The 72089-nt window shown below is 44.1% G+C and overlaps 1 long non-coding RNA gene and 1 pseudogene across 1 annotated transcript; one reads left to right on the top strand and one right to left on the bottom strand.

Annotated features, from left to right (window-relative positions):
• Positions 1 to 31198: 31198 nt before the first annotated feature.
• Positions 31199 to 54533, bottom strand: LOC143757101 (uncharacterized). Its single transcript, XR_013210395.1, has 3 exons — positions 54334 to 54533; positions 52483 to 52634; positions 31199 to 31886 (listed from the first exon to the last, which is right to left on the bottom strand). It is a non-coding gene; the product is annotated as an uncharacterized LOC143757101 (long non-coding RNA).
• A 10298-nt stretch (positions 54534 to 64831) lies between these two features.
• LOC143757130 (5S ribosomal RNA) lies at positions 64832 to 64948 on the top strand (annotated as a pseudogene).
• The last annotated feature ends 7141 nt before the right edge of the window (positions 64949 to 72089 follow it).

The following is a 72089-nucleotide window of genomic DNA, read 5'->3' on the forward strand; positions in this document are numbered from 1 at the left end:
CTGTTCACTTAAATTGTGCCTTATTTAATGGTATAGGGGGCAATTTCGGACACAGTTACCCATATGTGTTCGCAAGGCAAGAGCACCACAACGAATGCTTGTTGTGTTGATGCAAAAGCAGACGTCTTCGCGTGAGCGTACATGGAGATTAACATTTTGAATATAATGTGGTAAATTTTTTTGAAAATAAAGCACTCGCTTCGCTTCATATAATTGAGGTTGAACCACTGGAGTCGCCTGGATTACTTTTATGATATCTTTACTATTATTCTGGGGCTTGGAGGTGGTAGTTGCATAGCTGTCAAGATTTCATTAAAAAAGATCTTCATTTGTGTTCCGGTGATGAACGAATGGCTGGGTTTGGAATAACATAAGGATATTTAATGACATAATTTTAAACTAACCCTTTAAGCAAAACAACAACATTGCAAAAATATGCACAACATTATGCATTATCCTTTTTCAAGGGTCTAGGTTGCAGTTTCACAAAGTCAGAACTTGTATAATATTTTTTCTTAAAAGCTAAATGTTACAGAAATATTCAAGCTGATCTGAATAGTCTTTGTGAATTGACTTATTGCATCTAAATGGCACAGTATTTGTCTATTCACAGCATTAGAAAAAAAAAAATATAGGGGTTGATGTGTCTCTTATTCTTACCCAGGCTGAATTTATTTGATAAAAAAATACAGTAACAACAGTAATAGTATGAAATATTTTATATATATATATATATATATATATATATATAATGGATCACAAACTTCTGAATGGTATTTTATGTTGTCAGAAGCGGTCCTATAATTAAATAATACAAGACAAACACATTGCAGTCTCTTCTGACATCCAGGAATTTTGTTTGAGTAGATTGATAAAATAATGCATTTGTTTCATGTTTGCAGACGAAGCACCAGTGTACACATTCATATTTTGAGTCAAGTCAATGCTCCTGACAAGTTTGACTGCACAGATGGCAAACAGTGGCCAAGATGAATCAGATGCTTCGAAAGGTGCCATGTCACGTCAAGGCTGAATGAGAGTTGGCGAATTCAGGTTAGCTCTGATGTACTGTTGTTAATGAACAATTGTGAGAAGCTTTAATGTAATTTTTGAAGTTTAAAGTTTAATGGTGGTAAATAAGAACATGGATAGTCAGCAGATTGCCTCATAAATAAATTTTGGATTTTTTTTAATACGTGATCACACTTTCATTGGCATAAAAGATGTGACACTTCCAGAAAAAAACTCCAACATGATTAATGTTAAGCAAAAGTCAAATGTATCGGAGTGAGACAGTGAAACAGCAGCAGTCTGTCGTTGAGCATTTTTCCACAGACTGAGGTAAAGAGTGATTTTGATGCATTCTCATGCCCAGTGAATAAAAAAAAACAACATAATACATACACTCAGGATGGCACACTTATATAACACTAAATGGGCACATTATCTTATTCAAAATAGATACAATCGCTGCAGTCACAGCTATTCTCACAAGGCCATTTGAATGTAAGTAATACCAGTAATACCTTTCTACTGGAAGGACAAGTAAAGCAAAAAACACAATCAGTCAACCAGTCTTCATAAAATATTCAGTTCTTAAGCCCCTATTGAGCATTACAGCTTGTGTAGTGAATTGCTGAAGAAAAGTTTAGTGAAAATGTCCAGGCTAATTATGCACTTTTTGCTGCTTATTTAATTTAATTCAAACAAGCTAAAGCAACATGGTTATTGAACATATTATGTTCATTCCACCTAAATTTGTAAAATGGAAGTTGGGTTAAGTGTTGTGACTACACGAGTCATTTTGCTTTTAGTTGCATTCTTTGCTTGTGCCTGAATTGGAAGAGTAAATGTTAAAACTGTCCTTTTTTGAGTAAAGGGAAACTTACTCAAAGGAAGAAAGGGAGTTTTTGTGGTTGTCATTGTGTTGAAGTGTGAAGCCTGTGCTTAGGTTGTGGGCAGCAACATGATGACTATGTGTGAGTAATAACGCAATAATGCCATCGTAGTGACTCGTCTATTCTTATTTGCTCCTCCTTGGGCTGTGTGATTAATTGTAATTGATTTTGATTTAGGCTTCGAACAATTATGAGAGCAAGATAATTGAGGCAAAACGATTGTGTCGCTGCCGCATTCCGCCCAGCGCACTTCCCTTTCCTTAACAGGAATTTTGTTCTTCCCTAAAAGCCCAAATTTACCATTCAAATCAGCCAAATAAGTGAGTCTTGTAAAATGCAGTCTACTGTTGCTAAACTGCGGGACGTGTTTGATATTAAACAATGTTATTAAAAGCGCATTAAGCCACAAAAGAGACACTGTTTCACGGCGGCTTTCTGTGTGCACGTTCAGAATCAGAGATTACAGACAGTAAAATGCTTTACATCAGAGGTAACCTGGGTAAATTTATTTTTCATTTATATTCATAATTATATTTGACATTTCCATTGACTTTTTAAGTCTGGAAATCAAAATGTTTTAATGTCCCCAGTATCGTGACTGATGGAACCCTTACATATACAACACAGTAAAACCCTTACACTGGACAAACAAAGTTGGAGTGAGACTACAGAATTTGCTGACACTGTGTCATGCAGCTACAACCATGTTCAAAATGCAAATTTCATTGGGTGAAAAGTAAGGAGGAAGTAGAGCATATAGAATAAATGAGAGCGATTTAAATGATAGAATGACCAGCAGAGTTTCGTGCAGGTAAAGCCAAATGAAAGGAATACAGTGTACAGAAAGCTGCATATATTATCATCAGTAGCACAATCACTGGCTCAGTGGTATTGAGCTTCTTTTTTTTTTTTTTTTTACCAAGTTTAATGCACAGTCCTGCTTCTGGCAGATTCTTCTGGCATGAGAATGTGGAGAACATTTATTACAGCATTTGGCTCTGCTCTTACCCTTTGGCATCAGCTCTAGTCCAGAGATGGATGTCTCAACTCATAGATGGACTAACAGGGGTAACTTGCCATGCGGATGATTTGTTAGTGTGTGTGAAAAGATAAAGCCCAAGACAATGAGCGGCTTACACTGGTCCTGTCACGACTTTGGAAAACAAATCTAACTCTAAATCAGACGTGTTTAGTTGCTCTGTCTGAAGATCTGTTTGTAGGCCACAATTTGTTCTGCGGGATAGTACATGTTTTGGATATAAGAAGATTTCTAGGCAGGCATGACCTTGTGTATGAAATTTGATTTGCCATTACTCAGAACCAATAATATCCATATTATCTATACAGCTTTGGGTAAAACTGTTGACCTTAAAAGGTGGTTCAGTCATTGATTATTCCTTTAGGTACCCCAGATGACGGTGTAATTCAGGCCATTGAAGTATATTTTCTCTAGAGATTCTAATAATTGATAATGGTCCAGGATTCTTGTTAGATGAGATTCTGCCTTTTTCTACAGACTGTTACCAAGTAGACCATACGTTGTCTAAAGTAATGAGGGTTGTGAAAACTATCAAGGCCTGCTGAAGAGTCATGATGCTAACTGGGCACTCTTGGCCTACAGCTATTACGTGGTCCTTCACCAGCTAACATGTTAATGGTCGTAAAACTAAGATCTGAGTGTGTTTAACAGTAACTATCATGTTTAACATTTGAGATTGGTCCCTATAGAGAAGGGGAGATGTAGTAGATGTTCTAAGATTTGGGCGCGTGTAAGAGATTTAAGTAGAACAAACATATTCTGTGACTCTTGGTAATTTATTTAATAATACAACAGTTCACGATATATACTTTGTCAGTATACTGTATGATAACCAATTATAGGCAAAGTAGTTTACATTATTTCTGAAGCTCAACAGAAATGTGTGCTTTGCAGGATTGTGCACCATTCAGAATTAAGAATCAGAGTCTGTGTGTGTGTGTGTGTGTGTAGGCTCTATATATATAGAGGGGAGCAAGGACTGTGTTTTGCAAAAAGAGTTGGGGATAAATAAATAATTTTGTAAATGTCCTGCTATTGCTGCTGGCCATGCAAATGTTTGTGCTTTGTTTCTGTTTGATATAATTGTAAATATAGGCCTATCTATTAAATACTAATATTCTGGTCTATAATTCCTCCCCGAACAGCCTGCTGTCCTGTATCTTGCTCTCTCATTGGCTGTCGGTCATCGCCGATGTAGTTTTCAGTCAGAACACATTCACAAAGCAGGATTGTGAATCACCGATAGGTCCAGATATTTAGCATGCCAAATATCTCACGGGTGTCGGTGACTCGTCGGCAATTCTCTCAGATCGCGTCTTTGTTCATTCACACTGCGTTATTGTCACTCGCGTGAACGAGCACCGATTTGCCTGTGATTTCGACCATTTGTCGGCGATTTCTCAAAACCTGTCGGCGAGCCAAAATCGGGGCTAAAATCGTGCAGTCTGAACTCGGCATAACCGGGTAAACTGTTCATAACTTCTAAAATAGGCTGCTTTTCCCACATTTGAGAGGTAGAAGCACAACTCCCACTAATGAAACAGCAGCTAGCCCTGAGATTTTATGTCCTCGGAGAGATGCATGCGCAAGGCTGCACATCCCACAGTGCAACAGTCACACCGCTAATTAGCCAAATTAGTCAGAGGAAATCAAGCTCTGTGTTGACACACACACACATTTCCATGACAACGGCACACAGGAAGTAGAGAGAAAGCAGGAGCATCAGGTTTCAGCACACAGATAAACACATGGTGACACACACACACACACACACACACACACACACACACACACACACACACACACACACACACTCTCTGCTGTCCATCCCTCACCAGCTGAAAGTTGATTAAAAATTATTATATCTATACTTGTCCTATAAATAATTCATAGGTGCATAATTACTGCAGGTTTAGAAAGGGAGAAATGATTTAATTTAGCCACAGGGTGTGAGTCTCACAATTAGAGCTGGATAAATGAAGATGATCTGATTACAGTGACAGTACTGACCCTCACGCAAAACGACAGGGAAGGAGAAAATGGGAGAGAGCAATAGAGAGAGATTAGCCATAAAAAAATAAAATAATAATAATTATAATAAACCTTGACATTGAAGAATCGTAAAAGTCTGATACACACACCTTGCTTACTGACATAATGGCTGGCATATTTAATGTATGGTAATTAGGAAAAACCTAATCTGCATAGGAATGTTTTTTTGAAGTAGCCATCTGTGTGAAAATTAAGCATTCCAGTTGGAAAAAGTGATTGGAAAGTCATAAGTTTAAAAGCATTTATAATTTGACTGTTCAAGGGCTGACCGTGCATTTAAGGAATTGTGGGCCAGGTTATGAATTAATACACCAGTAATATGAGTACTTTAAAAGTTAGATCTCAAATTAGAACTTCACTAAAACAGCATGCTATTCATTTCATGTCCTTTTTAGAATCAGATAAAACTCATTTTATCAATTCATTTCTTTCAGAAGAGAGACTCTTTCACAGCTTATAAAACAGGTCAAACAGCTACTAAGATGAAGTCTTAGTCAAGTCGTTGTTTCTCAAAGGTTTGCTCACTGCTGTGGTTTTTAGGTTCATATTTCATGGTCAGTGTTGGGAGTAACGCATTACAAAAGTAATGCATTACAGTAACATATTACGTTTTGCTGTAACGCAGTAGTGTAAGGCATTACTAATCAATTTTCAGTAATATTTTACTCGGTACATGTTCGGTAAGGCTTGCGTTACAACAGACTTTTAGTTTTAATTGTAAAACAAACAAACAAACAAAAAACAGCAAGACCGCCAGGCATTAACGAATTAATGATGCAAGTAGGCTAAATTACCTGTTCGTGGTCAGTCAATAGCCGCGTGTGTTGTCCAAGTCTGTAATTAAAGACTAAATGGTAGCGTCTTATATATTTGTATAGCGATTTATTTTTTACAGGAGTGCCGTGAGGTATGATTTCGGCCTCTGTGCTCACGCTGGCCAGAGGAAAAGCAGCTAATGCTGAAGATGGCATGAAGAAGATTATACATTCGCGAGATGGACGTATGAGCATTAGGCTATTCGTTCTGTGTTTTCTTTCTAAACAGTTAGGCTATGTTTATGTGCAGTGTTGGGAGTAACGCATTACAAAAGTAATGCATTACAGTAACATATTACGTTTTGCTGTAACGCAGTAGTGTAAGGCATTACTAATCAATTTTCAGTAATATTTTACTCGGTACATGTTCGGTAAGGCTTGCGTTACAACAGACTTTTAGTTTTAATTGTAAAACAAACAAACAAACAAAAAACAGCAAGACCGCCAGGCATTAACGAATTAATGATGCAAGTAGGCTAAATTACCTGTTCGTGGTCAGTCAATAGCCGCGTGTGGTGTCCAAGTCTGTAATTAAAGACTAAATGGTAGCGTCTTATATATTTGTATAGCGATTTATTTTTTACAGGAGTGCCGTGAGGTATGATTTCGGCCTCTGTGCTCACGCTGGCCAGAGGAAAAGCAGCTAATGCTGAAGATGGCATGAAGAAGATTATACATTCGCGAGATGGACGTATGAGCATTAGGCTATTCGTTCTGTGTTTTCTTTCTAAACAGTTAGGCTATGTTTATGTGGTATTTTTCATGTTTTCATCACGCAATCATGTTTTTGATGCCGTGGTGACGCGTTCATGTAATGGCGGCGGCGCTGCCGATAAAGCACCTAAAAGCTGTCACAAAGAACCGGCAAAAGCAATGATTATGAATATGTCAAATATAGCAAGGAGACATGTTGATTGTTTATTAATAAAGTCAAGATGAAGTTGACGATGCTGACTCGCGATCTTCGCAGTAGGCTATGAATGCACCAGAGAGAAATGCACATTTCATTTCATAAGCAGAGAGCAGTCTGTTTTCTTTCGTTTTGAATTGTTCTGTTTACAAGTAGACATTTCAATATAGATAGGCTACATTTTTCAGGTCCGTAAAATTAATACAAAACGAAATTCACTTTAAAGAAAGGCTTCGTGTCTTAGGTGCAGTGTTGGGAGTAACGCATTACAAAAGTAATGCATTACAGTAACATATTACGTTTTGCTGTAACGCAGTAGTGTAAGGCATTACTAATCAATTTTCAGTAATATTTTACTCGGTACATGTTCGGTAAGGCTTGCGTTACAACAGACTTTTAGTTTTAATTGTAAAACAAACAAACAAACAAAAAACAGCAAGACCGCCAGGCATTAACGAATTAATGATGCAAGTAGGCTAAATTACCTGTTCGTGGTCAGTCAATAGCCGCGTGTGGTGTCCAAGTCTGTAATTAAAGACTAAATGGTAGCGTCTTATATATTTGTATAGCGATTTATTTTTTACAGGAGTGCCGTGAGGTATGATTTCGGCCTCTGTGCTCACGCTGGCCAGAGGAAAAGCAGCTAATGCTGAAGATGGCATGAAGAAGATTATACATTCGCGAGATGGACGTATGAGCATTAGGCTATTCGTTCTGTGTTTTCTTTCTAAACAGTTAGGCTATGTTTATGTGCAGTGTTGGGAGTAACGCATTACAAAAGTAATGCATTACAGTAACATATTACGTTTTGCTGTAACGCAGTAGTGTAAGGCATTACTAATCAATTTTCAGTAATATTTTACTCGGTACATGTTCGGTAAGGCTTGCGTTACAACAGACTTTTAGTTTTAATTGTAAAACAAACAAACAAACAAAAAACAGCAAGACCGCCAGGCATTAACGAATTAATGATGCAAGTAGGCTAAATTACCTGTTCGTGGTCAGTCAATAGCCGCGTGTGGTGTCCAAGTCTGTAATTAAAGACTAAATGGTAGCGTCTTATATATTTGTATATAGCGATTTATTTTTTACAGGAGTGCCGTGAGGTATGATTTCGGCCTCTGTGCTCACGCTGGCCAGAGGAAAAGCAGCTAATGCTGAAGATGGCATGAAGAAGATTATACATTCGCGAGATGGACGTATGAGCATTAGGCTATTCGTTCTGTGTTTTCTTTCTAAACAGTTAGGCTATGTTTATGTGGTATTTTTCATGTTTTCATCACGCAATCATGTTTTTGATGCCGTGGTGACGCGTTCATGTAATGGCGGCGGCGCTGCCGATAAAGCACCTAAAAGCTGTCACAAAGAACCGGCAAAAGCAATGATTATGAATATGTCAAATATAGCAAGGAGACATGTTGATTGTTTATTAATAAAGTCAAGATGAAGTTGACGATGCTGACTCGCGATCTTCGCAGTAGGCTATGAATGCACCAGAGAGAAATGCACATTTCATTTCATAAGCAGAGAGCAGTCTGTTTTCTTTCGTTTTGAATTGTTCTGTTTACAAGTAGACATTTCAATATAGATACATTTTTCAGGTCCGTAAAATTAATACAAAACGAAATTCACTTTAAAGAAAGGCTTCGTGTCTTAGGTGTCTGTGAAAGTTTTAAAGCAGTATTGTAGTGCCGCTTCAGAGCGGTCGCGTCCGTAACGGAGAACTGTCACGTCTGTAACATTGTTTTTTCCTCATAAATGCGAACACGAAAAATAAAATAAAATGAATATTTTATGTTCTGTGGAGAGCCAACCCTTCTTCATTAGATTTGAGCAGTGTAATTCACAGAATTACAACAACAAAAATCGTTGCCTCCTAAAAGTTAAAGATTTTTTTTTGTCACACATGACTGTCGATTTCCCTAATATTAAATATAAAACGCATGTGTAGACTGATATTTTTCTAATGTCTGGACTCCTTTCTGGGAGGAGCCTATGGATAAACAGACGTTTCAATATTTTGGTATTAATGCATTTTCTGAGAATTTATATAATTATATAAGTTTTGACTGCAAGTCTGCAAATGTCATGTCCATAACGCTGGAATTCCCAAATTTTAAATAATTTATCCTCAACTAGTTTTGTGGTGTATAGTCTACATATTTTATAATGTTAACTTAACTTCAAATAATACTAATAGTAATTTAAAGATGTAGCATTGGATCTGGACGGTATGGATAACGCTGGGAGTTGGAAGGGGTGTGTCGCCATTCTGCAGGTTCGTGGATCTGAGTGTCGCGATTTCGGTTTCATATCGCATATCGTTACAGCCCTAGTCATTTTAGAATGTTAAGTTCTACTTCTGTATAGTTATTTTGGTGAAAGTAACTCAAAAGTAATACAGGAGTAATGTAACGCATTACAATTCTGAGACAGTAATATTGTAATGTAATGAATTACTTTTAAATAACAGTAACAAGTAATATATAATGTATTACAGTTTGGAAGTAACTTGCACAACACTGTTCATGGTTCTTCTTAAATGTCCTGGGCCATAATCTGGACAGAAAAGGTTTCTCATCAGATGCTAAATTCAGAGTAATCACTGGTATGAGATAGATACCATTATGCTAATGATAGACTGCTGGCCTACTTCAGTGAAGAAATTAAAGTCCTCACCTTTCTAAGCAGCAGAATATCTTTGGGCATGTGAAACACATTATTTTCCAGGCTGCTTTGACAGATTCCTTTCCTCTGCTAGAATTAAGAAATGTGTATTTTGGGAAGAGTTTTACAGCTCTAAGGTTGCAAGTCACAGGTGCTATAAAGTTAAAAATTTATAGATTTGTTAGCCTTGAGTGAGATGAACAACAGAGAGAAGGAGTGAGTTTGAAAGGAGCTGCGTTAATTAAAACAGAAGAGGCTCTAAGTAACCTGCAATGCTTGAGGCTTTTTGTTGTCAGTATGAACTTGAAGCACAAAACATCCAGTGATACTAAAATGAATGATGCTATTGTGCTGCACAGTATGTCAAGGAAACACTGCTTTTCAGAGTGTGTGTCCATGAATAGGGTAAATAGTCTTCGTATCATATATATATATATATATATATATATATATATATATATATATATATAGCTATTCAAAGAACATCTTTTACAGAAAATAAAGCAAAAATATCAGGTTTTTTTCAATAACTTAAAGGTCATTAATTGAGATTAATTAATTGAAAAGTGATAATTTTATTGTTTAAAAATTATGAGACTATTTACTTCTCCTGTCATGATGCTAGAAAGGGTCCAAATGATTTGAAATTCGTAAGGAATGTTGGGGTAAATCATACAGTAACTGGGGACTGTTTATTTATGCATGTACTTATTTATGCATGAAATCCTTAAAAACCCTAACCCTAACCACATTCTACTGGAAAGTGCCAAGTGTGTTGTTATTCAGAGTCATACTGTTGAATTCTTGCCAAACATGTACAGTTTATTCAAGTTTAAGGATCACAGGATGTAACTTTATGAAATATTAAGTGACAGATGCTTAGTATACCAGTAGGTAGAAAGATGTGTTGTTATTTTACACACTCATGCTGTGCCACTTTTGAATTCCTATTCTGTCTATTCCAGCACACACAGTGAGGGAGCCATTGCTAGATTCATTACCACACAAGCATATCTTAGAGTATGGCTTATGTGAGAAACACTGACATCTGGCATATCCAAACAATGCGTGGCACATAAACTCATTTAGAGGATCCAACTGTTTTCTGTTCAGATGGTTCGCTACCAAATGCTCAGGAAAGCGCACACTCAAATGACGACAAACTGTGCTGGGAACACACAAGAGCTCATGGGGCAGACAAATTTTACGCATTAACTGTGTTCATTCTTTGAAATATGTTCACAAACATACATTCAGATTTGTTTGATGTCCTGTCCAGAATCAGTAAAAGTTTGTAGTCTTAAAATACTACTCTGTGTGTGTGAGAGAGAAAGAGCAACTGTAATATGAGGTACAGCTCAGTTGTGCCAATTAATTCCTACCGTGGCACTGAGACTCCATGCTGAGCTCTCATAACTCCCTGATTAAAGCTACTTCATTTAATCATTCCATTTTGCTGGCAATTCTATCAAAACAAGTATTTTTTTCACAGTGGTATAGCATGTGTTTTATCAAGCCCTACTCCCAAATGCTATTGATGAATGTGTCTCTTTACCACATGTAGATAACATTATCAGACACACACACACACACACACACACACACACACACACACACACACACACACACACACACACACACACACACACACACACACACACACACACACAGGAATTGTTTTGGGGAATTGTAAAGCATTTGTAGGGCAAATTCAGCAGGGTTTAACTGCTTAATGTGTTTGTACCTGGTATTTCAGACCATAGCGTATAAAGTGTACGCTGAAGTGTATGATTTACTTCGAAACAATTTTCACTCAGAAATAGTTGTTAAATTTCACAAGTACAAAGAAACGGCAAGTAATACATGTAATTAAATGTGAATTTAGAAAGACTGAAATGGTATTTTCTTGTATAATATCCCTTAATAATCTTTGTTTAATTTACAACTTAGAATATATATATATAATTTTTTTTTAATTTTTTTATAGTGTACACCACTAAAGAGCTTGTACACTTTCAACAACATTCAGAGGTGGTCGAAAGTGCACGTTTACATATTCATTTGAAACGTTAATGTTTAACGTTAACATTCCTGTCACATAATGTTCAAAACTTCCACACATTTTATTCTCCTGCTTTACAGGCCAAACATTGCTAATGTTAGTGCTTGCTTGGGTTTGTGTGGCACCATTTCAGTTTCCTACATATGTCAAAAAAGTTATGAAAATCATGTGATGATGGTAAACGGCCAATCAACACTGTCGGTCGTGACCGAAGTCTTAGCTGATCTGTATATTGTACAGTCTGACATAAAGGCGATTGATATCACAGTCTGGCGTTTAACCAAGATATCATCTGGCATGCAACATTCATAAAGGATAAAAAAAGAGCAACTGGCTTTTTTTGAGTCAAGCCATCAAAACATATGCACACTTATCACATTATGTCTATAACCTTTCCTCCCTTTAGCACATGCAGTATTAGCTGCGCTTTGAGGTGTAAAAAGCAGAATAAATCTAAATAAATATGTTCTCTCTCACACTCTATCTGTCTCTATCTCTCTTTCTTTCTCTGTCTCTATAGAAGCAAGTAAAGGCTGTGTTAAGTCAAGAACAAATTTAATCAACTACTCAGCGCTTCAGGGGGTGGAAGCGTGGTGTTGACTCGGCGGTGCTATTTGTTCTATTGTAGCAAAGCGCAGTCAAATGTCATGTTTCTAGAGCAGAGCGTGGCAAATGTGCGTGAAAGCTTCTCACACACGCAGCTGATGGGAGATGGCAGGAAAGACTCTAGCAGTTGGAGGCGATGAGAATCGAACATACTGCCGTTTTAATAGAGTCGAAAGCTCAATGAGCTGCGAATGCAAAGACACAAGCGTGTACAAATGCGTACATGTGTGGATCAAAACGTGGACACGTGAAAACATGATGGGCCTGAGGGGCATGGCGCGCACACACACACACACACACACACACACACACACACACACACACACACACACACACACACACACACACACACACACACACACACACACACACACACACACACACACACACACATACACACAAACAGGTGCACTATCCAGAGAGCAGACCCTCTATCTAATGTCCATTAAGAGATGTTGGTTAAGGTCTCAAGTTCATTCTATTTTTCCCAGGGCTATGCTCATATCAGCTCCAGGCCGCAGGTTATTCTCTAAATTTGAAATGTCTCCCTGAGCTGAATATGGGGACGCTCCCATTCTCTTCATTTTTCCTGCCGCTCCCGCTGTGCTGAAAAAGAAAATGCCACAGAGAAAGCCAATATGAGCTTATCGGCCCTATCAGCTGAAAATGAATTTGAACTCAGGGTGCCGATGATGGTACTGAGATAATGCATGATGGGTAAGGAGCATTGTTGGGGGGGGGGGGGGGGGGGGGGTAATGTTTTATATATAAATATATGTTTTGTGTGTGTGTCTATGTGTGTACATACACATGCCATAAACACAAGACGTTTGAGGGATCTTTCCAAAGTAATTTCCTTGGTAAAAGGTAAAGGACCACCAGACAGAAAATGTCAACCATATTAAAAGTTTTAGCTGATCCTAAGAATAAATTTAAATGTCCAAATGTCTTTTATCTGGAAGTCGATACTGAGGAGGAAAAATCAATCAATCAATCAATCAATCAATCAATCAATCAATCAATCAATCAATCAATCAATCAATCAATCAATCAATCAATCAATCAATCAATCAATCAATCAATCAATCAATCAATCAAAAATGCCAGTATCTGGAAGTGGGTACTAGAGAAAATTTGTTCTGTCAATTGTTCTTTACATAAAGCTATGACTTCAGAAGACTCTCAATATAGCAGACAGTATTCTTTGGCCTACTTTAATTATGCTTTCATGGTGATTCATTCTTGTATGACTTTTTTTTATTAAAAAAAAATGTTTATTAGACATTTTATTTGACATTTCTTTGAAAGCGAGTAAATCTTAATAACAATACAATGCAATTAACAAGCTGACAGTGCTTGTTTTAACCACAAATGCATAATCGTTGGATCGCGAAAAGAGATCAAGGTCATCTTCCAGTCTTTGTGCAAAACCTACAATTATTTTTAATCTGTCTACGACATCTCTGTCCCTCAATACGGCTTAATTTCTTCAGCTGTTAATATTGAAATGTGCACTGTGAGTCTGCACCCGCTGAAAGTGTGCTTCATGCATAAATAAGTTTCTCACTGAGCGGCATCTTTGTTGTTTAAGATCCTTCCATCCTACATGAAAGGGCATATTTAACTTTATATCTTACTCAAACTTTCAATTGAAGAGTGATGGGGATTTTGGGAATCATTATTTCAACCGGTTACACATTCTAAATCAATATACAAAGAACAAAGCTTAGTCTAACAAGATAGTTGTATAATGGAGCAGTTGTGTAAGCTTGACGTGCGATTCTACCGCTGAAAAGACCAATGAGGCGCGAGCGAAGAGGTGTTACCGCCTGCCGAGTAATGTTGGGTTTGTGGATTGTTTGTGTTCTCGTTTGAGTGCCTGTGATTAACAGCTATTTGAGTTAACGGGTCATCCACTTTGGACTTGTTTTTGGGGATGTTTCAGAGAGTGGCCATTAGCATTTTCAGATAAACAGAGATAAAAAGTAGCTGCAATCTAAATATTCAGAATCTAAACATTTCATGTAAAGCAGTCTGATGATAAATTCTGCACGTGCATATTTTAGGCATATTTGCTTATTCACTGTTAAATTTAAAGAATATATTGTAGCCACACTATATGGCATATAGTGTTGTGAATTTGGTCCTTTTCTTTAATTTTACATTTTTTCCCCCATATATATATATATATATATATATATATATATATATATATATATATATATATATATATATATATATATTTGTACTACATATCCCACAAATCAAAGCAAACTGCACTACTAAATCTAGTGCACTAAATCTAGTACACTACCCATACCTCACTTCCTTCCTTTGTTTCTTTTGGATTGGTGAGGTGTGGGTGTTTGAATGGACACCCAACCATTTCCTTTGAGTCCTATCATGTGTGAAGTAAGTTTGTTTTGCCAATTTTATTGTTTGAATTTGTTTATTTGAATTGTTTGGATTGGATATTTAATCATTATTTGGATTGGGTATATGTTGTTGATATGTTTATTGATTAATTGTATTAGTTTGATCTGCTTTATTATATCGTCCATCCGTTAACACCTGTCCATTTACATCATGTGAATCTGCTCCATGTGAATCCGTGAACTTCATGTCATGTGAATTTCCCAAGACTTAATCATCCTGAACTTAAAATAAAAGAGAGCATAAGACTGGTATTTGTTCAGTGTTTTAATCAGACACGCCATCAAGTTTCTGTAACTCCAACAAACTTTGGATGTATTTAACATCTGATATCCAACATGTAGGCCTATCTAAAAAAATGTGAAACATACATAAAAAAAATTTTTTTATGCATACAATTTTTAAAGATTTTTTAAAAATGTTAAAATACATTCTCTTAACTCAGTTTAATGTCCATTGGCTACTATTGCTATACATGGATTTATCTCCCCCAAAATGTAAACATTGAGTTTCCCAGGAAGTATCAAAACATTGAGAGTGGTCCACTTTGATCTCTTTTCTGTTTAACCTATAGCGTGAGTTTTGGGCATGGGAACTGTAGCAGGTGGAGCCAGAGGGTGTTTAGCAGGTGTGGGACCATGATTGACGCATTGCATGGCATTCAGCTTTTAGACTTTGAAAGATTAAATGGATCATGAACACGTCAAAGCATTGCAATGCTACAAACTACAATGGACGGTTCAATTAGGGGTGTGCGATATTGAAAAAAAAAAGATATATAAATATTTTCTGGGATTTTGTAGATAATGATTATCAGGCGATATTTTGCTGAGTGTGTTATTGTGCTGGTACCTTGCAGGTTTAGGACTACTATGGACAGCTGACTCCTAAAGTTTTTGTTATCATTCATATTTTATGCGGTGGGAAGTTCACAGAAATTAAATTTATTTAAATAGATTTTTTACCTTTAATATGCATTAAAGGGCATTTTTTTCTTACCTAATTTTAATGTAGCCTATATGGGAAATTGAATGTCAAATTATTCTGTGTAATCAAATTCAATTATAATAATAATACACTATAGAGCTGTTACCAATCAAAGACATCAGTATCAACAAAATCCGTCTTTGCAATGTAAAAAGGAAATACAGAAGCTGCATCTGAAATGCATTGGAAATAAATGCATTCATCCTGCAGTTACAAATGAATTATGTTTTGATGTTTTAAAAATAAAACCTTGATATATGAAATGGTTTCAAAATTGAAGGATACTTTAAATATAAAGCTAAAACCGCCAGTAGGTGGTGGCAAGTCACTGTTAATGAGTGAATCTTTGAGTCATTAATTCAACCGTTTCGTTCAAATAGACTGATTAATTCAATAAAGAAGCACTGCTGTGTGTTGCTCAGAGACACAAAAACAGTTCTGCTTTGGTTTTGTTTGGAACAATTTCTGTCGCCAAAATCAAGCAAAAATGGCAAATTTATGTACTCCCTATGTGTATTTTTGTTTGGTTTTTCAAAGTGAGGTACATAGCTACTCGATAATGTCAGATTGCACATCATTAAAACAACAATTACAATATTATCGTAGACGATCTATAGCGCATCCCGAGCTTGACTACCATACAACATCATCATGCACTAGTTCAGAAAGACAAATGTACCATAATGTTTACTTTAAGATGTCCAGTGTAGACAACCACAAACGGTTGTGGTGCATCATGTCAAAAAAAAATAAAAAATAAAAAATGCAGCGATTGCAGCATTAAATGGGTTTATTATAAGCGAGGTGCTCACGTTTGCTCCACACAGTGTTCACCACCTCAAATGCTTGCTCATGATACATAGCAACACAGCTAAAAGTATTCCTAATATGCTGGACTTTGTATTGGAAGTAACCTACTTTTACCTTCCGAGACATGCCTTCACAAGCACCCGCAAGAGCTGTGTTTGTAATGTTTGAGTTAGGGGAGGCGCAACGCACAAAAAGGTTTGATGAATGTTAGGTGTGTTTGCAAGATTGTTTAAAAATATGCTTTGTTTTTCTAATTACTCTAGGTGCCACTAGTGTCTCAGAAATCGCAAGCATACATCAATGAAAGAAATTAATGTGTATTGCATTAGTCATTGGTGAATCCCCTTGTATATTTTTAAGTGAATTTTAGCTGATTTTTTGTGATACATAATGATCTTATTATGACATATGATATATATATATAAGCAGGGTTAAGGTGTAAATAAATGTGTGATAGTGTGTCTGAGGAGAAAAGGTGTGCGTGTTCTCACACCAACACAACTGTCCATAACCAGTGTAGCCATGAGAGATCCTTCAAGGAGAAAAGGGCACTTTAGAAAAGAGAATAAAAGGGCTGGGAAAAAAATAGGTAGAAAGGGAGAGGGAAAACAGAGAAGCGCTAAGCAGCACTTCACCAAGCCCCCTTGTATGACCCCATCCCACTCAAGGTGATCATGGGTCAGGACAGAACTCAAAGGAGGCGAAGCAAAGCTGGCCCATGGCCACATAAAAACAGTGCCGCTCACTCCCCTTCCCCTGCTTCCATTTTTATCCATTTCTTTGTTCAGCAGCAGGTCACCTTTGAAGCCTTTGCTTTGAAAAAAAAAAAACAACAAAACAAAACAGAACAGCCTCCATGAGCAGATAACATTTCCGTTATAATCGTTTATTCTCCAAGAAGCATCTACTATAACTTGCTGTAGAGTGCTGGCATATATAATTATTGTCTTAAATATTGCTATGGTTCTATTGGTCTTAGAAATAGGTAAGCCAAAATGAAAATGGCCATTTACTCAACCTCATTTCATTATAAACTTGTAATACTCTTCCGTTGAACACCAACAGAGCCATAGCAAAAATAATTTCCTTTCTGTTGCTCTATTCTATTTAATGAAGAGGGACAGTTAGTCCCTAGGCATGCTAGGTATTAACCTGATCTTTCTCATGTCAGGACAAGTTTCTTTAGGAAAAGGTCCTTGCACACCGGGTCCGAAATCTTTGCACGTTAAAAAAAAAATACGACCTCACGTTGTGTCAATCACGTTCCCTTTCAAGGGAACTCGAGCTGCGTTGAGACGCGGTGGGAACGCTCTGCGTGATTGCGTCGTGAAGCACGTGTATAATCAGTCCAATGGAAGAACGAGACGTCACCGGCGGTGACGTCATAGACCAGGAAGCTATAAAGCACACCAGAAATCAGACCGCAACAGCTTCTGTTGCCTTCAGCAAGCGCTCTCTGTATACTGTCCTTGTCTATTTATTGTTGTCTGTCACAAGCACATTATCTATCTATATATATATATATATATTATGGCGAAACAAGAATTCAAGCGTTGTGTTGTCCCTTGCCCTCGTTTCATCACGGGTGGGGACACACATCAGCTTTGTGTTGCTTGTTTGGGAGTGGAGCATGCCCAGTCAGTTCTCGAGGGAGCTGACTGTGAGCATTGCGAGAAGCTGTCCGTGAGGACGCTCCGCTCTCGCCGGGCGTTCTTTGAGGAGGACGGTTCGGTTCGCGCTCCCCGGGGTGCGGGTCCCGCTGCTGCCGAGGCACAGCGAAGGCTTTCATCTTGGGGTTCGCATATGGATCTAGTAGCGGGGCTTGAGACGGGCCCAGCCCTTTCTCAACCCTTACCTGCTGGATCCGGTGCCTCTGCCCAGGAAGGAGCCCGCGCTGCGGCTTCTCCTTCCCAGGTTGGGGCACCATTGTTGCGGCTATCCAGTTCTGAGGATCTGGATGTCGTCAGTGTTTGAGGGTGGTCCCCTCCGAGGAGGGACGATTTCGAGAAATCGTTCATCCTCGGCACCCTCTGGGGGGCGATTCTCTGAGGAGAGTCGCAGCGCTGCCACATCGGTTGTTCCCTGCCGGTTCGCCGCTTCAGGGCACCGAGGTGTCAGCGTCCCCATACGATTCTCCGAGGAGGATCGTAGAACGGTCAGTTCGGTTGTTCCCTGCCGGTTCGCCGCTTCAGGGCACCGAAATGTCCGTACAACCGAATCCCGAGGCCAGTCTCGAGAGACTGGTCCCCTTAGTAGAATTTCTGGCAGCGTGGAAACTACTGCCAAATATTTCTCAGTGGGTCCTGCATATAATAGAAAAGGGTTACAGAATTCAGTTCGGTTCTCGTCCGCCCAGATTTCAAGGGGTCCTTCCCACAGTGGTGGACCCAAGGCAGGCTCGGGTCATGGAACTAGAAGTACTGACGCTTCTGCAAAAAGGGGCTATAGAAAGGGTTTCTCCTCCCAGCAGAGAGTCAGGGTTTTACAGCCGTTACTTCATCGTTCCCAAGAAGGATGGGGGGTTGCGTCCTATTCTAGATCTGCGTCAGTTAAACAGCAGAGTTCAGAAACTCAAGTTCAAGATGCTTACACTCAAACAGATTGTATCACAGATTCAGTCCGAGGACTGGTTTGTCACAATAGACTTGAAGGACGCTTACTTTCATGTATCCATTCATCCTCATCACAGGAAGTTCCTGAGGTTTGCTTTCGGGGGCGAAGCATACCAATATCGGGTCCTTCCATTCGGCCTAGGTTTATCACCCCGCACCTTTACGAAATGCGTGGATGCAGCACTGGCTCCTCTGAGACTCCAGGGCATTCGCGTATTAAACTATATCGACGACTGGTTGATCCTGGCTCGTTCCGAGCAGTTGGCAGTTCGGCATCGAGATGTCGTTCTGTCTCACTTAAAAAGGTTGGGGTTGCGGCTAAACACCAAGAAGAGTGTGCTCCTCCCAGCCCAGAGGACCACTTTTTTAGGGGTGATGTGGGATTCGACAACTATGCAAGCACGATTGTCTCCAGCTCGTATTTCTGCGATTCTCACAGCCGTAAATATGGTAAAACTAGGCCAGTCACTCACTGTGAAACAGTTCCAGAGACTGGTGGGTCTCATGGCAGCTGCGTCCAACGTAGTTACTTTTGGCCTTCTGCACATGAGACCCCTGCAGTGGTGGCTCAGGACCAAGGGGTTTTCTCCGAGGGGAAATCCGTTTCGCACGATCAAGGTCACGCGGCTATGCCTACGTGCCTTGGTCATGTGGAAGAAACCTTGGTTCCTCGCCCAAGGCCCAGTATTGGGGGCTTCTTGTCGACGCGTAACGCTATCGACGGATGCTTCCCTCACAGGCTGGGGGGCGGTCATGAGTGGCCGCTCGGCGACAGGTGTCTGGCAGGACCATCAGCTTTCGTGGCATATAAACCGACTAGAGATGATGGCGGTATTTCAGGCTCTCAAATACTTCCTGCCAGACCTGAGAGGCCATCATGTGCTCGTCCGCACAGACAACACATCGGTGGTCTCTTACATCAACCATCAGGGGGGTCTGAGGTCCCTATTATTATGCAAACTGGCTCATCAGATCCTCCTATGGGCCCAGGGAAAATTACTGTCACTCAGGGCAGTTTATATTCCAGGGTATTTGAATGTGGGAGCAGATATCCTGTCAAGACAGGGGCTGAGGCCCGGGGAGTGGAGACTTCACCCCGAGGTGGTGGAGCTCCTATGGGAGAACTATGGTCAAGCTCAGATAGATCTTTTCGCATCTTACGATACAACCCATTGTCCGCTTTGGTTCTCCCTCACATATCCAGCTCCTCTCGGACTGGACGCTATGGTACAGGAGTGGCCGAGGCTGCACCTGTACGCATTCCCCCCGATATCATTGCTTCCGGGAGTTCTGGAGAGGGTTCGCCGGGAGGGGGCTCATCTATTATTAGTAGCCCCGCACTGGCCGACCCGAGTGTGGTTCTCGGACCTAGTGTCCCTTCTGCACGGCTCTCCCATGGAGATTCCTGTCAGGGGGGACTTGTTATCTCAAGCAGGGGGCACGATATTTCACCCTCGCCCGGAGTTGTGGAAACTGTGGGCTTGGCCTCTGAGGGGGCCCAGCTCTTAGAATCCGGTCTCTCGACTGAGGTCGTTGAGACCATCCTTCAATCCAGAGCTCCTTCCACGAGAAAACTATATTCATTGAAATGGAAATTGTTCTCTACATGGTGTGGAGAACGTTTTTTAAATCCTGCTAACTGCCCGGTTGGTACAGTTCTCGATTTCCTTCAAGACCGTTTCTCTGCTGGATTATCTCCCTCCACCTTAAAGGTGTACGTAGCGGCTATATCTGCTTATCGCTCCCCTTTGGGGGCTTCTTCTCTTGGGAGAGATCCTCTTATTACTCGTTTTCTCCGTGGTACACTGAGGCTTAGGCCTGCATTGCACTCTAGAGCACCGGCTTGGGATTTGGCCATTGTACTTGAGGGTCTGGCCCTGGCTCCCTTCGAGCCTATTGAAGAGGTTTCAGAGAAGTTCTTTACACTAAAAACTCTATTTCTTCTCGCTATTTCTTCTATCAAGAGAATTGGAGATCTGCAAGCCCTGTCGGTGGCTCCTTCATGTTTGGAATTTGCACCTGGTATGGTGAAAGCATTTTTACACCCTAGGCCGGGCTACATTCCTAAGGTCCCCACTAATGTGGCGGGCCCTATTGTGCTGCAGGCTTTTTGCCCTCCACCTTTCGTTACCCCAGATCAGGAAGGTCTCAATCTGTTATGTCCCGTTAGGGCTTTGGATGCCTACGTTCACAGAGCTGCCCTGTGGCGTAGATCAGAGCAGTTATTTGTCTGCTTCGGTTCAACCAAGAAAGGTTGCCCTGCATCTAGACAGGTAATGAGCAAGTGGGTAGTTGAGGCTATCTCACTTGCTTATGAAGCGGCCGGACAGCTCTCACCTATGGCTGTCCGCGCCCATTCTACCAGGAGTATGGCTGCCTCTAAGGCTTTAATTTCAGGGGTTTCCCTGCAGGACGTTTGTAATGCGGCAGGCTGGTCCTCACCGCATACATTTGTCAGATTCTACGACCTAGACCTCTCCACTCCCGGGGCTAGGTTGCTTGTTTCTTAGTGTGCGCAAGGACTCCACACAGAACGGGCATTTCTCATTATGGCGTAGTGGACATGGGGTTCCCACCGCGTCTCAACGCAGCTCGAGTTCCCTTGAAAGGGAACGTCTCAGGTTACGTATGTAACCCTGGTTCCCTGAGAGGGAACGAGACGCTGCGTTCTCCTGCCATACTTCCTGCATGCCCTGATCGACTTGCTTCAGGCCTTTTCAGAAGCTGTTGCGGTCTGATTTCTGGTGTGCTTTATAGCTTCCTGGTCTATGACGTCACCGCCGGTGACGTCTCGTTCTTCCATTGGACTGATTATACACGTGCTTCACGACGCAATCACGCAGAGCGTTCCCACCGCGTCTCAACGCAGCGTCTCGTTCCCTCTCAGGGAACCAGGGTTACATACGTAACCTGAGACGTTTACACACTGCCTCCGAAACTTTCGTCCGTCATATAAAAATCCGTATAGGGTTCGATTTTCTGCATTTTTCCGCATTGTGTTTTGACAATTCAGAGCCATCATACAAGCAAACGCAAAAATCCAGAATGCCTGGCTGCATAAAGCACCTTAAGTGTAATTTTCCCTTAAGTTCGCCCTTATGTTTCCCTTAAAACTAAGGTGTGGCAGAAAAAAACCCTTAAGTGTTACTTATGGGCAGTGTTGTGCAAGTTACTTCCAAACTGTAATACATTATATATTACTTGTTACTGTTATTTAAAAGTAATTCATTACATTACAATATTACTGTCTCAGAATTGTAATGCGTTACATTACTCCTGTATTACTTTTGAGTTACTTTCACCAAAATAACTATACAGAAGTAGAACTTAACATTCTAAAATGACTAGGGCTGTAACGATATGCGATATGAAACCGAAATCGCGACACTCAGATCCACGAACCTGCAGAATGGCGACACACCCCTTCCAACTCCCAGCGTTATCCATACCGTCCAGATCCAATGCTACATCTTTAAATTACTATTAGTATTATTTGAAGTTAAGTTAACATTATAAAATATGTAGACTATACACCACAAAACTAGTTGAGGATAAATTATTTAAAATTTGGGAATTCCAGCGTTATGGACATGACATTTGCAGACTTGCAGTCAAAACTTATATAATTAGGCTATATAAATTCTCAGAAAATGCATTAATACCAAAATATTGAAACGTCTGTTTATCCATAGGCTCCTCCCAGAAAGGAGTCCAGACATTAGAAAAATATCAGTCTACACATGCGTTTTATATTTAATATTAGGGAAATCGACAGTCATGTGTGACAAAAAAAAAATCTTTAACTTTTAGGAGGCAACGATTTTTGTTGTTGTAATTCTGTGAATTACACTGCTCAAATCTAATGAAGAAGGGTTGGCTCTCCACAGAACATAAAATATTCATTTTATTTTATTTTTCGTGTTCGCATTTATGAGGAAAAAACAATGTTACAGACGTGACAGTTCTCCGTTACGGACGCGACCGCTCTGAAGCGGCACTACAATACTGCTTTAAAACTTTCACAGACACCTAAGACACGAAGCCTTTCTTTAAAGTGAATTTCGTTTTGTATTAATTTTACGGACCTGAAAAATGTATCTATATTGAAATGTCTACTTGTAAACAGAACAATTCAAAACGAAAGAAAACAGACTGCTCTCTGCTTATGAAATGAAATGTGCATTTCTCTCTGGTGCATTCATAGCCTACTGCGAAGATCGCGAGTCAGCATCGTCAACTTCATCTTGACTTTATTAATAAACAATCAACATGTCTCCTTGCTATATTTGACATATTCATAATCATTGCTTTTGCCGGTTCTTTGTGACAGCTTTTAGGTGCTTTATCGGCAGCGCCGCCGCCATTACATGAACGCGTCACCACGGCATCAAAAACATGATTGCGTGATGAAAACATGAAAAATACCACATAAACATAGCCTAACTGTTTAGAAAGAAAACACAGAACGAATAGCCTAATGCTCATACGTCCATCTCGCGAATGTATAATCTTCTTCATGCCATCTTCAGCATTAGCTGCTTTTCCTCTGGCCAGCGTGAGCACAGAGGCCCAAATCATACCTCACGGCACTCCTGTAAAAAATAAATCGCTATACAAATATATAAGACGCTACCATTTAGTCTTTAATTACAGACTTGGACACCACACGCGGCTATTGACTGACCACGAACAGGTAATTTAGCCTACTTGCATCATTAATTCGTTAATGCCTGGCGGTCTTGCTGTTTTTTGTTTGTTTGTTTGTTTTACAATTAAAACTAAAAGTCTGTTGTAACGCAAGCCTTACCGAACATGTACCGAGTAAAATATTACTGAAAATTGATTAGTAGGCTAATGCCTTACACTACTGCGTTACAGCAAAACGTAATATGTTACTGTAATGCATTACTTTTGTAATGCGTTACTCCCAACACTGCTTATGGGTTTCTTTAAGTGAAACGTCATAAACACTTAGAATGTCCCTTAAATGCTGTTTTTTCACTTAAGTAATCCCTTAAAAAGCGTTAAGTGTTGCATAAGACCCCTTAACGATAATTTCCCTAAGTATAACTTAAGGTTTGGAAATCGTAACCTTAAGAGTAACGCGGACAAAAATAAGACGACATGGCTGAATTTATGGAAGATCATTATGTGCAAAGAAGAATTTTTAGGGATGAAACATTGTTGCAAGAATACCGATTTGATCGACACGCAATGTACAGCAATAAAGCAAACTCTTTACCATGGTGCGGTGCATAACTGTTACAATCTTAAAAGCGTAGTCTTGCTTAATCTTACCTGTTTTGTTGGCTTCTTTCTTATAAGCGCTCAGCTCTTTTTTTGCGACCACAGAGATGCTTTCGTATTTTTTAAGGACTTCCTTAAACGTCCTCTTCACATCAAGATTCCTTGCACTGATTTTTTCCGTTATTTCTTCCCACTGTTTCTGTTTTTTTTGCAGCAGCAGTTACATTAGATTAGGATTTAGTTTGCTTTTCAAAATTGTTTTTCTTTTATCATATTCATCAAGAAGAATACATTTCTCCTCCTCTGTCCAATTAGGCTTTATTTTTTCTGTTTTCTTTATCCATTCCGATATCCTAGCTTACATTATTTGATGAAACTGCAAAATTGCTAGTGTTAGTGTTTTGCGAATCTCTGGCAACAACAGACTTTTATAACGTGAATCCAGGATCGCTGTCGTGAAACACTTAAATGTTTCCCTTACCTAAGAGAACCGTTTAAGAGATTATATGCAACGCCCTTAAGTTATTCTCTTAGGTAAGGGGAAATCGACCCTTAAGTATCATACTTAAGGGAAAAACTTAAAGTGCTTTATGCAACCGGGCACTGGTGCGCACCTTTCCAATGCAACAGTTTGGTGTGTGTGTGTGTGTGTGTGTGTGTGTGTGTCTTCATAGCTTAGACATACTGCCAGTCTCTGTTCAGGATCAATTAGTTCATTGAAATTAGTGGTCGTCTTTTTAATAATTGGCTCCAGTATTGCTAGCAATTCATCAAACTGACCCACTGACATCCTGAAGTAAACTTTGAATTGCTCTGGATAATCCCGCAGCCCCTTGATAAGGAGGTGGAACTCTCCCTCCTCTCTACCCAATCTCAGGATTTATATTGTTTTGCAAATTTTTTCGCAATGGATTAATTAATACGCATTGGACTCAGTGTGCAAGATTTCTGTGCTTGACAAATTTTTAGGATGACGAATACGAAAAAATGCATACAAAAATTTCTGACTCAGTGTGCAATGACCTTAAGGGGCCAATTTTAACGATCTAAGTGCATGTTCTAAAGCGCACGGCGCTAGTGCACTTAGGGCGTGTCCGAATCCACTTATGCTAGTTTAAAGACAGGAAAAATTATCTGCGTGCCCGGTGCATGGTCTAAAAGGGTTGTCCCTATTCTCCTATTGAGTAATGGGTGTGTTTTGGGCGTTACGTGCAATAAACCAATCAGTCTCATCTCCCATTCCCTTTAAAAGCCAGTTGCGCTCACGCCATGGCGGATTTACTATTTACATGCCGGAATTTGCAAGGGGAAAGATTGAATGCGTCTCCTAAGGGGAAACGGATCTGCTCGTGGGCAAGGTTAAAGTGCGTGAGCAGACCATCTATGGGACAAGCAGGATTCCACCATATCTTTACCAACTGAAACCTGGTCTGAAGTCAATGGTGCAGTCTATTTCCGTTGCCTCAAAATAGCAACACACCAACAATGTGCCTGAAAACACCTCATTTTTAGACCCCAAATGGGCACACAAATGGGCACACAAATGGGCAAACAAATGAGCATAAATGCATTTGCTATTTAAACAACGTGGCGCAGGACATAAAAATTATAAATGCGTAGGGCTGAAATTTGCGGAAAACAATTGTGTCGTGCCTTGTGCCGCATTGTGCCGGGTGTATGATAGGGCCCTAGGTCTTATTAAATGTAGGGGTAGAAAACTCTAGTATAATGTTCATCTCTGTGATAAAGACTTGTATTCTTTAAGTTTCCCACTGTTTTGAGAGCAACTGCTACATCTGCATGCTCTGAAAAGCATTTAACTGCATGTTCAAAGTTAAAAGTTAGGAAGAGACAACCTTCTCAGAGTCTGTACATTTGTCTCTTCCTCTCTTTCTGTCATCTCCCCTCACCTGCGCACTCCATCTCTCTCTGATGTAGTAGATGTTCTAAAGAAAGGTCAGAGGGCTGAGAGCACACACTGGCACATGGACCCATGCCACACACACACACACACACACACACACACACACTCAGTTCTCAGCTGAACTGCTTATGATACATAAATACTTTAAGACTATAGGTACTTCGAGAGTAAATGTGATTTGAGTCTGTCTGCATTAAAAAAAAAAAAAAACGTTTCTATAGCTAATCACGAGTCTGCAGTGAGTTTGACAGGACTGTGGGTTATGAAGACAGTTCAGGGGCTCTGACTGGCCACCTGTCCCTTAGCTAAAGGTTGGCTTCACAGAGTTGCTGCCCAGCTGGCAGAGGTGGTGCTCGTGCCAAAATGGTGTGCCAGGGAGAGGGAGCCCCTAACAGGGAAAGACAGAATGGGATCTTTCCTGTCACAATATGCACTAGATCAGAATCTTGCTTTTGGAATAAAACTCAAATCTGTGAATTAGGACTCCCATAAAAGCTATTCTAATATCACTGGCCCTGAAAGAGACACTATATGCAGGGACAAGTGAAAAAGGTTTGCTATCGTCATTTTAAACATGTTATGTATGCTATCATATGCTATATATATTTGCCTGAAAACAGACTTCCAGTTAGTTAAATTACTATTTTCTAATGTTTAATAATCCCACATAACATGCATACATAAAGCAAATTTAATTACCGAGCTTTCGGTCAAGAGACAATCCTCAGGGCATACAGACATTAAATGATAATCCCTGATAAACGTTTTTAATAAATAATATTTGTATTTGTATAAATATTTTTAAATGTTATCTATCTATCTATCTATCTATCTATCTATCTATCTATCTATCTATCTATCTATCTATCTATCTATCTATCTATCTATCTATCTATCTATCTATCTATCTATCTATCTATCTATCTATCTATCTATCTATCTATCTGTCTATCTGTCTGTCTGTCTGTCTGTCTGTCTGTCTGTCTGTCTGTCTTACAAGAATAGTCTGCTGTGTTTTACATTCATTACACCCAAAGTGTGTATTTTTGCACCACTAGCATCACCAAAGCAAAGATGAAAAAAAAACAAAAAAACTTATTTCTGAATCTCCCATTTGTTAGAAAACAGATAGCTCCCCTGTTTTCTAACTTAGCATTCAGAAGTGCAAAAAGAGGCTATATGGTAGAAGCTGGAGCCTCTCCCCTGTTCATGCCTGCATGACCCTGAGTGGAAGGGTCGTGATCTTGGGGGCATTGTGTGTCAGTTGGAACATTAGGACAGATGTGCGATACTTAATCTGCTCTTGGCAATGGTTTAATGTGAATTTCTGAACGTCAGCCTTTAGATCACTGCACCAGACTCACTACAATTTACAGAGGTAAACTCAGACCCCTGGAATGCAGCTTAGAAGACAAAAAGAGGAAGGAGGAACAGTGTGAGCTAAAAAGAAGAGAGGTGGGGGTACAAGCTACAAGCTCTCCGCTGTATGTGGTGTGTTGGAATTCGGTGAAAAATGACAGCACTATGTACATTCTCCTTATTTTCACAACCCTTTACGATGCACGCTTTAACCATTATTGTACACAAACTAGCTTCCAACAACCTGTTACTTCGTCAACTCCGCTCGAACTACTACTGCCGGCGCATGTCACGTTGGTTGTATTGACGGAAATGTCAGAGGGAGGGGGAGAGGAAGCGGGAGCCGGTAAGAGGACTTTTCACGAGTGAAGATATTATTGCGCCAAGTCGAAGTGCTCAAAAGCACTTGTTATGGTATTCCGCCATACAATATAGTCATCAATTTTAAACGCTTAGAAAAGCGCAACGGTTTATTTTGTGTCACCAGCCCAGGTCAAGTTACACTACTCGAGTAACTGTGTTTACATAGGGAAAACGTGGAAGTGTTTGGTCGCTTCTCTGCTTGGCCCATATTTAATGCATGGGCTAAGCTAAGTGCTAACATAGTTTTGCGGCAATACAGAGCGATATAGTGCACGCACTGAGATGAGAGAGGTATGTATCAACTCGTCTTAGTTAAGGGAATAACATAGTTTAATAAGAAAAATTGGTGGAGTATCCCTTTAAAGCGGCGTATATCACCACGTTTCAGAATTCCATACATGCGAGAGTTGTTTAGCATAATGTTCACTGGCTCGCGCTATCAAAAGTGATAGTTGGCAATAGCATTGGGAAGGTGTGCAGACTTTAATTGTGGAATTCTCTTATTGCTGTGCTGGTGTCTGCGTTTTAAAAGACTGGGAGTCTTCTGGGTCCATGATGACAGAGTCTCCAGGGTTTTGTTCCCATTACTTCAGGGATGCGTTGAAAAACGGTAAAATCGCTCCGAATGAGCTGTGATTGAACGCAGCGCAAATGTTCCAATCCCGTCGAGGCGCTGTGCGGGGGAACATGTCCCCCTGTTTGTCTGGTTGGCGATTAGAGATGAGTCCCCTGGGGCCCCATGCACCTGCAGCGTTCCTGCCACCAATTCCTCAGTCCTTGGCACCAAAAGAGCACGAAGTGACAAAAAAAAAAAAGAAACAAGAGGAAGGAAGAGAAATAGAAAGGAAACCGTGCTCTCAGAGTACAAAACTTTTCTCTTTTGCAACATTTTCTCTTTGTTTCCTAGTGTTTTGGAGGTGCTTTTCAAAGAGAATGCGGCTAGGAGGAGGAGGGGGGGTTGATGTTCTTTCCGGGTGTTCTTTCTCTCGGCTGTAGGGTGTTGGAGTCAGAAGTTTACCTGGAAAGTGCTGAGGCAAGACTACCCACACCTCCAACCGCCCTGGCCTTTCAATCCTGCACCCACGCACATGCTGCGCATCCGTGAACACACGCCATCGGATCTCAACGCATGGTCTGTCGGCCAATGGGGGTCAACACCTCCAAGTAAACAAGACGCAATCTTTTGCTAACAGGACTCATTCTCAACTTTCATTTCTGACGGGAAGGAAGCTCGCTGTGAAGGATAAAAGAGCAAAATACCAACTTGTAAAATAAAGAAAAAGCTTTGTAAATAACTGTGTGAGAAGTATGGAGTGGAACAACACAGGAGGATGTCTGTAGGTCAATCATCCAATTAGTCCCAGAACTTCACAAAGTCATGAGCGTTTCATAACCACTAGTTTTTGTTAGTGTTTGTGATCTTTCGTTCTCAGAGAATGGTATAACTAAGCTAATTTTGACCTTTCTTGAAACAAACACCATATACATTGTTTGCTTGTATGTAGAATAGTTGCATGTTTAATCAGTAAACATTTTACACACCATACAGTATATTTTTCAGAATTCATTGATCTATTTTATGTACATTTCCAATAGTCTGTTATATTTGGATGCTGTTTTTTTATCTCTACATTTGTTGCATTTCCCAAATGCTTATCAGCTAGAGGATTTTCTGAAACTTTGCATCAAAATAGTTTGAAAATATCTATGTGACCCTGAGGGGTCACCTCTGGAGTGTCTGCATGCCTTGACATTTAACAAGAGATCTCCTCAAATTATATGCAAAGCATTTATGTTGGAATTTAAAACCTCTTTGCTCTATAAACTTGCTATTGCAACTTGATTCTAGCTTAAAGTTTACATAATTTTGACCTCTGGGTCAAAGGTTAAGTACTCACTCTATATATCACAGTGTGTCAGAGATACGGTTGGTTCTGAAGCTAATGAACTGCCGTTGAAGAAGTTGGATGTGTTATAGCCTAGCAGCAGCAAACCATCATTTTGATTATTCTTTAAGCGCATGAATTATATCACAATATCAGCAATTTTGAGTCTGTTATGAGTCTCTAGACAGGTGGGGTTGGGAACAACTTGTGATAGCAATTCCTTCAGATTTTCTGTTGGACACATTAGACATTCTCCACATTGCAGCTGTTATCCAGAGCTGTTTTATCAAGCCTTGTGAGTCATTTGCAAAGGCACACAAGTCTCAAGTACTAATTAACATGCCTCATCCCAACCCCTGTATTTACTGACTAAACCTAGATATTCCCCACTGATATGGATTGTAAACAAACATCCATATTTTTGGCAGAGTCTGTGTAGTAATTTCAAGCTTGACATATTTGAAATTAGTTCTGCTGCCACAGATCAGTGTCTGCATTACACAGTGTCATTTCCTCTCCACTTTTATTTATGCGGTTGTCATTTATTTGCTGTAAACAAGATTGTTTTTATCCACTAAAGGAACCCAAGGAGTGACCTCTAATGTCTTTAATGTAATTCCCTTTTTAACATGTTGTGTAGTGCTATTTGTTAGTTTAGGCATTTTGAGTGCATACATAACATTGAAAATGATAATTGCTGTCCAATTAGTTTTAATCAATGCAAGAATAATTATGGTAGACTATCAGCAGTGAGAACAGTGATCATTACGCAGACAATATTGATTTTTTTTTGTCATCAAAATCAATAAACAAGGCTTTAAAGGGTAACTATCATTTTTTTTTAGCTTAACTCAACAGCTTCGGAGTCATTGGAATGGTTATATTACTTTTTTCAGGTTGAATGGTGGTCGTCTTGCTCCCCCCGGTGCCTTTGAGCGGAAAAACCACCCTTGCAACTTTGGCCCGGCAGGCCGCCGGCCTCAGCTTCAGGAAGTATTGCGTGATATTAGCTCTCGCGATGTAATGAATTGCTTTGCGACACTGCACACACTCTCTATGGAAGACACTACACTAGTGCACATTTCTGATGTAATGGCAGACTCGACGAAGGAAAAAACGAAGAAAGCGCTGTCGGAAGAATCTAGGAAAAGGAAACGAGAATCTGACCGCGTGAGGAACCGGACAAGAGTCCCACTCGGTCAGGCTTTCACTGTTAAAGTTGCATTACATTACACTCAGAAAACACAAATTAAATCATACAGTATGCCTAGGCTATAGGTTATTAACTTGTAATTTAGCTGGAATCATGTAAAAACGTTATAAACCATCAAACGCGGTTGGCTACTTTATTATTATAAAGTAATAAATTGCAGAGCCTCTCTGCATGAGTGATATTTACGACAGTAACGTTAAATACAAGTTCTCCACATCGACTCTAGGGGTCGGTGTTTGACAAATACTGAATTCCTGCTTTGTGTGCCTTTAATCTTTGTTATGTACATTTGTGCATACTAATATCCAGTAATAATACAACTAATAATATTTTATTTAAAATAATTGAACATCCATCCATCCATCCATCCATCTATCTTAATTTTAATTCTACTTACAATCAAATTTGAATTGCAATTAGGCATCCTGTTTGCTACTTTAGTCCAAATACAATTCAAATGTTGGAATTGATTTGACATTTAAAGGCATTGTAACTGGGGGAAAAAAACACATCAAGTTCATAAGAGAAGAAAGGTTTACATTAAGCTTTCTAAATTCTAAAGGCAAATATTGTCTCAGCAGTCATGATGCAATTGCATGGCAATGATGTTACACATAAAATTACACGTACAATTATATGTAACCAAGAGCAATTAGAAGTAGAGAGTTATAATAAAATGCCTGTACTATTAGCATGTTAATAGTTTGTCCTGTGATATTAGATAGTTTTCATGAGCAGGGCTGGTTTGGATGTGTGTGCACATAACACACTATTTTGGCTCCCTCTGTCACCTCACTATGTGCTTTTTTGGATGGACAGACAGAAGGGTGAGGAGGTGCAGAGTTGCACAGATGGAATGCCAGGCTTGGGTTGCAGTCCTGAAATCGGAGGGTGCGATGGGTAGAGACGGGGGTTGGAGGGGGGTCGGTGGTTTGTGACAGACTCATGACTGGTGGCTGTGGACACAGGGCCTGGACACTTTTGGCAGTGTTATCTGGATGGTCTTAAAGGCAGAAAAAACACAAATGAAAACAATAAACAATAAACCAGTCTCAGTGGAGTTGTAGCAGAAAGAGCAAATACAGAACAATTCACAGGAAAGAGGTATAAAGTGCAATAGTACCCTTTATAGCTAGAAGGGATTTTTCTTCTTGCAATTGTACTGACTAAAAGATGAAGAAAATGTGGCACCACTTTCCAATTAGGTTTGATTTGTTAACATTAGTTAAAGGGATAGTTTACCCTAAGATAATTAAAATTATTACACAATGAGATTTGGTCATTTGATATGCTAATATTTTGTCATATTTAATATAATCTTTGTATACGTGTGATGATCCATGTTTGGTTGGAAAATTGAAATTTTGAATTTGAAAACTTAAATAGGGACTCATTAACTCTCATAATATGAATTAAAGCATTTAACATTCCAAATATTATTTCTGTCTCACAGAAAGAAACAAGAGATTAGAATGACATAGAAAATCATAAGAGATTAGAATGACATGTGGACGAGTTATTGATGAATTTTCATTTTTGGTTGAACTTTCTCTTTAATACTCAAGGTATCTTGTATTACCACGTTAAACTAACAATATTTTGGGAGGATTTATATAGGTTCCCTTTCAAGGGAACTCGAGCTGCGTCAAACGCTGTGTGACTTTACTGCGTTGTGCGTCATGAAGCACTTTTGGAATCAGCCCAATGGAGAGATGGAACGTCATAGGCGGGTGACGTCATCGACCAGGAAACTATAAAGCACCCCATAAACACAAGCGCAACAGCTTTCTGTGCCTTCAGTCACGCTATATGTGAATCTGTCCCTGTGTGAATATTGTCTGTCTTTACATACTCTGCACCACACAAACAATTTTTATATATATATATATATATTAAGAGAGATATGGCGAACGAACAGCAGTTTAGGAAGTGTGTCCCTCCCTGCTCGCGTTATTTTACGACTGGGGATACACACGTTCTTTGTGTTGTTTGTTTGGGAGTGCAGCATGCCCAGTCAGCTCTCGAGGGAGCTGATTGTGAGCATTGCGAGCGTCTGCCATTAAGGACGCTCCGCTCCCGCCGGGCGCTCTTCGAGGAGAGCGGTTCGGTGCGCGCTCCCCGCGTTTCGGGTCCCGCTCTTGCCGAGGCAGAGCGACGAAGCGTGTCGTGGGGATCGCAGATGGATCTCTCAGCGGGGTTAGAGACGGTCTCTGCCTTATCTCTCCCTTCACCTGTGAGATCCAGTGCCTCATTCCTGTGTTCGAAAGCATGCGCTGCGGTTTCTTCCGCTCGGGCTGAGGCACCAGTTATAAATGAGGGAGATGTGGAGGATTCGCCACCTTACACTCCCGAAAGTGATGAGCTAGTGGAGGTATTAACAAGAGCTGTAGAAAAACTCAGCATTGTATGGCCAGTGACTAGACAGGAGTCTGTTTCTAAATAAAAAAAAAAATTAAATGAGAGATTTTTACCGTCACGAGTGCAACCTCCACGCCGGTGCTTGCCGTTTTTTCCCGATCTCCACACTGAGATGTCGAAATCGTGGAAAAAACTGGTGTCATATAGAGTGTTTAGTCCCCAGACTTCAACATATTCTAATATTGTGGGGGCAAAATCCTATGGTTATTCGGCTATGCCTCGCGTGGAAGAGACGCTTGCGAGTTTTCTCTCCCTCGAGGCTGCGTCATCTGTTAAGGCACCGGCATTACCCACCAAGCCTCTAAGAAATATTTCGGTTTTTGTGGGTAAAGCGTATTCGGCGGCGGGTCAGGCTGCGTCATGTCTGCATACTATGTCTATTATGCAGGCATACCAGGCTGACCTGCTGATGGACGTGAGTGAGAGTGAGGAGGTCAGTGCTGACGTGGTTCGCGAACTGCGTCAGGCTGCTGATTAATTTTTCGCGTCTCGTGCTCCCCCTTCTGGACAGTGGGCTCAGCCGCGGCACTCTCAGACGAAATCTCCCAGTAATAGAACTGATCTGAGGACAGTTATATTAGCTAAGAAGGCTTCGGCTAAGAAGAAGTCCTGGCGCCACGGCGCGCAGGACACTGAGGGTGGTCCCCACCGAGGCGGAAAGGTGTTCACCTCTTTCTACGGTGCCCATTCTTCCTCGGTGCCCTCAGGGGCCCGTTCTGCCAACACCGCCTTCATGCCGGGTCGCAGACGGTCCCAGCGAGCGATTTCCCGAGGGACGCTCGCTCCCTCTGAGGAGGGTTTCAGAGCGGTTAGACCAGTTGTTCCCTGCCGGTGTGCCGTTACAGGGCGCTGCGTTTGCTGCTCAAGTTACACCAGAGGCCAGTCTCGAGAGACTGGTACCCTTAGTAGAATTTCTGGCAGAGTGGAAAAGCCTTCCAAAAATATCTCATTGGGTCCTGCAGACAATAGAAAGGGATTATGCTATCCAATTCAGGTGTCTTCCACCAAGATTCAGAGGGGTTCTGCCTACAGTGGTGGGCCCCGAGCAGGCTCTGGTTATGGAACAAGAGGTGAAAGCACTCCTTCAAAAGGAGGCTATAGAACGGGTTCTTCCTCCCAGTGTGGAGTCAGGCTATTACAGCCGATATTTCATTGTTCCAAAATTGGATGGGGGGTTGCTTCCAATTTTAGACCTGCGCCTATTGAATCGCTCGGTAGGGAAGCCAAAATTCAAGATGCTCACTATCAAGCAGATCGTGTCACAAATCAGATACAAGAACTGGGTGTCACGATAGATCTAAGGGACGCGTACTTCCACATTTCCATCCTTCCACAACACAGGAAGTTCCTGAGGTTCGCCTTCGGGGGCGAGGTGTACCAGCACAGGATTCTTCCGTTTGGCCTAGCTTTATCTCCCCGCACTTTCACGAAATGCATGGACGCAGCACTAGTGCCCCTGAGGCTTCAGGGTGTTCGTGTCCTCAATTACATCAACGATTGGTTGGTTTTAGCTCAGACAGAGCAGATGGCGGTTCGACATTGAGATGTCGTTCTCGTTCATATCAGGAAGTTGGGGTTGAGGCTGAACGCAAAGAAAAGTGTATTATCTCCTCAGAAGACCACTTTTCTGGGTGTCGTTTGGGTTTCGGTTTCGATGCAGGCACAACTCGCTCCGACCCGCATCGTTTCGATTCTCTCAGCTGTGAAACAAGTAAAGCTAGGCCAGCTACTTACTGTAAAACAGTTTTAGAAACTGTCGGGTCTGATGGCAGCAGCGTCCGACGTTATACCTTGCGGCCTGTTGTACATGAGATCGCTACAGTGGTGGCTCAGGACCAAGGGATTCTCCCGGAGGGGAAATCCGCTACGCACGGTCAAAGTCACGCGGCGCTGCCCTCGTGCTCTGGTCATGTGGAAAGAAACTTGGTTCCTATTCAAAGGGCCTGTGTTGGGGGCTCTTTGTCGTCGCGTAACGCTAACGACGGATGCTTCCCTCACAGGGTGGGGGGCGGTCACGAGTGGTCGTCCAGCCCAAGGGCTGTCGCAGGACCATCATCTATCACGGCTTATAAATTGTCTAGAGATGTTGGCGGTGTTCCAGGCTCTGAAACACTTCCTAGCAGACCTGAGAGGTCATCATGTGTTAGTTCAGTCAGACAACACGTCGGTGGTCTCTTATATAAATCATCAGGGGGGCCTGCGGTTTCGCCGGCTTTACAAGTTGGCCCGTCAGATCCTCCTGTGGTCTCAAGGGAGGTTACTATTTCTGAGAGCAATGTATCTTCCTGGGTATTTGAATGTGGTAGCAGGGGCCGAGGCCGGGGGATTGGACACTCCATCCCGAGGTGGTGGAGCCCCTTTGGTTGAGTTTCGGTTTCGCCGAGGTGGACCTATTCGCTTCCAAGGAGACCACGCATTGTCATCTGTGGTTTTCCATCAGCCATCCAGCCCCTCTGGGGTTTGACGCTTTGGTGCAGCCGTGGCCGAGGTCACGTCTGTTCGCCTTTCCCCCGATTGCTCTGCTACCTGGAGTTCTGGAGAGGGTTCGCCGGGACGGGGTCAGCCTACTATAACTAGCCCCGTTCTGGCCGGCCCGAGTATGGTTTGCGGACCTCATTTCTTTCCTGGACGGCTCTCCCTTGGAGCTTCCGGTCAGGAGGGATCTACTCTCTCAGGCGGGCAGCATGATATTTCACCCCCGCCCAGTATTGTGGGCTTGGCCTCTGAGGGGGCCCAAATCATGAACTCTGGTCTCTCAACCGAGGTTGTTGAGACAATTCTTCACTCCAGAGCTCCATCCACGAGGAAGCTTTATGCCTTGAAGTGGAAACTCTTCACTTCTTGGTGTGGAGAGCACCTGCAGGACCCAGTTAACTGCCCAGTGGGTGCAGTGCTTGAATTCCTGCAGGAGTGCTTCTCCACAGGGCTATCCCCCTCCACACTAAAGGTGTATGTGGCGGCACTGGCTGCTTACCACGTCCCTTTCAGTGGAGTTTCTCTTGGGAGACACCAGCTTATAACTCGTTTCCTTCGTGGCACACTGAGGCTGAGGCCAGCAGTTCGTACGAGGGTGCCGGCCTGGGATTTGGCCATCGTATTAGAAGGTCTTTCCCTAGCTCCTCTTGAACCTATCGAAGATGTTCGTGAGAAGTTTCTCACGTTTAAGACTATCTTTCTTCTTGCTATCTCCTCACTAAAGAGAATCGGAGATTTGCAGGCTCTGTCGGTTTCACCCTCATGCCTTGAATTTTCGCCTGGCATGGTTAAGGCTTTTCTGCATCCTAGACCAGGTTACGTTCCCAAGGTCCCTACTAATGCTGCCCTTTTAGGGCGTTAGACGCCTATGTCCACAGAACTGCCCTGTGGAGGAAGTCAGAACAACTATTTGTGTGCTTTGGGCCACCCAAGAAGCGGTGTCCCACGTCTAAACAGAGAATGAGCAAGTGGGTGGTCGAGGCTATCTCACTTGCCTATGAGTCGGCTGGTCAGCCTTCACCTTTGGCTGTATGAGCCCACTCTACCAGGAGTATGGCGGCTTCTAAAGCCTTACTGTCAGGAGTTTCCCTCAGTGACGTTTTTGATGCGGCTGGATGGTCTTCACCGCATACTTTCATTAAGTTCTACGACCTAGACTTAAGTTCTACCCCTGGGGCACAGGTGCTCTCGTCCTCTGTGCGCTAGTTCTCACATGGCGGTCACTTGGTCCTATGGCGACCTGGGTATTAGCGTTCCCACAGCGTTTGACGCAACTCGAGTTCCCTTGAAAGGGAACGTCTCGGTTACGTATGTAACCCTAGTTCCCTGATAGGGAACGAGACGCTGCGTCATTCCGCCATACTCCCGGCATTCCCGCTAGCGCTTCCTTCAGGCCTATCAGAAGCTGTTGCACTTGTGTTTATGGGGTGCTTTATAGTTTCCTGGTCGATGACGTCACCCGCCTATGATGTTCCATCTCTCCATTGGGCTGATTCCATACATGCTTCATGACGCACAACGCAGGGGCGTTACCACAGCGTTTGACGCAGCGTCTCGTTCCCTATCAGGGAACTAGGGTTACATACGTAACCGAGACGTTATATAGGTTAAAAAATTGCCAGTCACCGCCAGTGTTTTTGATCTTTTTCACAAATTAAAAAAAAATGTTCATGCAGAATATTTTGTTGTATAAATATCTGAACATGCAATATATAAAAGGAAAGAACAAAGCCCCTGCTTTTAAACAAACAACAAAAACGATTTATTCTGGCTTGATGCATTCTTTTTTTTAATCAACACTTGAATATGGGTAAGTTTAATTAAAAAAAAGCAACATTTTGAGAAAAAGATGAGAAAATCACGTTTTTGTCAAACACTAAATCCAGATTGGGATTCAGTACAATAATCAGAACATAGATGGAGTAGACCAAGTCCATCAACACCCCCAAAGCTTTACAGTCCTAGAGCTTGTCCTGGGTCGACATTTCATTCAGTAACATAAGCATTTTTGATTTATATGCCGTTTAATGTTGGTGATCACGTTATTGTATATAGGCATGATTACATATGATATCGCTTGTTTCTGCACATTCTTCGCATGTGTTTTGATCAGGAGATTCAGTACTCTTTCAGAAGATGTCATAGCGCCCCCTACCGTATAAAAGTGAAAACACGGAAAGCAAGACAATTCCGTCAATGGTGGGCAAAGAGTTATTGATAGTTTATAAGTGTACTTTCTTGTTTTTACTGTTAATTCACCGTTATCATGTTGACAGATGAGGTATTTAAAATTGAGGTAATTAAAAATATACAATGTTTTATTGACAACGTTTGTGAGTAACACGTTCAAATGATCTATCCAATCAACATGAGAGGAGGCCTATATTTATAGATAGCCGACTCGCCTATGTTCCTTTACAGTTTTCTGCATCCCTCCGCCTCTCCGTTGACTCACTCTCGGCTGGTTACTATCCCGGCCAGGGATACAGGGGGAATACTCTGGGTTCGGGCCAAATTCTGAACTTGGATCTGATTATTTCTGTGAACTTGTGAAACGTCTCGGTTACGTATGTAACCCTCGTTCCCTGAGTAGGGAACGGAGACGTTACGTCGGATGACGACGAATGGGGTTTCGCTTAGAAAGCCTATCAACTTCGAGTATTACAAACGAGCCAATGGCAAAGAAATGCCATGGGTTTGCGGAATTTGCATGGCGTAACTCCGCCCCACCTCGTGGGTATAAAAGGAGGAAGCCGGCAGCAAGCAGATATGTTTCTTCGCTGAGGAGCCAAGACTGAGCTCAGGCGATCCCCGCGGTACAGCGGAAAGTGGCAGGCAGACGTAACGTCTCCGTTCCCTACTCAGGGAACGAGGGTTACATACGTAACCGAGACGTTCCCTTTCGTTGTCACTCGACGATGACGACGAATGGGGCTACCAGTCTAATCACGCCACCTTCTCACCTGTCTTCCTTCAGGTGAGACACCTGAGCGGGTTCAGTACTAGCTGGTTGAAGCGAGTACATGAGAGGACACTGGCTCCACTCGGAGATTGTAGAATCTGGCGAATGTGTTAGGTGTCGCCCAGCCTGCAGCTCTGCAGATGTCTGTTAGCGAGGCGCCATGCGCTAGAGCCCAAGAGGATGCCACACTCCGGGTGGAGTGGGCAGTCACACCAAGGGGGCACGGTCAACCTTGCTGTTGGTAAGCCAAAGCAATGGCGTCCACTATCCAGTGAGACAACCTTTGCTTGGAGAGAGCCTTTCCCTTCAGCTTCCCACCATAACAGACAAAGAGCTGGTCTGAGGTCCTGAAACACTGTGTCCTGTCGACATAGGCGCGGAGAGCGCGTACAGGACAGAGCAGTGCCAAGGCTGGGTCTGCCTCCTCCGGGGGCAGCGCTTGCAGGTTCACCACTTGGTCCCGGAAGGGAGTGGTAGGAACCTTGGGCACATATCCAGGCCGGGGTCTCAGGATCACGTGAGAGTAAGCCGGCCCGAATTCCAGGCACGCTTCGTCAACGGAGAATGCGTGCAGGTCCCCTACCCTCTTGATGGAGGCCAGAGCAACCAGGAGCGCTGTCTTCATAGACAGGAATTTAAGCTCGACTGATTGCAGTGGCTCAAATGGAGCACTCTTCAGGGCAGTTAGAACCACTGAGAGGTCCCAAGAGGGAACGAGAGGAGGGTGAGGCGGATTTAGTCTCCTTGCTCTCAGGAACCTGATGACCAGGTCGTGCTTCCCCACCGACTTACCTTCGATGAGGTCATGGTGTGCAGCAATAGCGGCAACATAGACCTTCAGGGTGGAGGGAGACAGCCTTCGCTCCAGCCCCTGTTGAAGGAAGGAAAGCACAACGCTGATCGAGCATCTCCGGGGGTCAGAGAACCAGCTGACGAAGAGGTTCCACTTCAACGCATAGACGTGTCTCGTGGACGACGCCCTAGCGGAAGTGATGGTAGCCACCACCGCTGGTGGTAGGGTACTCAAACCTGCCTCGTCCCGTCGAGGAGCCACACGTGGAAGTTCCAGAGATCAGGACGAGGGTGCCATAGGGTGCCCCGTCCCTGAGAAAAAAGGTTCTTCCTCAGAGGGATCGGCCAGGGAGGTGCTGTCGCGAGGAGTACTAGTTCGGGGAACCAGGTCCGGTTGGGCCAGTAAGGGGCAACCAGGATGACCTGCTCCTCGTCCTCCCTGGGAGGACGAGGAGCTCTAAAACTAATTTAGAGGTCTTTAGAATCGCGTGGAAAGACAGTATGTCACTTTATAAAAAGGCACTTAAAACGGCCAGGGCTGAGCATCTCAGCAAATTAATAGAAAACAACCGAAATAATCCAAGGTTTTTATTTAATACCGTGGCTAGACTAACAAATAAACAGACGTCGTCTGAACAAAATACCTCGTTACAGTTTAGTAGTAATGATTTCATGAACTTCTTCACCGAGAAAATTGAAAGCATCAGAATCAAAATCGTAAACGTTCGATCTTTGCTCGCGCCTTATAATTCGGCCGCAATTATCACCCCGCAAGAACAATTACAATGCTTTACAACCATAGAACAAAAAGAGTTAAATAAACTTATCACTTCATCTAAAACAACAACATGTTTATTAGATCCTATACCAACTGAACTACTGAAAGAAGTGTTACCTGTAGTGGAAGAGCCTCTTCTCAATATTATTAACTCATCTTTATCTTTAGGTCATGTTCCAAGAACGTTCAAGCTGGCAGTTATAAAACCTCTTATTAAGAAACCACAATTAGATCCAAATAACCTAGCAAATTACAGACCCATTTCGAATCTTCCATTTATGTCAAAAATATTAGAAAAAGTTGTGTCCGCTCAACTCGGCTCTTTCTTGCAAGAAAACGACATCTATGAAAAGTTTCAGTCTGGATTCAGGCCACATCATAGCACTGAAACTGCGCTTGTTAGAATCACAAATGATTTACTTTTAGCTTCGGACCAAGGCTGTATCTCAGTACTAGTTTTACTTGATCTTAGTGCTGCGTTCGATACTATAGATCACACAATACTCTTAGATCGACTACAAAATTACACTGGTGTTCAAGGACAAGCATTAAGCTGGTTCAGGTCATACTTATCTGACCGCTACCATTTCGTCTACTTAAATGGAGAAAAATCGATTATAACTTCGGCAAACTATGGAGTGCCGCAGGGATCTGTGTTAGGCCCTTTATTATTCTCAATATATATGCTGCCACTTGGTAATATTCTAAGGAAACATGGAATTAGTTTCCATTGTTATGCTGATGACACTCAAATATATATTTCCTCACGGCCAGATGAATACGCTAAATTATCCAAATTGACAGACTGTGTTAAAGATATAAAAGATTGGATGACGCATAATTTTCTTTTATTAAATCCAGACAAGACAGAGGTAATACTTATCGGTTCTAAAAACCGTCCACAAAACCTTTCACAGCACGACTTTAACATAGTAGGATGCCCTGTTACTCTATCCGCTACAGTAAAAGACCTGGGTGTTACATTAGACTGCAACCTGTCTTTTGAAAAGCATATTTCATATGTTACAAAAACAGCCTTTTTCCACCTTAGAAACATTGCTAAGCTACGTAATATGTGTCACGGGGTGAAAAATCACAAGACAAGGGGAGCTCATGCAAAGTGCCCAAGAGTGGATTTATTTACAACATGAAGAAAAAAACAAAGAAAAACCCGGTGAAGTGTGTTGCCTCTTCCTCGTAGTGCAGCGAGTCTGAGCTGTGCTTCTTGGAGTCTGAGCTGTGCTTCTTGGAGGCTGAGCGGTCAACTGCTGCTTTCTGGAGAAAGATAGAGTACAGGCATTAACGTTCTGTCTCGTGCAGAGATCTCTCTCCCTTTGACAAAGTCCATGTGGCTTATATAGCTGTTTGCTTGATGGGGCACAGCTGGGGCCGATCAGCCTGTGACGAGGGCATGCAGGTGTTCCTCGTCTGTTTCCAGGGCGACGCTGACGAACCCTCTGGGTGCTCGTCACACTCCCCCCCCCAAGCGTCGTCTTAGTCCTGTGGATGATTTGAGACAGTAGGGGAGAAATAGGGGGTGGGTGGGGAGTTACCCCTGACAGACCTGCAAAAGCTGCCCAAATCCGAGAAAGGCCGTCAGCATTGGCGTTTGCAGCTCCCGCCCGATGGCGCACAACAAAGTGGAAGTCTTGGAGTGCGAGGAACCATCGGGTTACCCTGGCATTGGTGTCCTTGGCTCGGACCATCCACTGAAGGGGAGCGTGATCCGTGACCAGTGTGAACTTTCGGCCGAGGAGGTAATACCGCAGCTCCAAGACAGCCCACTTGACAGCCAGGGCCTCCTTCTCCACCGTGGCGTAGTTTTTCTCGGCTGGGGTCAGCTTTCTGCTGATATACAAAACAGGGTGTTCCTCACCTTCCTTGATCTGTGACAGGACGGCTCCCAATCCCGTATCGGATGCATCTGTCTGTAACAGGAAGGGGCAGCTAAAGTCCGGTGCTCGGAGTACCGGTTCCGAGGTGAGGGCCGTCTTAATGTTTCGGAACGCTTCCTCCTTTTCTGCCGTCCAGTGAACCTTCTCCGGCTGTCCCTTTCTAGTCAGATCTGTCAGAGGGGCGGCTAAGGAGGAGAAGTTAGGGATGAAGCAGCGATAATACCCCGCCAACCCCAAGAACGCTCGTACCTGGGTCTTTGTTTCGGGTCTTGGGGCTGAGTGGATTGCCTCTACCTTTTTCTCTTGCGGTCGGATGAGACCCCTACCGACCTGGAAACCCAGGTACTTTGCGTCGAAAAGCGCGAGGTGGCATTTTCGTGGGTTAGCGGTGAGCCCAGCCTTCCGGAGCTCTGACAGCACCCTCCGCAGACGGTCCAGGTGGTCTTCCCAGGTCTCGGAGTGCACCACGACGTCATCGATGTAGGCGGCGGCGTAGGCCTGGTGGGGTCGTAGTAAAATGTCCATCATTCTCTGGAACGTGGCCGGTGCCCCGTGAAGACCAAAGGGTAGGGTCCGGTACTGCCAGTGGCCGCTAGGGGTGGAAAAAGCAGTTTTAGGCTTTGCGTTTTCAGAGAGCGGTACCTGCCAGTAGCCCTTGGTAAGATCCAGTGTTGAGATGTACCGGGCCCTTCCCAACCGGTCCAGTAGCTCATCGACCCTAGGCATGGGGTAACCATCGAATTCAGAAACCTCGTTGAGGCGACGGAAGTCATTGCAAAAGCGGAGGCTGCCGTCAGGCTTCGGGACCATCACGATCGGGCTGGACCATGGGCTGCGTGAAGGTTCTATCACCTCTAACTTCAGCATTTGTTGTACTTCCTCCTCAATAGCCTGCCGACGGGCCTCAGGGACACGGTAGGGCCGCTGCCTGACGATGACTCCCGGAGGTGTGCGGATGTCGTGCTGCAGGACGGTGGTCTGCCCGGGAAGAGAAGAGAATACGTCAGAGAACTGATCAATTAGGTGTTGCAGCTCCCCCTTCTGGGCCGCCGAAAGATGGGGGTTGACGTCTACCACCACGGGGTCAGAGGTGGCGAGGGCGGCGAGCTGGTCTCTAGTCCCAACCCATTTTTTTAGGAGGTTGATGTGGTACAGCTGCTCGGCTCGTCTCCTTCCCGGCTGCCGCACACGGTAGGTAACCGGTCCAATTCTTTCTACCACCGTGTAGGGGCCCTGCCATGTGGCCAGGAATTTGCAGGCAGCGTTGGGGACTAGAACCATCACCTGATCTCCGGGCTGGAACTCTCGTGGTTGGGCGGCCCGGTTGTAGTGGCGCTGTTGGGCCTGCTGCGCTTTCACCATATGCTCCCTTACCAGTGGCATGACTCGATCGATTTTCTCCCTCATCTGTTTCACATGGTCCACCACAGAGCGATGGGCTGCAGGCTGTTGCTCCCAGGCTTCTTTTGCTACGTCCAGGAGGCCGCGGGGTTGTCGACCGAAAAGGAGCTCAAACGGGGTGAAGCCCGTTGAGGCCTGGGGAACTTCACGGATTCCGAAAAGGACATAGGGTATCATGAGGTCCCAGTCGCGTTTGTCCTCCGCGACCACCCGTCTCAGCATCTGCTTTAGGGTCTGGTTAAACCGTTCCACCAAGCCATCAGTCTGGGGATGGTAGACGGTCGTCCTCAACTGTTTCACCCGCAGCAGGCTGCAAAGGCTAGCCATTAGCCGGGACATAAAGGGGGTACCCTGGTCAGTCAGGATCTCTGCTGGGATGCCGACTCGGCTGGAGAGCAGGAAGAGCTCCTGAGCGATGGCTTTGGCAGTGGCCTTTCTGAGGGGGACTGCTTCTGGATACCGGGTGGCGTAGTCGACGATCACCAGGATGTGTTCATGTCCCCGGGCAGACTTAGGCAGTGGCCCCACAATGTCCACCCCGATGCGCTCGAAGGGCACCTCGATTATGGGCAGAGGAATCAACGGAGTGGGAGGTGGAGTCCTGGGTGACGTCACCTGACAGGTCGGGCAAGCCTGGCAGAAGCGCTTTACTTCGGCCTCCAAGCCTGGCCAGTGGAAGCGGTCGCGGATCCGCTGAACGGTGTTAGCGGCCCCCAGATGTCCCGCCATGGGGTGTGAATGTGCGAGTTCTAGCACGGTCTCCGTCCTTGTGCGTGGCACGACTAACAACGCTTTCTCTTCTCCCCTTCGTTGAGCGACACAATAGAGCAGGCCATTCTGGACAATGAAGTGTGGGAAAGGATGGGGGCCAGGCTGAGCTTCTTTGCCCTCGATGACACGGACTTGGGTCCAACAGTGTTTCAGCCTGTCATCCCCCCGTTGTTCCTTGGCAAATGAGCCCCCTCGCGTCACCTGTTGGAACACATCATAAAAAGGGTTAGGATTTTGAGAGGGGGACTCACCGTCTCTTCCGCTGTCCGAGGCCAGGAGGACGGGGCGCTGACGAGGTCCCCGAGTCAGCCTCGGTCTTTGGCGGCTTCTTCTACGGCTGGCAGGCAGCGTCGAGGCAGCCAACAGGCGGTCAAACCCGGGCCAGTCTCTCCCAAGCAGAACGGGAACCGGCAGATCCTTCATCACTCCTACCTCCACCGGCCAGGTCCCCGAGCCAGCTGAGATGGTCACTCTGCGAGCTGGTACTTGTCGGGTATCCCCGTGGACACAGGTTATAGGGAGGAAGGCGGAAGACTCCGATCGGGGGGACAGAATGTTTGAGTGGACCAAGCTTACCGCACTGCCGGAATCCAGGATGGCCCGAACCGGCTTACCGTTGATCCTGACGTCGGCTTCCGGGGCTCCAATTGGTAGATTGTTATGAACAATGCAGCCAGCGAGCCAAGTTCGGGCCGGAGGCGTAGAGGCCGCCGTTGGCATGGGCTCGTCCCGTGGTGAGGGAACCGCTGGCCTGTCTACTTGTCCCTGAGTGCTCTTTAGCGTGCGTTGCTCGAGGGTCAGCCTTCGAGGAAAGGGCGGCGCTCGCTCCCCAGCCTCTCGCTGTAGGGCAGCATCTGCCAGTTCGATGGCTTCGACAAGTTCCAGGGTGGTGGTTGGGTTTCTCATCCCGACCGCCTGTCGGTGTGAACGGGGAAGAGCACGAAGCAGACGGTCGATGACAACGCGTTCCGCCACTTGACTGGCCGTTGGATCCCCCTCCAGCAGCCAGTGCTGCGCGAACCGCGTGAGTTCAGCGGCCTGGGGACGGGCCGGTCGACGGGGCTTATACTCCCAATCATAGAAGTATTGAGCAGCGCATACTGGAGACAAACCCAGGCGGGCCAGAATTTCCCGCTTTACTTCGTCGTAGCGCTGGGCGGTGGCGGCGGGGAGAGAAAAGTATGTGCGCTGCGCTTCACCAGTTAGGAGAGGGGCCAATACCTGTGCCCAATCCTCGCGCTGCCAACCTTCAGTGGTGGCTGTGACCTCAAACATCTGTAGGTACGCTTCAATGTCATCGTGGGGGGTCATCTTTGGTAACAACTTGGCGGCTTGAGTTCGGGGGTCCGGCAGTGGGACGCGTTGAGCGGCATGCATTGCTGCGAATTCCCTCTCGCTCTCTTCCTGGCGGGTGGCGAGATGCTCAACTATTCGTTGCTGGCGGATGCTAACCTCGGTGAGTCGGTTGAGAAGTTCCTCCATGTTGGGGTTGGATCACTCGCCTATGGCAGAACCGGGAGGACAAAAAAAAAAAAAAAACAAAAAAAAAAAAAAAAAAAACAATGAGACGTGCAGGAGCTCGTTTGTCTGTGATTTTTTTTTTTTTTTTTTTCTTCACTCTCCTGCCTGCATTCTCCACCAAATGTCACGGGGTGAAGAATCACAAGACAAGGGGAGCTCATGCAAAGTGCCCAAGAGTGGATTTATTTACAACATGAAGAAAAAAACAAAGAAAAACCCGGTGAAGTGTGTTGCCTCTTCCTCGTAGTGCAGCGAGTCTGAGCTGTGCTTCTTGGAGTCTGAGCTGTGCTTCTTGGAGGCTGAGCGGTCAACTGCTGCTTTCTGGAGAAAGATAGAGTACAGGCATTAACGTTCTGTCTCGTGCAGAGATCTCTCTCCCTTTGACAAAGTCCATGTGGCTTATATAGCTGTTTGCTTGATGGGGCACAGCTGGGGCCGATCAGCCTGTGACGAGGGCATGCAGGTGTTCCTCGTCTGTTTCCAGGGCGACGCTGACGAACCCTCTGGGTGCTCGTCACATATGCTATCAGTCTCTGATGCAGAAAAGTTAGTTCATGCATTCATGACCTCGAGACTAGATTACTGTAATGCTTTATTAGCTGGTTGTCCTGCATCTTCAATAAACAAGCTACAGTTAGTCCAAAATGCAGCCGCTAGAGTTCTTACTAGATTAAGAAAATATGATCATATAACACCGATTTTATCATCACTTCATTGGTTACCTATAAAGTTCCGTATTAATTACAAGGTATTGCTTTTGACTTATAAAGCTCTAAATGGTTTAGCTCCAGTCTATTTAACGGATCTTCTATCGCCTTACAATCCATCGCGCTCTTTAAGATCACTAGATTCGAGGTTTCTGGTCATTCCTAGGATATCCAGATCCACCAAAGGAGGCAGAGCATTTTCACATTTAGCTCCGAAGCTCTGGAATAGCCTTCCTGATATTGTTCGTTGCTCAGACTCGCTCTCCCAGTTTAAAACTAGACTGAAGACGCATCTATTTAGCCAGGCATTCATATAAATTTTTTATCTTACAGTTACTGTAAATTCGGCCTCTAGTTCATAAACGCCAGAGGAGAACTGGCCCCCGACTGAGCCTGGGTTCTCCCAAGTTTTTTTTCTCCATTGGGTCACCTGATGGGGTGTTAGGACACCATTAGGTCACTGGATGGAGTTTTTCGGTTCCTTGCCACTGTTGCCTTTGGCTTGCTCAGTTGGGGATATTCAAATTAATTAACCAATCATACCATTGATCAGCTCTACCAAACTTGGATGTCTTTTTTCCAGTAATAAACAAACATTAAGTTGTTTTGATTGATACTGTGAAGCAGCTTTGATACAATCTGTATTGTGAAAAGCGCTATATAAATATATTTGACTTGACTTGACTTGACCTTGCGCAAGGTCTGCGCAAGAAGGCTCACTGGGGGAAACGCATACTTGCGGCCCTGCGGCCAGCTGTGCGCCAGAGCATCCGTGCCGAGCGTGCCCTCGGTCAGGGAATAAAACTGGGCGCAATGGGTCGAGTCGTGGGAGGCAAACAGATCTATCTGTGCGTCCCCGAACTGGTCCCAAATCAGCTGGACCGACTGGGGATGGAGTCGCCATTCTCCAGGGAGTGGCTGAAGCCGTGAGAGCTGGTCGGCTGCACAGTTCAGCGCTCCGGGAATGAAAATGGCTCGAAGCGACCTCAGATGCTTCTGACTCCATAGGAGGAGGTGGCGGGCGAGTTGTGACATACGGCGAGAGCGTAGACCACCTTGATGGTTGAAGTACGCTACAGTGGCGGTATTGTCTGAACGGACTAGTACGTGTTGACCCCTGAGCAACGCCCGGAAGCGGTGCAGGGCAAGGCGTACTGCCAACAACTCGAGGCAATTGACATGCCAAAGCCGCTGGGGTCCTGTCCAGGAGCCCGCAGCATGTCCATTGCACATGTCGCCCCAGCCCGTGGTGGAGGCATCTGTTGAGATAACAACATTCCGGGAAGCTCGTACCAGGGGGACACCCGCCCTGAGAAAACTGAGGTTCGACCACGGGGTGAAGAACTGACGAAAGGTCGGAGTAACTGGTACTCGGAGCATGCCGTGTTGCCATGCCCACCTCGGGACTCGGTCGCGAAGCCAAAGCTGAAGCGGTCTCATATGAAGCAATCCGAGCGGGACAGACGGGGAAGCTCTAGCCAGGCTCCCTGGAACTGAACCAGCGGGATCATGCGAACCACAGGCGTCCCCCCGGAGGGGCAGCGAAGCGGAGTAACTGGCCCAGACGTGGACGGCATAGCGGCCCGGTGTGGGGGCAAAGTTAGCAACCACGCCCTGGCAGAGGGGGCCGGGGGAGGACCAGGCTGGTCGTCCCGCGGGGGCCTGCTCTGCCAGGGGTCTGGCGACAGAGGGGGACAGGGGCGAAGCGGTCCGTGGACGGCACGCCGTGTCAACCGCCTCTGGGACAGAGGGGGGCGAGGAGAGCACGGCTTGTGGGCGGCGCTCTGTGTCGCCTGAGAACTCTGTGAGCTCAGGGAAGAGGGGATTGTTTCTGTTTTTAACCACATTAGGGTGCAGCCCACCCGTGGGTGAGCAACGGGGAGTGGAGAACAAAAGATTCTCCCCCGGCCCTCCACCGGGGGAAGGAGTGGTCCTGCTACCACCTCCTGAAAACAATCATTATCCCTGAGCAGCCCGTCTCAGGAGCGCCGCTTGGCCCAGCGTTTAGCGGGGGGCGGGGCAGGAGAGGGCTGTGGCGCATTCTTGCGGCTTCCTCCGCGACCGGCCCTGGGTGGAGGCTGCTGCGTGGTCCGGGCGGGAGCTGCAGGAGGGCGCCCTCGGCGGGAAACAGGTCGAGGCGTCTGCCGGGCCAGCTGGAGGCAGCAGCGGGCCGGCGGGGCAGAATGTGTTTGATGGCCTCGGTCTGCTTCTGGGCGGTTGAAAACTGTTGGGCAAAATCTTCAACCGCCGAAGAGGCCGGCCTTGGAAAAGGGGGCGTTAAGCAGACGGGTCCGATCCGCGTCCCGCATGTCGGCCAGGTTCAGCCACAGATGTCTCTCCTGGACAGCAGCTGTGGACATCACCAAACCCAGGGGGCGCGCGGTAACCTTCGTCGCCCGGGGCGCGCAGCTCATCAAAGAGCCCTGGGTCTGTCCTACCCTCGTGCATGTCTCTGAGCATCTGGGCCTGGTAGACCTGCAGAGTGGCCATAGCATGCAGTGAAGCAGCCGCCTGTCCCGCCGCTCTGTAAGACTTCGCCACCAGGGTCGACGAAAATCAACAGGCTTTGGATGGGTGCTTAGGCTCGCCCCGAGAAGAAGCACTCTGAGGACATAGTTGCATGGCAACAGAGCGTTCAACCGGGGGAAGCCCAGTGTACCCAAGGGCAGCTGCCTCATCGAGGGGAGGAAAGGCGGATGAGACCAATGAGCGGTCCCGAGAAGAAAGGGGGGTCTTCCAGGACTTCGAGATCTCATCATGCACATCCGGGAAGACAGGTATTGGGGTTTGCCGAGGACGAGGGTCGCAGCCTTACCCTAAAAACCAATCGTCCAGCCGCGAGCGCTCAGGACAGGGTGGAGGCCTCCACTCAAGTCCGATGCTCGCGGCTGCCCGGGAAAGCATGGCCGTCATCTCCGGATCAGACTCAAGCACAGCCGTATGCACACCGGAAGGTGGCAGTGGGGTCGTGGACACATAGTCAGCGCCTTGTTCCAGACCGTAACCCTCAGGTCACCCTGGCCACCAGCCGCAGAGCGGGGGGTGGATGAGGGGACTCTCACTCTTGCGAGTTCACGGAGTCTCGACCTTAATGACGCGATGGTCATGTTCCCACAGAGAGAACATGAGTCATCCACGAGCGCTGCTCTAGCATGATCAATGCCCAAACATACTATGCAACGCTCGTGCCCATCAGAGTCCGATACCAATCTGCCGCAACCAGAAGTACACGGGCGAGACATCTTTAAAAAGACGTGCCACGTGTAAGCACTTTTTGTGAGAGAAAACTCAAGTGTTGAAGCACCCGGAGAGAAACGCACCGACTGGCAGACCACTGCAACAGATCAGCAGGAAGCACGCTCTCGCCGTAGATCGCCGTCACACCAACACTCGAGGTACTCGTTTGTAAAGCTGACAATTCAGAGATGGCTTGTGGAGAGAAGAATACACTTGGCTCCGAGGTGAAAACATATCTGCTTGCTGCCGGCTTCCTCCTTTTATACCCACGAGGTGGGGCGGAGTTACGCCATGCAAATTCCGCAGACCCATGGCATTTCTTTGCCATTGGCTCCTTTTGTAATACTCAAAGTTGATAGGCTTTCTAAGCGAAACCCCATTCGTCGTCATCCGACGTAACTCGGAGTGACAACAAAAGGGAACTGATAGTTTGATTATAAAGTATATTTGAGACTATATATCATATAGATCTGGCTATGTGAGACTATAGTTTGAATATAATCCCTTTTCTCTGCATGACACATTGACATTACTGTACAAAATGGCTCATTTAGCATTATCCTGAACATTGTATAAGAATTAGTTTCATGTGTTATAGAACGTTCTTGGGGTTGCATGTAACCATCACATCCTTTTGATTATCCTGGGAAAAACATTATTCCTTCACATAAAAATCAGTCTACAGGCTTTCATAGCCAACCTAGGAATTTGGGAATGGTTAAGGTTTTTTTTTTTTTTTCAATTTTTGTTACCAGCTGTTCAAACATTGGTAATAAAAAAGCAATTAATACATGAACATTCTTACATTTAGCCCCTGTAACCTAGATTAATAAATGCTGTAAAAGTATTGTTCATTGTTGGTTCTTGCTATCTAATGAATAAGGTAATTAGGGCTGTCACTGACGATTATGTTGGTAATCGGTCAATTATTTTGACGGTTAATCGGATATTTTTTGTGGTAATAAAAATAGACCTTAACACAGACTTACTTAGCCTTTAAAATGATTTAAAATACAGATAAAATAACAATTATGCAATAATAGTTGGTTCAAATAAAGTATCAAAATTAAGTAATCATTATGGTTTTATAGAACAACACTAAAATACATAATATACATAATATAAACAATCATCTTATGTACATTATGTAATATAACAACTGCCTGCAGAGGGCGTCAACGTCCTGGCGTTGTTACACTTTACAGCAGGTCAAATCCTTGTTTAATATTGCCCAAATTACATTTAAATCCATTTTTTTATTAATCTTTAATATTTGGCCACTTTTTTTAATGCTACAGCCAATTTAATTTGGTTTTATGTAAGAAAAACCGAAGCATTTTGTCCCACTAGTGGCGTTACATCAGCCCTCACCCTCAGCCAAGTTCCACAGATGCCCCAATCCCAGCATGCAGTTCAACACGGCGGCACACAGCATGCGTGTGATTCTGGCAGTAGAGCCTAACGTAATAATCAACAAATGCCTCAGCCAATAAGACTTGATCATTCTACAGCATTCTTTAAGAACGGTTTATTTTACCGATTGTCAATTTGTGTGTACTGTATGTAGTGTCCAGAGCGTTTACTTAAAAAGTGTTCACATTTAAAAAATGAGAGAGAGGATGACAGCTTGCTACCAAACATACTTCAGCTCTCCACAAACAACAATATTACACTTGCTAAGGCCGCTGCTGTTCCGCTCTTGACAAACAACTGATGGCAGATATGAGAGTCTTATTGATTCGGCCTCGGTTTATTTACTCTGATATGAGAGTCTTATTGATTAACCTCTAAAATGAAGCCACTAAAGGCTAGACTTTTCCTCAGCGGATTGTCCTTCAATATTTCACATAAGTGTACATTCTGATACCATTACAGATGATTGGAAATTCCTTTTGATGGCCTGATTGCAGTTTTAATATGAAAGAACGAGTTCGGGTATTATGAGTCATATACCTGTTTGCTGGGAAGGATCTGAGCAAACACGTGAGAGGTCGTGCATGTCTGTCGTGAAGCATTTCTGTTTGACAGAGGTAGCGTTATTGCCTGCCCATGCAGCCAGTCAGGGGGAGGAACGAGGGGTCGGATGTCAAGAGGAGAAGACAAGGCTCCTCAGAAGGTCTTAAACAATGACATGCTCATGCAAGCATATACGCTCGGGTGGTAAGTGAAAGACAGAAGCCTTGAGGATTGGGTTTCCAAAGGGAAATTGATTTAGGGTTTTCCCGGTACCTACACATTTGCTAATCAGCCTTGCAGGTAAACAGAGTAAGAGATTGACAGCCTTTAGCCAGAGAAATATAATCGACGTGGCTTAAAGGCTCAGGCGTCTCAGACATTACAATTTGCAGAGTGCAGTGGTGTAAATCACAATTAAATCGGCAGGTGGGCCTGCGACTCTTGACGTTAGGGACCCAGACTCTTAACACGAATATATTGATGGGATTTCGCGGACTTTGTTGTGGGGTGGCAGCCGTCTGTTTCCCCTGGTAACCGTTTGACTTACACAAGCTTCACGTTTGACTTGCAGCTTCACAATGACTACAAAGGCTGAAGGGTGGAAATGGATTGGCACCATAAATGGAGCATCAACTGAAAGTGATTAAGGATTGTGGCATTGTGTATTCAGATGTTGTAAGACGCACCTGGCCTGCTGTTGGTCCAGATGTCCATGGCAAACCTGTGAAAATTCATGCCATTGTTATATCCAACACCTGCACGGATGAGTTGCTGAGAGAGTCCTCATAACAATCTTGGCAGAGCAATTACACAATAAACCCGGTTTCCTGTTTCTCTGCTGAACAAAGAGAACAAGATTCATTGGGAAAAAGGTTTATGTTTAATATCAAATGAACAAAAGCCAATGAAGTCAGGCAAATGATACTTTTTTTTTTCTTCAATCATCTCCTAGGCAGATTTAAAATTCCATTACCCCTGCATTCTCTCCCTGGGAAAGGGATGCAGTAGTTTTGATTGAAAGTTGACCATGGGTTGAGGTGTACTAATAGGCTTTGAAGTGCTGCTATGTGCAATTATGTTCCCTACTAAATAAACAACAGGTAAGTATGCATAATTGAATCCACCAACACTTTCAACTCTCTGAATATTTTATTATGGGATCTGAACAAAGTGTTGGGGGGAAGGGGGTGAGGGCACACACAGTCAGATTTTGACTGACACATTTCCTATTCATCTATTATACAGCCTGTTCTGGTTAGCAAGGTTCCCATCTCGCTCCAGAATACCAAGTCAGATCTTCTGTCAATTATTATAATCTTCATTGGCAATCAGGGCTGATAACACTGATATGACGACCTGCTGGGGGCTCATTAAATTAAGATAAAAACAAGTTAAATCTTCATATCACATTTGAGGGGCCTGTCATCTCTGACGCCTGACAGTTACAGTTTTTATCTGTATATTAAACGCTGGTACAATCAGTTCAGGCGACCCTATGCAAGGGAATTAGAGACAACATTTTTTCGTAACCACACTTCTGAAGGGGACACCATTTAAACAATGTGAGGGCTTGTATGAAATATATATATATATATATATATATATAGCTTTATAATGCGCATTCTCATGTCTGCAAGTGCAAACAGTATTTAAATAAATAAAGAATAAAACTGTAATTTAATTAGTTTTTCATTTATTTAAACTGCAAATTTAATCAAAGTGAACTAATTACAAGACATGCTAATTAATTATTCAAATTAATCAGTCACACATACAGTATTTAATATATAATGTAGATCATTTAAGGGCACCGCGATATTGTGGTAAATCATTGAATAGACAAAAAGTGGCTTTAGAAGTCAATACATTGTTTGTTTTGAACAAAAGGCTTCACTGAACTACAGTCCACATCAAACCATTTTTTTTTTCAGTTGAGTTTGTCAGTCTGTTTGAAGCATTTACACAGGAAGTGTATTTGTCAATGCAGTTTTGGCCACTGTCACGTCCCACCTTTTTTAAGTTAAAATGTTTGATTTTACACATTATTTATATTTTTTTTTGTTAGCATAACTTTATCCAGAATTGCTTAGACAATTTACACTTAGTACAAATATATATTATTTTATTGACAGTTTGAGTAAATTGTTTATTTTCTATTTACACTTGATGTATCTATTATTTACAGTCAGTGCAAATAGGATTTACTTGTCTTATGCCTTTGTTTGAAAAAAAAATTAAATGCAATATATTGACATTGAATTCATTCATTATCAGGATGGATTTTCTTTATTGAGCATTTTACCATTTTTAATTTTTAAAAATATGTTTTTGAAATTGCTTTTTCTTTTCTTTTTTTCATAGCTGGTTTTTATTATGTAATTTCTCACCATGATGACCAATCAAAATTATAGCAATTAGTTATTAAAAAGCTATTTATTTATTTTAAGTTATGCACAAATACTCCACTGAAACAGGGGATACATACTTGTAGACAGAGAAAAAAAGTACAAATTAAAAAAAAATCTCAGATTACTCACACTGACACCTCTCTGTTTGGCATAGGGTCGCTCTCCTCCTTTTTATTCACCTCACAAACAGTGTAAAGATGGCTGTTATTTCTGTATGTGAACAGCACGCTGCTTTGATTTATCCATCTCTAGTCTCATGGATAAAGAGCTGAGGTCTGACACCTCCCCTCTGTCTGCTCTCCTCAGTAATGAGCAGTCACTCTTTGTTCAGAAAGAGCACGAGTGAGAGTGGGAGAGGGGTCAAAAAAGTGGAGGAGTGATCAGACCTGAATACAGAGAGAGAAAGGAAGAGAATCTGATGCCATACTGATGCAATGTGTATTTATGAGCAAAAGAGAAATACATTGATAAGACAGCACAGCAGAGCGTTTGAAGTTATCCCACAGCGGTTCAAGTAGGAGAGGCATGATCGGCTACTGAATGAAATAATAAAGACCAGGATCACAGTCATTTTTGCTACAGAAGTGTAATATGCCTTAGAGTTACAAGCTAACAAAAATGTGTGTCCTTTGAGCATTACATATAAAGGTATCTGTGTGAACAATCCATTGCTCTTTGTCAGTGGAATAGATGAAATTGTTAGGGAAGACAGTTGTTATTTACTTTGTCTTTACAGTGTATACGTTTCGATTTCTGTTTGTATTGGCCATTGCTGTAAGTTACTTAAAATAATATGATGGCATTATTTGAATCAATATTTTGGCTCTGACTTGAAGTTTTTTTTTTTTACTTAATAACCATTAGAAACCATTTGATCTACTATTAATTGCAAATAGCCAATCTTGTTACAATATTTTCACTAATTGTCATTCCTCAGACAAATTACACTTAGTACAAATAGCATTGACTAATTAATTTTTAAAGTTTATCGCAAAGGGTGACATTATTTTAACTTTTTCTTTTCTTTTCAGTTTGGTTGTCTTGCAGAGCACAGTAACAAATCTTTGTTAATTCACCCGGCTCTTCTGACTTTTTCCACAAAATGTACAATTTTAAGGACAATCTGACACTTTTCAACAAGAGAAATAACACAGTGGAAACGTTCTCTGTGATTTTCCAGCTGAGTGACTTCAATGCCGATTAAGAGCTGATGTTTTTTGGAAGGGGGTGATCATGTTCTGTGCAAGCTGTTGACAGGTGATGTATTTTGGGAAAGATTATGTCCTCTGGCACCAGGATAATCTTGTATTAGAGGTGATTAAACTCACAGGGGTCCTCTTTCTTCTCCTCGCAGGTGTCCCTGTCATGCCTGATGGGTTTCTGTATAAAATGTGCAAGCCAGCAGGTCTTGGCTGTCGGTCCATTTCGCCGGCACAAAACCAGACAGGGAGGTGGTCCTTTCTCTAGGCATATGAGCGTAAATGACATTACCAGGATGTGATGACAGCCCACAGTCACTAAAATGCTCGGGAGTCAGTTTCTGGTTTCGGGGTAAATATGTTGTCTTATTTATACTTTCTCACTTCACACTTGGGTTCTTCAATTTATTTTCAGTGCCTTGATCAGTCATTCACAGATGCGAAAGCAGCAGTTGATATTGTGACATACTTTGAGGCCTGAAAAGTGCCAAATGATCATGTAGACAAGCAGCAAACATTATTTAAAAGAAAAACGTGAATGCGGCTCTCGCGTCCTGCTGAATTTCTCAACTTATCAGGAGAAAAAAACTTGGCAGGATTCTGAAGGACTTTTCAGGTCACCATTAAGAGTAAATGTAAACAGAAAACATTTTTAGCCCTCGATGAGACCAAGCATATGACCTCGTGAAAATTAAGTCTGAGCTGTCAGAAAAAATTCCTTGGAAATGACCTGTGATTTCAGATGTCCACTTGACCTTTGCCTTTTAGTTTTACAAGCACCATGTGTGCAGCTGGCCTGTTTGACTCTTTTATTTATTTTCAGACTTCGTTTTGCATGCATGCTGTTCCCTGATTGCTATTGTCTAACAGGTGTACACTGAATTCCATATTATCCGATTGCTTAACCACTATACGCACATTCACAGGAACTTTCCAGGAGTGTCACCTTTTGGAGTTGTGAAAGGCACCTTTGCAGCCTGTGACAAAACACATTTAAATCGGGACAGATGGAATTTGTTTCTCCTTTTTTTCTTGCTTGTTTTTCCTCCTTTCTTCTTCATTGCTCCCCCTTTTTTGATCTATTTGTTATGCATGTGGGAGGTTGAGTCTGTTGGCATGAAGACAAAAAACCCAGAAGTTTCCATTTTAATATGGCACAAATAAAGGGCATCACAAGTGCCCACATGGGCACTCGGTATGAATAGAACATGAAGTTTTTAGCATGTTATTGTAGAGGACGCTTAATCTACTGGTTATATGGAGAGACCTTCGCAGCTGACAAACTTGTGAAGTGCCACTCATAAAAACAGGCAGGTGTTATGTGTTTTTGTAAATCTTTGAGTTTTAATACAGGTTTTTATCTGTAATTGTCCATATTTCCTGGGGCTGTATTTAATCGTTTTGCTACAATTTTCAGCTCTGAAAAATGTCTGAAGAATTCTGTTCTGCATTTTATGTGCTAAATCTAACTACTATTGAATTATGGCTTTGACAGAAAACAAGATGGTGAAGCTCTAAACAATTTTGCTTACATCCTAATGTGGTGTAATTTAATACAGAGTGTAACTCAGTCCAATCCATTGTGTACTGTGTGGGTGGTGTAGTAAGTTTAGTATTAAAAATGTGAGTTTTGTGGCTTTAATCCATGTCTGTTAGCTTTGATCCATTTCATATGTTAGTGTACAACTAAAAAGTGATGCATTAACTTTAAAATGACATAAAACATAACATAAAATGAACAGAAGTATGTATTTGAATTAAACATTACATGTTTCATTTTAAAACATTTTTTTAGTCATAAAGTTACGGACACGGTGATGGAAACAATATAACATTGGAGTAAAAAACCAATTAAACAAGTAAAAAAAAAAAAAAAAAAAAAAATAAATATATATATATATATATATATATATATATATATATATATATATATATTCCCCCGAGAAACGTCTAGGGGTTACTAATGTAACTCCTGCTCCCTGAACGTTGAACGTGACTGACTAAAAGGGAATGCAAAGTTTCACATTTTTTGTCAGGGGGAATGCAAAACATTTGAGAGAGAACCATGTTCATCACCATGTCCCTTAAGGGGCTCTGTATCATTTTGCTTTTTCTTAGGTGGAAAATGTAAAAGATGTTAAATCACAGAATAACCTAACCTAAAACACTTCCCAAAGGACATGTGTTTCTAATTATACGTTTTATCTTTTCTCTACCTTTTAGTTTTTGTTCTTGTTTTCTTTCTTCTTCTCCCCTTATATTGTTGTTTGCCTATTATTGTGTTTTGTTTTATATTTGTCGATATGTGCATTTTGTACAATTTATGTATGTATACCACTTGTTCCTGCAATAAAACAAAGAAATATGAAAAAAATAGAAACATAGATCAAAATCAATTTAGACATATGAAAAAATCTGAATAATCACGTATAGGCTAGCCTGAAAAAAAAGTTTTAAGACAAGATTTAAAAACACTAAAAGATTAGTCATGTCTAATCCCAGGGAAGACAATTAAAAAATGTTGTCATGTTCCATTCATTAATTTTAGTAAATGTTATGGAAATAGTATTTTTTAGTTGATGAGAGTGAAAAATTAAACCAGATATTCAAACATTTTATGCATTCATTTAACCATGTTTAATGTTAGCATTTAACTTCGCATCACTTTGTGCAGTTGTAAGTTGTTATATCATGTTCAGGTTGTGTATATTCGATTAATCGCATATGCGATTAATATGATGCATTTGAGTTCCCTTTCAGTCGATAACGTCGGACGTAGTCGACGCGACTGAAATGGGATCACGCTAGGGAGCCTATCATCTTCGAGTACTATTGAACGAGCCAATGTAATTGGCGTGCGTGATTCGCATCACACACTCCGCCCCCGCGGCGCGGGTATAAATACGGAAGTGGATGCACGCACTAGTTGCCTTTCGCTTCGGAGCCGATCGTTTGATGTCTCTGAGAGTGCTGTTGTCTACAACGAGCGAGTGTGTCGGTGTTCTTCAGGAAGACTCTCCCAGTGCTGGTGTTCTACAGCGCGAGTGCAGCGGTGATCGCGAGCTTTGAGCTCTCAACTGCTGTTTTAACAGCAACAAATTTCTAAATGTTTGTGTGTGTTGATGGCTGGTTAGAGGGCGGAAAAGTGAGTGCTTCACTGTTTCAGTTCTCTGTTCAGTGTTGCCGCGGTCATTTCCCTGTGTGCTCCGGCACTGGTGACGGTCCTATTTTCTGAAAGAGCAACACGGGTGCGTTTGCGTCTTTTTCAAGATGTCATTCCGCCCGTGCGTTTCTGGGTGCGGTCGTTCCCTGTCTCTCTCTGATGGTCACAACTGTTGTGTCACGTGTTTGGCTTACAGCACGCTGAGACAGCTTTTGTGGACAGCTCATGTTTTCACTGTGGGAACATGACTGTCGCAGTGTTGAGGGCGAGACTCGCCTTCGTTCGCGGAGAGCGAGTCCCCATTACCATGCCCCACCCTCGGGTGCTGTGTGGGATGGGTGACCGGAGGATAGTGTTGGATGTCCCGCCCGGTAACCATTCCCTGTGGGCTCCTCACTCCTCCCTTCCACTGCAACCACTGGAGCCTCCTGTGTTGTCTGCTGGTCCATCTGTAATGGGTGGGCCAGCGGTTTCACTCGGGGCTCCCCTGGAGGACAGGACGCCGATTGCAGCATCAGAGGGTGAGCTGACTTCTGGAGATGATGACTCGGCTGCATTGTCTCCCTCCGGGAGTTCAATGTTGCCCGAGCCGGATCCAGAATTATCAGCTATGCTGAAACGGGCCGCCGAGGCTGCCGGGCTCGAGTGGAACCTCCACCGTGTCCCGTTCAGTCTCGGTTGGAATCTGGAGTTTGGTATCTTGGGGCGGGCCGCGCTGGTTCTCAGCTCGCCGCCCCAGTGCCTTTCTTTCCCGAAATGCATGGAGAGCTTATCAGGTGGTGAACAGCATCTTTCTCTGCCAGAAACTGCCTGAATAGCTTTTCCCCCTCATTACCCTTGATGGAGGAACGGTGAAGGGTTGCGAGGTGTCCCTCCATTGGAGCGGTCTGTCGACACAGGTGCACCTGTGTCCGGCGGCCGCTGCCTTTTGGGGGGATCCTCGTCTCCCCCCTAAGGCCTGTGAATTTCGTCCGTTCCGACGGGCAGAGCTTACAAAGCCTGTGGGCAAGCCCCTTCCTCTTGCGTGCCATGGCGTTGCTGCAGGCTAGGGCACCCATGGCATGCACGAGGGTAATCCAGACCGTGCGCTCCTAGGTGAGCACCGCACTGCATCCGACCTCACCCTCCGGGGTACGGGTGTCGTAGCGTGCGTGATCGGTCTGGCGATGTCCGCCTTGGTGGTCCAGTAGCGCCTTCGTTGGCTCAGCCTGGGTGGTATGGCGGATGCGGACAAGGTTCGGTTCCTGGTCTCCCCAATTTCCCAGGTTGGGCTGGTCGGCGACGCGGTGGAGAACTGCATCAAACAGTTCTCTGCCGCTCAAGCGCAGACGGAGGTCATCCGGCACATCCTGCCCCGGTGGCCAGCTGCTGCCTCCACCCGCCGCCGGTGGCAGCTCCTCCGCCTGCTCGTCGCCGTGGGCGTTCTCCGGCCGCCGCTCCTGCTGGGCCTCCGCAGCAGCCTCCACCCAGGCCTCAGCAGGGAGCCGGCCGCAGTAGAGACGCCCAGCCCGCTCCAGGCGCTGCCAAGCCAGGTGGCAAGCGACAGCGAAAGCATTCCGGAGCGGGCCGCCCAGGAATGGATGAGATGCTCTTGGAGTGGCACGATCACTCCCTCCCCCCGGGTGAGGGCCGGGTGGAGCCTTTGTTTGTGTGTGTGTCTGTTCCGCCGCTGGCTCCCTAAAAAAAAAAAAAAAAAAAAGCGGAGCAAGCGGTACCCACACTTCAAAGAGAGAGCAATTTCATCTGTTCCTGGGTCCCAAGAGGGCCAGTCTGGCGGGTGTGACCCTGTATAGCCTTACGCCCCTCAGCTCCCCCTTGGTCGCCAGCAGGCAGCTTGGTGCGTTCGAGGACCCGGTCATCCGCCTTCTCACGCGCCCCCTGCCGCTTGTGGAGACAGGTAAGTGTTGCACAGCACACTAACACCACTCTCTCTACTTTGCTGCCCCACCTCAGGCTCGGCTACCCCGCTCAAGTCAGTGATAGTCATCACATTAGGTGTTGAGCAGACGTGCTCCTGAAAATTCATTGATATTCATCACACCGAGTGTTGAGCAGTGCTCCTGACTTGTGCGTGCTTATCTTATCCTGCTGGCGAAGGATTTGATATAGCCGCTCCTCCAGCCGGTACGAAGGCCAGTTGTAAACTCGTTCTTCGTGCTACTAGGTGGTGGGTCGTGACCATCTTGGCCCAAGATTGGTCTGCAGCTTTGACCTGAAAGACATGTGCTTCAGATCTCTACCTCCCGCACCGCAGGCCATCCTGTGTGTTGCGTCTAAGGGTGGAGTATCAGTACAGTGTCCTTCCCCTCGAGTGCTCCAGAGCCCGTTGGGTCTTCAGGTCAACTGGAAGAGAGTAATCTCGCCCACGGGCTGAGTATCTCTTTTCTAGTTTTGGAGAGGTACTCGGTCCAACATGTCTCTCCAATGAGAATGTGTTCAGCTGGTGTTGAAGTGAGAAAGGGTCCCACTGAAAGAACTTTCAGAGGCTCCTGGGGTATATGGTAGTCGCAGCCTTTGGCTCCCTCCATATGTGACCGCTTCAGCGCTAGCTTCACGATCGAGTCCCGAGGTGACCGTGGCAGAGCAGCTCACCCTGTGTGACTATAGTTCATCCCGGTCTGCTGCCAAACCCTCTTCAACAGAGCGGCCATGTACAAAGGGCGTGTTTTAACGGGGGCCTGGGCGACCCCCGACTACACGGGCATTCGTGCCTCGAGTTGTTAGACATTGCGACCGTTGCGCAAGCTTCCCCTGCATGTCACAAACTCACCCGTCACCTCCTCCTTGGAATCAGACGCTTCTGAGGGCGCCTTATTCCACTCCTCCCGCTTACTCAATCGTGCCGCCATCGAGCCTCACGACAGTTATAGCCAGGGCAAGTGGAGACTCCATCCCCTGGGTCCGGCTGGGTCATGACCATTCCGGGGCCGCTCAGTTGCCCCCCCGGTTTTATTTTTCCGCCAGTGTTTGGGTAAACCGAGCGGACTACCCTTGGACAAACACTGGGACTCAGCGGCCCCAGGGGCCCGCAGAAATGCGTTTAACCCCAGTGAGCCTTCTAAAAGTGACTGCGACTCATGGTCGCCTTGCGCCTGCAAGTCAGTGAAATCATCACTCTTCATGTTGAGCAGATTTGCTCCTGAAACTCAGTGAAGTTCATCGCACTCTGGTGTTGAGCAGCAATGCTCCTGTAGCTCAGTGAGTCCATCACAGGTAGCTCAGTGAATTCATCACACGCAGTGCTGAGCAGAAATGCTCCTGGTGCTCAGTGAAGTTCCTCGCACTCAAGTGTTGAGCAGAAATGCTCCTGAAGCTCAGTGAGTTTATCACACTCAGGTGTTGAGCAGTAATGCTCCTGAAGCTCAGTGAACTTGTCACACTCAAGTGCTGAGCAGAAATGCTCCTGTCGCTCAGTGAGGTTCTTCGTACTCAAGTGTTGAGCAGAAATGCTCCTGAAGCTCGGTGAGTTTATCACACTCAGGTGTTGAGCAGGAATGCTCCTGAAGCTCAGTGAACTTGTCACACCCAAGTGCTGAGCAGAAAATGCTCCTGAAGCCCAGTGATCTTCACATGTTGTGTTGAGCAATGCTCCTGTCTTTTTGCGCCCGTCACTTGCACCTACGTGCCATGTCAGGAGAGGAACAGGTCTTCATAGTTGCCCCTTATTGGCCCAACTAGACCTGGTTCCCTTCAACAGCCTTCCTGACTTCCCCTGGAAACTCTTTCGGGGACGGGGCACGATGGCACACGCGTTCTTCCCCCGGAGATTCCGGGCGGTCTTACATCTGAACGCGGAGGTTCAGGTGGCTATCACAAGAACATGTGATAGTTACCATCACTTCTGCGAGCACCCCCTAGTATTGGGTAGCGTGCTTACGCCTTTAGAAGTGGAACCTAGTCGTTGAGTGCGTCTTCTCCCCTGAGGAGATCCTGAAAGCTTTCGATCACTTCAGTGCTCTCTTTCCTGCAAAATGGGTTGCAGTAGGCTGTTTTCCTAAATCACCCTCAAAATGATGTTGCCTCGGTGTTTAAACGACGCTCATCGTGTTGCAGAAGTATGCAGAAGCACGTTCTGATCGTCAGGTTCCTGAGGAGCAAGGTCTTGTAAATCCTTGTGTCCCTCTTTATCCTCTTGGGCCTTGTCCCTGGTGCGACTGCACTGCAGAGACCGCCCCTGAGCCACTGCAGGTAGTGAGTTAAAAATTCTGTTATATCAGTTCTCCTGCTCGCGTGGTCTCTACTAGAGGGTAGGGACTTGCTCGCTTTCGGTCAACGTATTGTGCCTGGAGTCTGGGCCGGCTAACTCTCACAAGCTGAGACCCCGGCTCGGATTGTGCCCAAGGTTCCTACCTCTCCCGTAGTAGGAGCAGGTGGTGAGCCTGCAAGCACTGCCCTGGAGGAGGCAGATCCAGCCCTGGCTTCTCTGTCCGTTCGCTTGGACGTGTACAGAATGCAAGTCATAGACCTCAGACCAGCTCTTCAAATATCTGTTGGAAGTCAGCAGAGAGGGAAGGCTGTTTCCATGCAAAGTTGCACTTAGTGCTTGCCTTCATTTCGGCAAAGATCCGAGATGCAACATGTCCACTTAGGTGTTGAGCTCCTCTATGATGAGTGTAAAGTGCTCCGCCTGGGCGTTGACGATATACTTTGCTAAACAGATTCTAGAGTTGGGGGCTGGACGACACCTAGTTGAACCGCTGCTTCCCATGGGCTCCCTTCTCATGAAGCCAGTTTCACCGTGAGCCCGGTTCAAGTGTCGACTTGCTGCTCCATTCCCCTCCTATGGACTGGATACGTGCGCCTTTCTACTCCAGTTGAGTTCCCTTAAAATTGAACCCTGTTGAGTTCCTCCACACCCCTCCGACGTCGGACGTGCGGAACGTCTGGTGTTAGGCCTACCACTCGTAAGCAGTGTGGAACCTGTGTTAGGCTGGGTCCATATGTTGCGGTCCCTTCGGTGACCCCATGTGTGTATTCTTCCACGATACGGCTCCCTGCGGTGAGCCCGTGTCTTCCCTCGGCAGAGTCTCTCTGCCGTCACTGTCCGGTGTGTCTCCCCCCGTCTTAGGCTGGAGCCACCCCAGTGACATTCCATATGTTAGACTGCCCGGTTTCCGCCCAGTTCATATGTGTATTCTCCACATTTCCTCCCTCGGGTTGGATGTGGCTTCCGCAGCGTCCCTTCCTTCCAACGTACGGGGAACGCTTTCCCAGTGGTCCTGTAGGAACAGCAGTGACTTCCCTGGCCTAAGCCCTGTCCTTCCCCGCGTTAAGTTTACGGGGGCATCAGGAGGCTTTGGTTTAGGCACTGGAAGGTGGCAGCGTTAGTGGCGTGTTCAATGGTTGATCCCATTTCAGTCGCGTCGACTACGTCCGACGTTATCGACTGAAAGGGAACGTCCTGGTTGCGTATGCAACCCACCGTTCCCTGAAGGAGGGAACGGAGGACGTAGTCCCCTTGCCACTACCGCTGGACCACCGCTGACCCCGGGTTACTCTCGGCTCCTCAGCGAAAAGCAACTAGTGCGTGCATCCACTTCCGTATTTATACCCGCGCCGCGGGGGCGGAGTGTGTGATGCGAATCACGCACGCCAATTACATTGGCTCGTTCAATAGTACTCGAAGATGATAGGCTCCCTAGCGTGATCCCATTTCAGTCGCGTCGACTACGTCCTCCGTTCCCTCCTTCAGGGAACGGTGGGTTGCATACGCAACCAGGACGTTATGCGTTGAGTTAATTAACCTTGTAGCAAATCAGTTTATTGGATCATGCACTGTTCAGTTAACACACCTACAGAGGGTCAATATCGACTATGATTAAATTATTTGAAACAGTCACACTGTTATCCCATTGTTAATAACTTGCAGTATTTTTTTTTTCTCTTGTCAAATTTGCTTCTTCTTTAGTAAATAGCATAGCCTATTTTTCAGCTTATCTTCGTTATCATGTTTATTGGCAGAGAATAGCCGCTTGATATGTCCTGCTTCCTTTTTCAGTAGTAAATATGTCAGAATGGGAAAGAAAACTGTACTCATTAAGACATAGGTAGGCCTATAACCAAAGGGTTAAAACTCGCTTGGTCTATTCTTTGGCTATCATCCTTGTGTCCTTGAGCAAAATGATTTTGCACCAGGGGGGCTTTTTTCTGTAACTTAACATGGCAATGTCATGAAAGCAAATCCCACCAGATAACAAATAAAGAATACCACGGCTGTATTCATTGTGTCCAGTGTATTCTTCAGGATAAGCATCTCACATATAAGGCCAGCAGCCATATCACCCTGTAGCCCAAGACTGGTTGCCCACTGAAGCTAAGCAGGGCTGAGCCTGGTTAGTACCTGGATGGGAGACCTCCTGGGAAAATCAGGTTGCTGCTGGAAGAGGTGTTAGTGAGGCCAGCAGGGGGTGCTCATCCTATGGTCTGTCTGGGTCCTAACGCCCCAGTATAGTGATGGGGACACTATACTGTCAAAAAGCACCGTCCTTCAGATGAGACGTTAAACCGAGCTCCTGACTCTCTTTGGTCATAAAAAAAAAACAGGATGTCCTTCGATAAAGAGTAGGGGTGTAACCCCGGCATCCTGGCCAAATTTGCCTCTTGGCCTCTGTCCATCATGGCCTCCTAATCATCCCCATATACTGATTGGCTTTATCACTGTCTCCTCTCCACCAGTAAGCTGGTGTCTGGTGGACGTTCTGGCGCAATATGGCTGCTGTCGCATCATCCAGGTGGATGCTGAACATTGGTGGTGGTTGAGGAGATTCCCCCTTCTATGTAAAGCGCTTTGAGGTCCCAGAAAAAGCGCTATATAAATGTAACGAATTATTATTACTTTTCCAATCAAGGACCAAGTGTACTTTATTGTAATCTCTCTTTTTATTTTAAAGGACCACAATATATTATTTTATTCAGGCTATATTAATAAGGAAAATTATCTTTAAAGAGCTTCAATGCCCTGCATGCATAAGTAATAGTTCTTAGGAACAGAATAACAACGGAGTAATAAGGAATAGCTATGGGTCATGCTCTAGGCTTGCTAACAGAAATACTAATCTCAATCTCCTAGACACTCTGTCATGGACACTGAATTATTGGTTGCAGTTCTGCAGCCATGAGTCTACAATGAAGTCCGGACACAAAGCAACATCACCCTGGGATAGAGGGGAGTTGAAGTTCCCTATTTGAGAGTAGCAAATCCCACATCACGTGTAGCACCAGCCTTTAATATCCATATCTCGAACATACTCCTCTAGTAAGCAGATCTTTATACGTTTTAATACGTCGTACCCTTTGAGGCAAAGAAGACTATTTTGGAGAGAAATTGGCAATAAAAAAGATGCATCTGTGTCGGTCTGCTCTGCAGTATGAGATTTGCATGAGGTCGCCTCAGTGAAAAGGGTTTGGCGATGTGATTTTCTCAAATGGAATGAAAGACTTGTATTCAAATCATTCTGTCTTCTCACCTTCAGGCAAGGGCTTGTCCCAGTTTGCTTGTGCCTTGATTCCAGGCAGATCATAGAAATTGAGGCTATTTAATTATTAGCTTATTGAAACCTGAGTTCGACGCCAGCGCAAATGGGAAATTCTCCACTTCTTTCTGCATGACAGACCTCTGTTCAGGCTAATAATATATGCTCACATAAATATGCATGATCACATTCTGATTGGACAATTAGCCTCTTTCAATCAGGGGAAATGCCAAGTAATGATTTTGATATGTGCAAGTGATTCTGAAACCGGAGCCAGAGCGTCCATTGAGATTGCTCGCTCTCCTCTCACGCGAGTCAAGCTGTGCAGTCCATTACAAACGCTGTTAAACTCAACAAGAGGAAATTTATTCATGAGAAACCAAATAATGAAGCAAAATATAAAAAAAAAATGTGCACGCGCAATCACGTTCCCAGGATAATGACGGGCAATGCAACTCATTACGGCATCTTAGATATCCGTGATTCCCGCACCTCTGTCTAAACTCTGCTCATTCTCATTTCCGTTCCTGTCTTTTAATCCTATCTCTCCATTTTCTGCAAATGGGCCGAACTAATAGACTTTTGGGGCCATAACTCTGTCTCACTCTTCAGTGCCATTGATGATAATCTTGTTCTACACGGAATTTATTGCACATCTGGTTGCGAAAACACCCAATTAGAGCCCTTCTCTTCTGCATGCAGTCAAATGAGAGAGCGCACTGAACCAAAACACAACATATGGCGTGAATGTATGTGTATGTGTGTGTGTTTCTATCAGTTTATCAATGGTACACACAGACACCAGCTGTCTATCAAGCTTAAACTTGATCAAGCAGACGTGGGTTCTTCTCAGTGCTCAACAGAGCTCTACACAAACACAAACCCACACACACACACACACACACACACACACACACACACACACACACACACACACACACACACACACACACACACACACACTCACACACAAATAGATACATACTTAGCTAAATTAAAAAATATAATTAAATGTATAAACATCTTGACCTGTAAAGATTTCACTAAATTAATTTCACTCTTTCTGATTAATTATTAAATTTGTTAACACATGTATATGCATTTAATAAATTATTTATTATATTATATTATATTCTAAGATATATTTATATTTGTGTTATTTTAATTTATTTTTATTGGTACTCTAATGCCTACACTCAGATTTTAAATCAAACTTTAGAGTAAAGTCTGAGCGCTTAAGATTCGGTAATAGCAACCCCAGAGATCCATTTCATCTCTAAATTTAAATGGTGATCAACCTGTCAATTACCACACACCTCTCAGACTGTGTGCATATGTTTAAGAAAGACAAACAGGAACGTCTAAAACAGACGAGCAGAAACATATGGAGGGGGAGCTACCATTAGTCATCATATGAACATAAGAATGAGATGGTTTTTTTTAGACTTAAATACATTCAAGGTGTGCAGCTGTTTCTGTCATATGGCCATTCCAAATTGAATCAGATCTGCTCAGCTGTAGTGTTGCACACTTCTAATATGAGTGAGATCAGATTTCACAGCTGGAAACCTATATATATATATATATATATATATATTATTAAACTATACAGTAGTACAACAGTGTTGATTTAAATGAGACATATGATGTATCTCTTTATTTAGAATTTAGTCACAGACTTTCTACATATTTTACATGTCTTTCTCAGTATAATTTCTGAAGTTTGCTTGTGTGGCAGCTCTATGATTTGATAGGGGGAGTGTAAACTGAAACACAAATTTACACCTCTAAAATGCTCGACTACGCCACCCCAGAGGCAACATTACCAGGGAATCGCCTTTCAGAATGATTTAAAGCACACAAGTTCGGTTACGGCTGAGTCAAGATCAGAAACAGAGGTGTAGTACAAAAATATGATTTTATTAACAACCATTAAACAGCATGTACCAATAATCAAGTAAAAAAAAGATATCACAGACACACTGCTACACCTGCTCCAGGGATGAGAACCACTGCCTATCCTCAAGACACCACGGCAACCACACGTGCACTCACACTGCACCTCAAATGTGAACCACCGCACACGGAAGAGGAAACCGCCACCAAACAGAGAGGAAGGCTCGTCCACACACGCACACGGGTCTGGGTCCCCGACCTCCCTGGAGAGAGAGCGAAAATTCCAATTAAACATACACTTATTCTCCTAAAACTTGGTACTCAAAAGAAAAGAACATGCAATCATAAACAACATACACAAAACCTTAACAAACAAAATTAAATAATAAATGCACAACTAAGTAAATTCACAAACTGGGTCGAAGAGAGATTGCTTAATAACTGAGTTTAAAGTACTGGGTAAGCAATTAACCAGATCACAAAAAACTCAACTATCCCACAAGGAAATAATAGTAAAAAAATACACAGACGTATTGACCAAAAGAAGATATTGACCAAAAGAAGATACAAAAAAAAAGAAAATACACAAAGCCGAGCCAACCAGGCTCAGGATGTTAAATAAACAAATTCACAGAGACGTAACTAGCACAAATAAAGAAAAATAATTCACCAGAATGAATCAACCATTTAAATTATACCAGGTCTCATTCACAGATATCATAAAGAAACAGAATAAAGAAATAAACCAATTAAAGGGAAACATTAAAACACAAAAGCACTTTCCATCTCGACATTGGCTAGTGAATGGCTAATGATGGTCAAACCGTTTCGAGGAATTGTGGAGGAAGAGAGAGCGAGTTACGTTGCCGAATCTGCGACACACCAGGCGGCCACTCCGGCAGACGTTTAAAGTGTCCAGCTTCGGAACTCAAACATAATATCGGCAAAACGCCACGCAACAGCACGTGAGCACTGATCACCGGCAAGGTGCAGTCGATCCGACGGTCTATACTGCAGCACCCAGCTGAGGGAGATTCAGCGCGCTTCAAGCGTCGTCATGCGAGGATTTATCCGCCCAAATCCCAACCATACGAACAGCAACAAAGAAAGCAGCACCAGCAAAAGGGAACAGCCAACAGAAAGCCCACTGCAACGTCCCGCACTCTGTCATATCACGGAAAGATAAGGAAAAGATTAATTACCCCACCCCATAACACGAGTAATAATAAACCAACCTACCGGTTTGAACTTGCGGCACTAAAACATCCTATTGCAACGCACGTCGCTATAATGTATCACCGGAGTCCTCAGTCCACACTCTAGGGAAAGGAGCCAGATACGTAAATAAAAACTTTACTCAAGATCAACACGTAGAAGTACAGCCACAACTTCAGCTCCTTACCAGACAGACAATTCCGTGACACACCGGAAATGGATAACGTCATTCGTGACGATGGGACGCACATCCCAAAGACACTACCGCGCCGCTTTTATAGTCTACTAAATCATGCGAAATAAACCCGCCCCGTCATTATGCCAACGGCAATTACTAACAACTGCTACAATCGGATTGCATTAAACCCTGTCATATAAATACAATTTTTGACCGAGTTTTGTATATTTAAAAGAAGCACATTTTGTAGATTTGAGACTTTGCCGTGTTGTGAATGGCAGGCTGTTCCCCATGAGCATTTCACATAGAAGAAAGGGGAACAAACAGAGACACATCTCCATTCCCAAAGTCCCTTGATCCCCCTGTCCCAGTCCTGTTTAGTGTTCAGACAGAGGCCTGCAGGGTATCATGTCAGGATTACGCATTTCTGCTGTTAATCAGAGGGCTGCAGGAGGGATTCTCAATACACATATGTGCAAAGGCACACTGAATGTTGTGTGCATACTAAAATACAATATGCATGACCATATGCCAACCAAATACATTATGTACACACAGTATGTATTTCATTACAACAGTGCAGCCCCAAATAACTCTAAAACTGAGTAAAAGTGTGATTGAGTATGTAATTGCACAATAATTCGTGATTCTATAATTGCAATGATTGGAAGCTTAACATAAGAAAACAACAGATGTCTCTATTTCATTTAAAGATGTACTGTATGTAAGATGTACTGTATGTACCCCCCCCCCCCCCAATATTCCCAGAATCAGGATTTCTTAAAAAAAAAAGTCCATTAGCTTTGCATACGGAAAAATAACCATTTTGCATTTGTTCACAAACAATGTAAGATTACAGTTATATTTTTTAAATTAAGATACACTCTGCACTCTAACCTTAAAGTTAATGAGATATTTGTTTTGCAAAGGTTCACACATTTCAACCACACAGTGAAGATTGTAGATCTTTAGGTGATAAAGGGACAGAGGATGTTATCCTAAAATGTGACCTGATCCAGCAAAATGAGTCACAGTGACCCAAATTTAAAAATTGAGATTTTGGTATTAATGGAAAGAGGAGACCATAAGCTTTCAATTGATATCCTAGTCAAAGTCATACCTTGAATGGTTGTAAAGATATACACATTTGAATAATGGTCGTCTGCCCTCTTTTTCCAATTGAAAACCTGAGAAAATCGCCTTTAAAGTTCCCTTTCGAGAGGTCTCTCCTATTGCGTAAGTAGCTTACGCTATGGGAAAACTCCTTTTCTCGAGAATATTGAAGTCTTTATGTAAAACGCATTGCAGCTGCACAGCTGACAGCAATGAACGAAGGCAGCTCGGTCATTGGCTGTGCTGCGGCAACTTGCTCGAACCAATGACGGGGCGACTCTGAATGCGCGACCAATGAGCGCGCTTCGCGCCCGCGCGCGTCAGAGCCCGCCAAGATGGGCGTGGCCAAGAGCTATATATTGGGCGCCCCGTCATGAGAGTTCTTTAGATTTAATCTCCTTCAGCGAACACCTTCTTCGCTGGATCCTCCGGATTATTGAAGCTTCGCCGTCGAAAAGCATACCAGCGGGATTTGCTACGAGGACGTCGGCACCTTCAGCCGCCTTCTAACGCGATCCTACTGAGCCATCCGGCGTACTGCTCACGCAAGTATTTACATCTGTTCGCTCTGCGACACTTGTAAAAGAGCAAATTTTCCAAGGCGTTGTTTCAAATGCCTTCCTGCGCGTCGTGCAGAGACCTTCTCCCGGACGGGGATCGTCACATCATCTGCGCTCGCTGCCTGGGCCGGGACCACGCAGAAGCTGCTTTGACCAAGGGCGGATGCCCTGAATGTGACGACCTGGGTCTCTCCGCACTGCGGGCTCGCCTCGCCGCTTTCGCTGTGAGCGAGCCCATCGCCGCCATCCCTCTGTTCGAGCCGCGCACTAAGAAAAAGCGCCGCTCACAGAGGCTTCCTGAACCTGAGCTCAGTGACGTCACGCCGAGCCAGTCTCCGCGTGCTTCACCGCCGCTCTTGCCTTCCCCACCGCCGGTTCAGTTCACCCAGCCGGACCCACACCCCTCTAGCAGAGCGGTGGGCCTTGTGACTTTCGGCGCGTCCGAGGACGACGGGGGAATGGATGACAGCTTGTCAATCGACGCTGCATCGGACGACTGGCCGGGCTCCACTCTCGACCCCGCCCCGTCGACGCTAGCTAGCGCGAGCGGGGGCTCCACCATGGATAGCGAGATTATCCGCGTTCTCTCTAAGGCCGTGGAAGACCTCGGGCTCGATTGGTCTTCTCCCGAAGAACCAACCCGGAGCCGACTGGATGAGTGGTTTCTGCAATTCCGTGACACACCGGAAATGGATAACGTCATTCGTGACGATGGGACGCACATCCCAAAGACACTACCGCGCCGCTTTTATAGTCTACTAAATCATGCGAAATAAACCCGCCCCGTCATTATGCCAACGGCAATTACTAACAACTGCTACAATCGGATTGCATTAAACCCTGTCATATAAATACAATTTTTGACCGAGTTTTGTATATTTAAAAGAAGCACATTTTGTAGATTTGAGACTTTGCCGTGTTGTGAATGGCAGGCTGTTCCCCATGAGCATTTCACATAGAAGAAAGGGGAACAAACAGAGACACATCTCCATTCCCAAAGTCCCTTGATCCCCCTGTCCCAGTCCTGTTTAGTGTTCAGACAGAGGCCTGCAGGGTATCATGTCAGGATTACGCATTTCTGCTGTTAAT

The sequence above is a fragment of the Siphateles boraxobius genome, unplaced genomic scaffold (assembly GCF_051911475.1).
Source record: "Siphateles boraxobius isolate OS27281-9 unplaced genomic scaffold, OSU_SipBor_1 3, whole genome shotgun sequence".
NCBI classification, from domain to species: domain Eukaryota; kingdom Metazoa; phylum Chordata; class Actinopteri; order Cypriniformes; family Leuciscidae; genus Siphateles; species Siphateles boraxobius.